The 72,089-nt window shown below is 41.5% G+C and overlaps 1 pseudogene; it reads right to left on the bottom strand.

Annotated features, from left to right (window-relative positions):
* Window positions 1–54,775: 54,775 nt before the first annotated feature.
* Window positions 54,776–54,893, bottom strand: LOC126089949 (5S ribosomal RNA; annotated as a pseudogene).
* Between the last annotated feature and the right edge of the window lie 17,196 nt (window positions 54,894–72,089).

Below are 72,089 nucleotides of genomic sequence, written 5' to 3'. Positions count from 1 at the left end.
CATAGAGTTGATAAAGCATACGGCAGGTTGAGAACCACTGAAAGAAACTTATCAAATGTTATTCGTCCGCGATAGAAGTGGCTTACGAAACACTTGTTCGTCCAAATCTTGAGTGGAACACCAGCACCAAATTCTTTAAAGAAGCGAACTCCCTCGTATAAAACAGAATCAAACGTCTGTTACCATAATTTATAAATGAGTTAATGTGCTGAATATTTGGCGCTAAGTGTATAGGCCTTTATGGTTGAAGAAGCGAAACCCTAATTATGTTTGTTTTATTAATTTTGGATCAATGCCCTGGAGACTAATGAAAAAGTCAAAAACAAAACTGTTAAACCTAAAATTTAGCCTCACTTTTGGTAGATCATACCTGGTTTTTCTCGTATATCAATGTTTAAGAGGTATCTTCTGCACTCAGTGTCATGCAATGACAGAATTTTGCATATACATTCAGTGATGTATATGATTACTGTGTGCAGAATGTTTTGTAGGAAAGTAATACCCTGAAACCTCATGTCTGATGCTGATTTCACAGCATTTACAGCGAAAATGTAGTATGTGGTGAACTATTTTTCGTTTCGTTATTTTGTTGGAGGGTACGAGCGAAAAGTTTCTAAAAGGTTCGACGTTACATACAAAGCCTGTTCGGAGTCGCTAGGTGCTCTCATTCTCAAATACTAAAAGATTATATTAAGTGTAATTTGCTAGCTCCAACTTATGCTGTCTCAACACATACACACACTTTCTAACTTTACAATTTGGTTTATTGCATTATACTTAAAATTTAAGAGTACACCTCTTAGGGCGAGTACATTAAGATAGTATTTTAAATTTTTAAAGTTAGTCAATAATTATATGAAATATTGACAATGAGATTTTTATTGTTTCTGTAATCCGTAAGATAGGCAACCTGAAACTAAGTTCAGGTAAAAATTTCAGCAATTTTTATTAATGTAGATAGCTCATTAATCTGGGATCCTTACCAAGCTGAATTATTAAAAGATTAAAGGAAGAGCAGAGTGTTTCATTTTGGTAGGTTTAGTATGAACGAGAGCATTAAGAAGATGCACAACAAACTCCAATGCACTACCAGAGAGGCAATCCACGTCAAGGAGAGGTTTACTGTGGAATTAGCGAGAGCACACATTGCAGCAAGATTTAAGCAAAGTATTACTTCCTCTCACATAGGTCTCACGAAATGACCAAGGTCGCACAGACGTTTGCTGACAGTTAGTCTTCCCACACACTGTTCGCTAATAGAACAGGTAAGCAGGCAAACAATAGCGGAACCAATGGTATCCTCCACCATCGCCGTAATATGGCGTATTGAATGCTGATGTAAGTGCATATATAATTTTCAGTTCTAGCTTTTATGCAACTTCATTGATCTTACCAAATATCTAACAATATGGTTTAGAACAGTCGCCTATATTTGAAATTTTGACGTCTTTTATGTCCTTCAAGTATAGCAATTCTGGCATTTAAGTTATTCACATGAGTAACTGAATTACTCATAGTTGCTGTTTTGGAGAAAGAGCACTCCTGTTACAAGAGATGACGGAGCAGTTTGGTAGGTCAGACGACTACGATGTATTCTGATGTCGCATTGGCCGTTGGCGTGTATAGTAGACCGAAACCGCTCCTGGATTTATTTAGTCCATTGTTCTCTTACGTAAACAAACTGACGGCTTGCTCTTGCCTAATTTAATTACCCTTACGAAGACAACAGCTCACTATGGCTCTTAGTTCTCTTTATTTAGATTTTAATTAACCGCCCATGACTGTCATTTTAATTACCGTAATTTATGAACCAACATTGCTACTGAGTAGTGCACCTGCGTTCTTGTTTAGACAGGCGCATGGATGCTTTTACTCTAACCTGATATCTGTTATCTTAGTAACCATAATTTATGACCCAAGTTGTGCTTAATCTTAATGTTTATAACTTAGATCCAAAAACGTCATTCTGACCTCCCCACTGACGCAGTGGATCCCTGCTGGTCTCCCATCATCAGGCTTCCACACTAGCACCACTCTTTGGCTACCCAGCATCATGAGATGGACCTAGCATTCGTGATCTGTACCTCGGTCAGTCACCTTAAAGTGCCTAAGTAGCAAACGCAACAGAAGCAGCAGAGATCAGCCACCGATCCCAGGGACTACAAAAGGAAGTAGACTCTCACATGCAAATTGAAGTATTAATCCTCTCATCTCTCTCTCTCTCTCTCTCTCTCTCATTCCTCATTATTATTATTATTATTATTATTATTATTATTATTATTCACGTATGGGCCCAAAAGGACCAAGTGAGGTACAATCCACCAATGTCGCTTTTTTGAGTTCAGATTTGTTTCACCCTTTCGGAATAAAGTCTATTTCTTTCATCAGACGACGGTGTTCCAGTCCGTTTCCTAATTTCCCTCTGACCAATTTTCCAATCAAATATCTTTCTCTGAATGTTGTTCTATCTGTAATATTTGGCTTAGTTATACCGGCTACTTTCAAATCCTCCTTAATCACAGCGATTCATTTAATTGGCTCACTTTTGGCTTACTTCTGTTTTCGTAGACTTCTATTATTTGTTTTGTCAACCTACTGCCTGCCATTGTTTTAACGTGCACATAAAATTTAAGTCTTCGTTTTGTCATGTCACCACTGTGTATTCTTCTGTTTTCGTATTACTTTTCAACCTATAAGATTCTGCATCAGTAATTTTGGGGCCTAATATTTTCCTAATAAGCTTTCTTTCTTTTAAATTTCTACAATATCGCTCTTTCTAATTAGAAATATTCTGTTCCATAAAGACATTCAGGCTTGATTACAGTGCTGCAAGCCTAAGTTTGTGGAATTTAGAAATTGAATTGTTATTATAAATATTTTGTGTTAATCTGAATGCAGTTGCCATTTTTTGACGGCGATCATCGTTTGCAGTTTTTTCCAGACAGTTTTCTTGTATGATTACCCCCTAGTATTTAAACTGAGAAACCCTTTTACTTTTCCATATTTCGTGTTCAAAATCTTTGGTGCATATTTGTTGCATGTGGTATATTCCGTTTTTTTCGAATTATGTTTGTAGTCCTACTTTTTCTGCAACTTTTTTAAGAATTTCAACTTGTTTTTGTGCTGTGGTAATACCCCTAGTTAAAACAGCCAGATCATCTGCAAAGGCGATGCAATCTACTCTAATGTTACTTCTACTTAACTTCAGTTATTGATCTATATTTTGATAGGGCTTTTACTCTCGCCATTCTGTAATTACCTTTTCCAAAACACAGTTAAACAGTAATGGAGAGAGTCCATCTCCCTCTCTAACATCATTCTTGATATCAAGTGGTTCAGACATTTCTCCCATGAGTTTAACTGTAGAGCTAGTGTCAGTTAACGTTTCCTTAATCAGTGTTAGAATTTTATTATCTAGTCTTTGTTCCTTTAAAATTTGGAAAAGAGATTCACGATCACCTGTTAAGAGCCAAACTGCCATTTTCAGTTTTAAAGCAGACTTTGACGTTGGTAACAGGTTAGTATTGTTTTTAATGTTTGTTGTACTGTTCTTTTGGAAGTCTTTTTCAGTGTCTAAAATTTAGGCATTTTCGTAGTTTCTTTTAGTAAGTCGGATTAATTTAGATGTTTCTTTTCTTACAGTTAGAAAGGTATTGTACATATTCTCAGTTTCATTACTATTCCAATTTTTGAATACCGTATGCCTAGACTTAACTGCTGTTTCACAATCCCCGTTCCACCAGGGATGCATTTTTTCTTTCGAAGCGGAATTAAATTTTGTACTGTTTTGATGAACTTTCCTTTTAGGCTTTGTTTATTGTTGGATTGCTTTTGTCAAGTTCGGTTGTTACAGTTGGGGCTATTTTAGCAGTGTCAAATTTTGGGATAACATTATTTATTTTGAAGAGTTTTTGAGGTTGAAGTTTTACTTTTATTCGTGTTAAATAATGGTCAGAATCAATATTAGCCCTTTTCCTAACTTGGACATTTAAAATTTCTTTATAGTTAGAGTAAGAAATTGCTACATGAACGACTTGAAATTCCCCAATAAATTTATTGGTTTGCCCACCAAGTTTTTGTTTAGAAGAGTTCTTTTTAAAATGTATTGACATGATTTTAAGGTTAAAATTTTTGCACGTTACGACAAGTCTTTGGCCATTTTGGTTTGTCCATTTATGCAAAAAAAATTGACCCACCGTTTTCTTATATTTTTTCTCTTTTCCTAATTGAGCACTAAAATCACCCATTAAAATTTTAACATGGTTTGAGCGAATTTTCGAGATGGTGCTTTCTAACGTTTCTCAAGCTTCATTAACTCTTTGAGGCTTTCTACGGTTATCCTCTTTGACTGGCATATGGGCATTAATTAAAGTGTATGTTTTATTTGCGCATTTAAGAGAAATTGTCATTAGTCTATTATTGTTAGGTTTTACCTCCGTTATTGAATTTCAAACAGTTTTTGGAGACTGAAAAAGCAACTCCTAGATGTGCTGTACTATTAAATAATATTTTACGTGTCTTAAATCTAAAAAGACAATAATTGCCGGAATCCACAGTGTTATTGTCCATCATTCATTCTTCTTCAAGGGCCAAAATTGGAATTTTCTGCTTTTTTAATGTATCTTCCAATTTATGAAGCTTACTTGGTTGCAAAAGTGTTTGTATGTTAATTGTTGCAAAAGTGTATTTGTTTTGTTTTTAAGTTGGCCAGAGGACTCCGACTTCCTCTATTGAATCATATTGCATTTTCACTGGCCGCACCAGAATCCAGAAGATCAGTTGCGCCAGTAATACTGGCGGTGGACTGACCACCGGGGTTAATATTGTGATGATCAAAATGTTCTGTGATGATTGAACCTGGAATCAGATGGGGTTGAGTAGACTCACTGAGCGAACTCAGAGTGTTAAGACTGGGAGGATTAGTTCCAGAATACAAATATCAGCCGAACCACTGATGAACAGACGCTAACCACTTTGCCGCTTGCTACAAGACAGAAGCTAAGTGAATTAGGTTTTTTTTTACTATTAAAAACAGTCTTGATCACGATTTATTTATTAAGGTGATACTCCAGCAGAAAGAGGTTCCTACTCAATGGTCTGAAGATGACCACAGTAGGGTCGAAACCGGTCACCTTAATAAATAAATCGCGATCAAGTCTGTTTTTAATAGTAAATATTTGTAACACATTGATCACTGTCACTCCCATAATGTATTCAAAAGTAATCAATTTGGTTTTGTATTACCTTGGTGCGGTTCTGCATATTCTGTACTCGCAGGTGTCCACCAAATGTGATGTAACCTTCACTAACCGCCACCTGTGATTCGTCCAATACCCTAGGCAAGGTCAGCTTCTTAGACTTTCACATGATTATTATTATTATTATTATTATTATCATTATTATTGTATATAAATGATGATGATGCAGTCAACTAGTCAGATTTGTGGAAGCCAATCTAGTTTATCACAGCACCTACCTGATTTATCAGGCTTCAGGTTTCCAACACCAGATCCTTCTTTGTTGAGCTTTGTGTCTGCAACACAACTGCAGTAGCAGCAGCAGCGCTGGCGATGTATCACTTCTCCTTAAAAGAACTTTTCTTCCAGTATTGAAAGTTCGCAGTACCATTGAAGCAGGCGCCACCTGTCATGTGGTAACAGGGGCACACCTCACCTACTAATGTGTCGCTATTCGCAGTAATATACAATCTAAATGTGTGTGGCAGTAAGCACGTGGTTTTGGGCATGACCTTTAGTGAAGAGTTCGATACTGTGTAGTGTTTGAAAATCCTCAGATTAGCAGGATGGCTACTGTGTGTTACTAGGCTATCACACGATATGTTTTGGAGACTATACTAAAACAATTAAAATGTACAGCAATTAGGCTAGTGTATAGTTCACTCATTTTTAGGAATCTATATTCAAAAGCTTGATGTGTGCTAGCTCTGCCATCCAGTGTGCTGTAAATGACTGTCTCAGGTGCTGGGAGCATGAGTACTGATACTTCTTCTTTTTGGAAATTTGTGGTACATTGTTACAAAGCTCACTCATGAGAACACTTCTGAGAACATTTCCGTTATTAATTTTAATATCGTTGTGATTCTGTACACAGTTGTAATATGCACCACCACTACCCCATGTCACTAGAGAAATGCATCCGTATTTGTATATGTTCATATATCCTACAAAGTTATCTAAAATTAAAAAAGAAAATAATGCACAAAGCAATGACAGACGCGGCTGCGAGTGGGCGTTGATTTAAATCAGTGGGGAAAGCGGAAAATTTGTGCCATACTAGGATTCCAGCCAATGACTGCAGATGCTCAGACCACTGTACCATCTAGTCGCAGTTGACATTTCAACTGCGTGGACTACCCTAGCAAATCTCCTGTCAGACCCAAACTCTCAACTTATCTACACACTGCTAATCTAAAGTAGTGCCCATTGCCCATTATCACCATTGCTCAGGGCATTTCGCCGCTTCCCATAAGAGACTGAGTGTGGTGTGCATTTGCACTGAAGAGATCACTGGCTGTCATCTCCTTAATTATGCCCAAAAGAACAGACACTACATACGGAGAGATCATATGATTATGCTTACTTCCAAAACAACTTTTCTACTTTATTTCAAGAAGGAGAAGATGCACAGTCGTTGTAGCTCGGTCAATGGCGTACTTGCACTAAAAAGGAGAAGCTGCACAAATCACGAAATGGCTAGGTTGTATTGGGTGTGCCGGCTGGGGTGGCCGAGCGGTTCTAGGCGCTACAGTCTGAAGCCGCGCGACTCCTACGATCGCAGGTTCGAATCCTGCCCCGGGCATGGATGTGCGTGATGTCCTTAGGTTAGTTAGGTTTAAGTAGTTCTAAGTTATAGGGGACTGATGACCTCAGAAGTTAAGTCCCATAGTGCTCAGAGCCATTTGAACCATTTTTGTAATGGGTACAAATTTATGTGAGAGTGATTTTTGTCAATAAAGAGATCAACTGAGTTACGTTCTTGATAACCGAAAAATTTCCGGATTATTCACGAGATATAGATACATACTTCTCTTCTCTTGTACAGAGATGCATGATATTGCCTAGAAAATTGAGAAAAATGTTTTTTTGGTGGATGCGTTACCAATAATGACTAGGTCTATTCAATGATATTGACTACAAACTTTATTTTACAGTCTTACCAGTATGTATTCCATTGCAGCCTTTAATAAAATGTCATTCTTCGATATGGGTGTTTCAAGAGATGCTTTTTACAGTTAATATTTTTTTCTGTATAGATGTTCCTACAGACGCTATTTTTAATGCAGCTCATATAAATACTTAGAGACAGAGCTATCACTCCTCATTGGCAATAGAGGTTTTTTTTACGTGGGAGACGAATAAAGAAATACGTATAAAGCAAATTATGCTGTCATGGCTAGCTGCAGGTGAAGAAAAATATACGAGATGCACACACTTTTTCACTTTACTTATAACGAATAAATACATCGAGACTCTCTTTATCACCTGAATGACTACTGTGAGTATGGAAGTATCTCGCTTCCTTTATCACAAATGACTTGCTTGTCGTCGTGACATGAGTGTCCGGCTTTCAGTTCCGATACCGTGTGCATCACATGCATTCACAATTGAATGCTTATTTGATGCACCAAGTTCGTAGTATTAGCTCCACCAAGGAGGTAGTTCTCTGAAAATCAACAGACCTCTGCCCAGTGAGGAGCAATTACTATCCGAATAGACATTTTTTCTATAGGGGCCTAGAGAGCTTAATAACATTAATTCATGCACTTTGTCATACCTCCTTCTATCCGAGCTAAGAAGAGCGTCTGTAAGGTATAAAAAAGATACACACTATTTTTCGTCTTGCCTATGCTCGCGTAAACAGACAGTTCTATTCCTGCATGGAAACTGCGTCGTAACCTGGAGATTCCACGGACTTATTATTGTGCCAGTGGCCTAAGTTTCCAGATGTGGAACCCGACTGCCAGAGGCCTCGCCATGTTCACCTCTCCAGCTAGATGTACCATTCCATGCTGGCTCTCGATGCTTTTCCGCATACACACTCGTCTGGTGCATTATTTGAGTTCACATTACTTAATGAAATCAAATTAATATTCAATAAATGTTACCTCCCATATCATCTTTTTTACTTTATTTACTTAATAATTATCAGCAAGTTGGAATGAGGCAGAATGGAGCGTGGACTCCATCTCGGTGCTATGCCACACCGTGTGAGGAATACTGAGCCATTTCAGTCGGTGACCATTCTACAGATGACTTTCGCGCGTTTATCAAGTTATTATATGAAAACTCCACATTGCTGTGGCAATGGAGTGTATAAAGTTAAGTAAATCTTTTCATCATTCTTGTGATAAAGTGGACTAATATTTCATACACTGCTGTTCAGCTTCAGCATCTCCTAGGGCAGTCAAAGGACTCACATCTGTAGTGTTTCGTCTGGTCATAAGCTGGACATGAAGCACAATAACCATAACCTGCTGAAGAACTTCAGGTAGCATTTCTACATTACCTCTGAGGAGAATTCCTGGAGGTGAAGTAATTAACATGTTGCGTTTTAGTGGGAGATCTAATTCCCGAACTTGAACACTTAAAGAGTGGCCGGCCGGAGTAGCCGAGCGGTTCTAGGCGCTTCAGTCTGGAGCCGCGCGACCGCTACGGTCGCAGGTTCGAATCTTGCCTCAGGCATGGATGTGTGTGATGTCCTTAGGTTAGTTAGGTTTAAGTAGTTCTAAGTTCTAGGGGAATCATGACCTCAGAAGTTAAGTCCCATAGTGCTCAGAGCCATTTGAACCATTTGAACTTAAAGAGTGGCAGCGATACTGTCTGTGTAGCTAACAGCACCACAGATAGCGACGACACCTCCAGAGGTAGCGACAAATATGTTACTTGGGGATCGCCATTACTCCGATATAGGCAGCGTGGAGGGAAGTTGGTACTTCACTGTTGAAGTCTCAATATGCCAGTTTGCAAACACAACTGTCAACTTCGCTTTCTCGACATGGTTTTCAATTTTGGAACTCTGATCGACTGTGTTGCTCAAGGCGATATAGCTTGTTCGTCGTTACCGATTAGAGGTCACTTTACTTGCAGTCGTAGTGTTTGGTGCTTACTGTGTTCAGGACCATCGCCCTAGCGACCATCTGGGTACTCACACACTGTATGTTTCGCGGGCGTAACCTCCGCAGTTTTATCAGGCTACCACATAAACAGGGAAATAATAAAATACCAGCAATTTTAAGCCTAATGTAAAATAAACGGAGATGATATTAAACACTTTTCAGTCGTAGGAATTGGAAGTGGTGATACAGTTGAAATCGTTTATCAGGTCCTAATTAATTCTCCATTTCATCCAGATCGAATGTTTATCAATAGTGTAGCTCCAATATTCCGAAAGTGATAATACTCAGGGAGCCGACGTAGTGATTAGCACACTTTCCTCACATTCAGGAGGACGACAGTTCAAATCCGCGTCCGGACATCGATATTTAGCTTGTCAGTGAATTTCCTAAATTTCTCCATAAAAATGCAAGGTGGTTCCTCTGAATGGTGGCAGCCGATTTCCTTCCCAGTCCTGGAAACAATCCGAGCTATTGCTCCGTCTGTAACTTCCGGGAGAGCGGTGTGCTGACACCATGCCCCTCCACACCGCATCCAATGACACAGTTGGCAGAGGATGACACGATCGTCGGTCGGTGCCGACAGGTACGCCCGGGCCTGTGGACGGATTTTACAAGTTACAGAGAAATTAAAGATAATTGTTTCAAAATGATGATTTGTGATGAAATTATCACCGTTTGTCCATTTGCAGAGAGTGGCGATGATGATGGTGATGATGATTTATCACGTTTGACTGCTACCGTGTGTAAAAACACATCTGATTAAGACTAATACCTTGAACACAACGGAATTTGCTGCTATTTAAACAAGAAGCTTCATTAATAAGCTTTTGACTGCTTTGAAGTTAACCCTATCGTCTGCTATATTGTTCTTCAATAATTCCAGCCTCTCTGTGGAGGTAGCGGACAATTGACACTTACGATCTTGATCTCAGCTGCCAATATTGTGGCCTGGGGGGGGGGGGGGTTGAGACGGGGAGGAGGGGGCTGAGGCACACTTGCAGTGTAAGTCCAACATGTGACAGGATTAAGGGTTCCTATTGGTTCCGGCTATTTTTCCACCCCAGGCCGCCATCTTGGATTACATCACAGGAGGGTCAACAGCACCCTCTAGTGACAGTGCTGTGTACTAGGTCAATTGGACTCCGAACCTCGTGGTGAACACACCAGGCACTGCCTCAAATTGTTTAAATAAAGACATACATCCGTCCTATCCAGCACAGGCTGTCCTTTTCCCACCCGTTCCTAGGAAGAGCTGATGGTTGGATGACATAGCTTAGTGAAGATAACCCAAGTGACCTATTTTCCCTCCATTTTCTTAGGTTAGTGGAGGTAGCTGTGGTGTGTTGCATTGTGCTGCTGGAATTTGAACTTCCAACTGTTCTCTGGAGGAGAGGGAGGGGAGGGGTTTAGTTTAGTGGAGCTAGCCCAATTGACCTCTCTTCCCTCCAAATTTTGAACTTCCCACCATGACATCATTGCGATGTTGCCATATCTATTGCAGCCATCTTGCGTCCGCCATCTTGAATGAATTTGGCAACAGTGGTGAGTGGAGCAGAACGAAGTCTGCTCCACTACTCAAGAGTAGTGGAAAGGCATCAAATTAAATCAGACGATGCTGAGGAAATCATATTAGGAAACGAGACACTAACAGTAGTACATGAATATTGCTATTTGGAAAGTAAAATAAGTGACGATGGCGGAAGTAGAGATAATATAAAATGTAGACTGGCAATAGCAAGAGAATCGTTTCCAAAGAAGAGAGATTTAATGTGTTCGAATATATGTTTAAGTGTTTTGAAGTCTTTTGTGAGGGTATTTGCCTGATATGTTGCTTTATGTGGAAGTGAAATGTGGACGATAAATAGTTCAGACATGTAGAGAATAGAATGTTTTGAAATTTGGTGCTACAGAAGAATGCTGAATATTATATGGGTAGATCATGTAATTAGTCAGGAAGCACATAATAGAACTGGGGGGAAAAGAAATTTGTGACAGAAGCAGACTAAAATAAGGGATCAGTTGATACATCACAATCTGAGACATTTAGGGAGCGCCGATTTAATACCAGACGGATAAGTGGAGGGTAAAAATTGCAGAGGGAGACCAAGAGATGAATACAGTAAGCAGGTTCAAAAGGATGTAGTTGCAGTAGTTATTCTGAGATGAAGGAGCTTACACAGGATAGAGCAGCGTGGAGAGCTACATCAGACCAGTCTTCGGACTGAAGGCTACATCAACAACAATTAAAAAAGTCGTAAGTTCAGTGTCCCTGCCTGCATTTGTTTTCTAGATTATAAAAAGGCCTTTGATTGTGTTATGTAGGACAAGTTGTGGCATGCACTCTATGAACTTGCGATCACAACATACCTGGCATCATTACTACAAGGTCTTTGTAATATACATACTTCAACCATAAAATTGGTCTCCAGATTTAAGATTGTTAATTTAAATTTTGGTCTATAGATGAAGATGAAAACAAAAAACAAACTGACGGCCCAAATGGCTCTGAGCACCATGGGACGTAACTTCTGAGGTCATCAGTCCCCTAAAACGTAGAACTACTTAAACCTAACTAACCTAAGGAGATCACACACATCCATGCCTGAGGCAGGATTCGCATCTGCGACTGTAGTGGTCGCGCGGTTCCACACTGAAGCGCCTAGAACCGCTCGGCCACCCCGGCCGGCCAAACTGAGGGTTATTAAATGCCAAGATTCAGATCAAATTCAGCTTACAAGATGCTTAAAGGAGGTAGTGAGGTATAGAATGATTGCGTAGATCTAAAATCTCTGATCAGTGACACGGGAAACTGTGATGAAGAAATAAAACAACGAATCGGCCTTGGCAGAGCAGCAGTAGCTAAGCTCAGTAAGCAATATCCAAAACAACGAAGATGCGCTTGGCGGAATAACAGATGTTCCCTGTGTTCTTGTACGGCTACTAGACCTGGACTGTGAAAGTTAGTGACAGCAGCCGAATTGATGCCTTCGAGACGCAGTGTTGACGGTAAGTGTTACGCTTACCTTCTACAGGAATAAGAACGAATGCTTTCGTTTTAGATTAACTTAGCACCAGGAGAAGTTTACCTTAACGTGTCAGCCAGAGATACTTCCAGTTCCTACGAAGCATTTTGAGAAGAGAATAATATTATTTAGAAAATATCATCTTGTATAAGTAGGCTGTTTAGGTTTTTATATTGTTAACGCCACATAGCGCACTGTATGAGAATCACTGGCTGTGCTGTGTGCAGTCTGTGGCTGGGTGGCATTCGCTATTGTAGTGTTGGGCTGTTGGCTGTTAACAGCGCGTAGCGTTGCGCAGTTGGAGATGAGCCGCCAGCAGTGGTGGATGTGGGGAGCGAGATGGCGGAGTTTTGAGAGCGGATGATCTGGACAGGGACAGTAAATTCGTAAGATTGGATGTCATGAACTGATACATATATTATGACTTTGGAACACTATTAAGGTAAATACATTGTTTGTTCTCTATAAAAATCGTTCATTTGCTAACTACGCCTATCAGTAGTTAGTGCCTTCAATAGTTTGAATCTTTTATTTAGCTGGCAGTAGTGGCGTTCGCTGTATTGCAGTAGTTCGAGTAACGAAGATGTTTGTGAGGTAAGCGATTTGTGAGAGGTATAGGTTAATGTTAGTTAGGGCCATTCTTTTGTAGGGAATTTTGAAAGTCAGATTGCGTTGCGCTAAAAATATTGTGTGTCAGTTTAGTGTTGGTCAGAATAGGTAAAGAGTGAAATGTCTGAGTACGTTCAGTTCTGCTCAGCTGTTTGAAAAGCAAATAATGTAAGAGGTTTATGTGCATAGTAATTCATTAAGTTTTCTAAGGGGACGTTTCATATGGCGACCCTTAGCTGAGGATACCTCACTGGAATCTTCTGATTTTTTCTTGTAGTTTGAGTAATTAGTGTAGCTATTGTTTATTGCTAGCGCGTAATTATAGAGAGAATGCCTTTGTAGTTGTAGTTTTTCATTGTTCTACAGTAAAACAGTTGTGGCATGCATGTAGATTTCCACCAAGTATTTCGCAGCTGCGCTTGCAATTAACTAGATATTATTTTCATTGCTATGTTAATTTGTTTTCTTATTTTGCTCTTCGAATTGTTCTTTTCTGTGTTATCGTGTGAAATATTGTGACAATAATGGCGTGTGAAAAACGTAACACTAGGCTCCAAAGTAAAATGAGAAATAATAGTGACGACGAGCGTAGCTTATCAGCACCACTCTGTAATGAATCAACAGACATTCAAAGCGGTAATTTGGTAATTGTGCATGAAGCGGGCGGCAAGTAATGGCGTAGACAGTGAAACAATTAGAGAACAGGGAAGCATTATCGATCGATCGGTCGGCAACAGCTCGCCTCAGGAATCCCAAATGACAGGACACAATCTCGCAAATACTGTAGATTCAGGTTTGGGGTCCTCACCGTTTTCTCAAATAAGTCAAGACACATTTTCTGCTTGTCAAAATGTGAATGTTTGCGGTGCAAATGCACTGCCGAAAAGCATAGAGAAACATGATTCCAGACACAAATGCATTATTACTGCAATTAATGCAACAAATGAAACAAAATCAGAGACAAACACAGCAAAAGTTAGACACAATGGAACAAAATCTTCAAAGGTTAGACTCCACGCTTGAACAAACACATGAAGATTTAACTAGTGAGTCTGTGGTGTCACCGCCAGACACCACACTTGCTAGGTGGTAGCCTTTAAATCGGCCGCGGTCCATTAGTATACGTCGGACCCGCGTGTCGCCACTATCAGTGATTGCAGACCGAGCGCCGCCACACGGCAGGTCTAGAGAGACTTCCTAGCACTCGCCCTAGTTGTACAACCGACTTTGCTAGCGATGGTTCACTGACAAAATACGCTCTCATTTGCCGAGACGATAGTTAGCATAGCCTTCAGCTATGTCATTTGCTACGACCTAGCAAGGTGCCATTACCAGTTACTATTGATACTGAATCATGTACAGTCAAGAGCGACGCTCATCATTAATGGATTAAAGTTAAGTATTCCACCAGCTACGTCCGTTTTTCTAAAGCCTAAATTCCCTGTCCTGTTCCAGACCTCACGCCAGCCTGCGTGAGCTAAAACGCGTGCCTTTCGACGTCCTCTAGTACCCGGTGTTGGCACTCCTGACAACCCACAACAGAGTCACATAACATCGAATCGAAATGTCAAAAAGTCTGTAATGACGTAAAAACACAAATTTGTGAGCATTTTCAACCTATTTCTTCGAGGCATGAAAATGCATTGCAGAATCACGAAGCAGCCATAAAAGAACTGCTAACTATTGATCATGAAAATCACGACACCTTGCGGGCTAAAATTGACTCAGTTGCATCTACCGATTCGGTTACGCTACTTGCAAAAACTCAGGAAAACTTAAAGGACACAGTAGATACTCTGGAAATCTCAGAAAGACACATGGGGGAAATTAGCTCATTAACAGAGAAAGTAGTCGAACATTCGGATCAGCTAAATAATTTATCTACGAAGGTAGATGATAATCTGAATGACACAAGACCGGTAGTCTTTAACGATACAGAAGAGTACGAACAAATTAGGAAATTCAAACAAAATCAAAATCAAATTAATACGCAACACAAAAGATCAGTTGGCACAAGTTATACAAGAATCACATATTTCAGAGGACACTCGCGCTCCAATACAGGAAGAGGGACATAGAAATACGGAACAGCCACAAAATAATAACACAGGGCACTTCGGAAATTATGAAAGAAATTGGCAAGGTACACCGAATTTTGAGATGGATCGCCGAAACGACGTAACAATGACCGAAATGCGACTCGCCGACATGATGATTTTGACTATAAGCTGTTCATTACTATAGGCAAATTCAAAACATTTAAGAATTCCGGCAACGACATTCATCTACAAGCGTGGCTTCATCAATTCTCTCATTGTTTTCCTCCCAACTGGTCATTAGAGCACAGATTAGAATTTATGTGTGGCTACTTAGAGAATGAACCAGCTGTAAGAATGCGATCGGTCATTCACGATTGTCACAGTGAAGGAAAATTTTATCATGCCTTCCTCTCTGCATATTGGTCTCAAGCTACACAAGACCGAGTAAAACATAGCATCATAATGATGAAACATTTCGAACAATCTGAATTTTCCATCATCATCATCATCATCATCATCATCATCATCATTTAAGACTGATTATGCCTTTCAGCGTTCAGTCTGGAGCATAGCCCCCTTATAAAATTCCTTCATGAACCCCTATTCAGTGCTAACATTGGTGCCTCTTCTGATGTTAAACCTATTACTTCAAAATCATTCTTAACCGAATCCAGGTACCTTCTCATTGGTCTGCCCCGACTCCTCCTACCCTCTACTGCTGAACCCATGAGTCTCTTGGGTAACCTTGCTTCTCCCATTCGTGTAACATGACCCCACCATCTAAGCCTGTTCGCCCTGACTGCTACATCTATAGAGTTCATTCCCAGTTTTTCTTTGATTTCCTCATTGTGGACACCCTCCTGCCATTGTTCCCATCTACTAGTACCTGCAGTCATCCTAGCTACTTTCATATCCGTAACCTCAACCTTGTTGATAAGGTAACCTGAATCCACCCAGCTTTCGCTCCCATACAACAAATTTGGTCGGAAGATTGAACGGTGCACAGATAACTTAGTCTTGGTACTGACTTCCTTCTTGCAGAAGAGAGTAGATCGTAGCTGAGCGCTCACTGCATTAGCTTTGCTACACCTCGCTCGCTTCCAGTTCTTTAACTATGTTGCCATCCTTTGAGAATATGCATCCTCAGTACTTGCAACCGTCCACCTGTTCTAACTTTGTTCCTCCTATTTGGCACTCAATCCGTTTATATTTCTTTCCCACTGACATTACTTTCGTTTTGGAGATGCTAATCCTCATACCATAGTCGTTACATTTCTGATCTAGCTCTGAAATATTACTTTGCAAACTTTCAATCGAATCTGCCATCACAACTAAGTCATCCACATATGCAAGACTGCTTATTTTGTGTTCACATATCTCAATCTCACCCAGCCAGTCTGTTGTTTACAACAGATGATCCATAAATAATATGAACAACAGTGGGGACAGATTGCAGCCTTGTCTTATCCCTGAAACTACTCTGAACCATGAACTCAGTTTACCGCCAACTCTAACTGCTGCCTGGCTTTACTTGCTTGCAAAAGTTTGCCTCCTATTCCATAATCTCGTAGAACAGACAATAACTTCCTCCTAGGAACCCGGTCATACGCCTTTTCTAGCTCTATAAAGCATAGATACAATTCCCTGTTCCACACATAACACTTCTCCATTATTTTCCGTAAGCTAAAGATCTGGTCCTGACAACCTCTAAGAGGCCTAAAGCCACACTGATTTTCATCCAATTGGTCCTCAACTAATACTCGCACTTTCCTTTCAACAATACCTGAGAAAATGTTACCCACAACGCTGATTAAAGAGATACCTCTGTAGTTGTTACAATCTTTTCTGTTTCCACGTTTAAAGATTGGTGTGATTACTGCTTTTGTCCAGTCTGATGGAACCTGTCCCGACTCCCAGGCCATTTCAATTATCCTGTGTAGCCATTTAAGACCTGACATTCCACTGTATTTGATGAGTTCCGACTTAATTTCATCCACCCCATCTGGTTTATTGCACTGCAATCTATTGACCATTTTCTCAACTTCCTCAAATGTGACCCTACTTCCATCATCATTCCTATCCCATTCTACCTCGAAATCTGAAACATTACTGATCGTATTTTCACCTACATTGAGCAACTCTTCAAAATATTCCCTCCATCTGCCCAAGGCATCCACAGGATTCACCAGCAGTTTTCCTGAGCTGTCCAAAATACTTGTCATTTCCTTCTTACCTGCCTTTCGAAGACTGCTAATTACACTCCAGAATGGTTTTCCAGCAGCTTGACCCATAGTCTCCAACCTGTTTCCAAAGTCTTCCCAAGATTTCTTCTTGGATGCTGCAATTATCTGTTTGGCTTTGTTTCTTTCTTCAACATAACTTTCTCTGTCTACCTGAGTTCTAGTATGTAGCCATTTTTGATACGCCTTCTTTTTTCTTTTACAGGCTGCCTTGACTGTGTCATTCCACCAAGCTGTTTGCTTCATCCTACTTTTACACACTACTGTTCCAAGACATTCTTTAGCCACTTCTAGTACTGTGCCCCTGTACCTTGTCCATTCCTTTTCCAATGACCGTAATTGACTACATTCAACTAACTGGTACCTTTCTGAGATCGCTGTTATGTACTTGTGCCTGATTTCCTTATCCTGAAGTTTCTCCACTCTTATCCTCCTACATATGGAGCTGACCTCCTGCACTTTCGGCCTCACAATCCCAATTTCACTGCAGATTAAATAATGACCAGTGTCATCAAAGAATCCCCTGAATACACGTGTGTCCCTCACAGCCTTCCTGAATTCCTGATCTGTTATTATATAGTCAATGACAGATCTGGTTCCCCTGCCTTCCCAAGTATACCGGTGAATGTTCTTATGTTTAAAAAGGAGTTTGTGATTACTAAGCCCATACAGGCACAGAAATCCAAGAGTTGTTTCCCGTTCCTGTTGGCCTCCATATCCCCTCCTAATTTACCCATAACCTTTTCATACCCTTCTGTTCGATTTCCAATCCTGGCATTAAAATCACCCATGAGCAGAACACTGTCCTTGTCCTTTACTCTAACAACTACATCACTGAGTGCCTCATAAAAACTATCTATCTTATCTTGATCTGTCCCTTCACAATGCGAATATACTGACACAATCCTAATTTTCTTGCTAGACACTGTTAAATCTATCCACATCAGTCGTTCGTTTACATACCTTATTGCAACTACGCTGGATTCCACTTCTTTCCTGATGTAAAGCCCTACACCCCATTGTGCTATTCCTGCTTTGACTCCTGACAGGTAGACCTTGTGTTCTCCCACTTCCTCTTCTTTCTCATCCCATACCCGAATGTCACTAACAGCTAAAACGTCCAGCCCCATCTTACTTGCAGCCTCTGCCAGCTCTACCTTCTTCCAAGAGTAGCCCCCATTGATATTAATAGCTCCCCATCTCATTACCATTTGTTTGCCAAACCGTATCTTAGGAGTCCCTGGTTTGTCAGTTAGAGGTGGGACTCCATCACGTCCAAAGGTCCGAGGCATTTTGCTCTGATTGTTGCCAGCATCATATTTAAAGTACCAGGGCAGCAGGTTGCTAGCCTTACTTGCCCCGAGCCCCATTGGGTTTTACGCCTAACGGTTGAGGGACTAACGGGTGGATTTGGTAGTCTTTGCCGTATGAGCACAAAGGTGACCACGACTCAGAATATGTCCGAGATGCCCAGCCTTATTCCAAAGTAACTGAATTTTCCAGTCTTGTGAAATATTTTGAAGACATGTTGCATAAGAATCAGTACCTGTCAGACCCATACAGCCCCTCAGAACTCATCCGCATTTGCTTAATCAAATTGCCTGAACATTTCCGACATATTATTTTGGCAGGACTTTGCAAAGACGACATTGAAGCTTTTCAGGGACTGTTACAAGAATTGGAAATTGACAATTACAATCACAGGACGCAAAAACAGGAACACAACAATTACAGGTCACATCCGTCACAATTCTGCAATGAAAGAAATAATAACTGGACACGACAAGGCTATGCTTACAACGCAAATCGTGAACAAAACAGACACCACCCATATGACAACCACTGGCAGAGTAATAGTTACAGAGAAAGATCGCATTTCTGTAATAATGAGTATGACAGAAACAATCATAGAAGCAGACAATATGGCAACCAGAACTATTATTATCACGGGAGACAGAATAACTTCAGATGCAATGGTCTACCGTGCAGTGATAATTCAGGGAGAAATTCTCCACCATTTAACCAACAAGAAAGAAACTACAGGAACTACCGACATGACGACAGACGATATAATCATAACGACAGACCTGAATTTCATCAGAAGTGGAGGGATTCAAACAGGGCTGGGCCCTCTCAGGTAGGTGAATTTGTAGAAGTTAGGGCTCCTAAGCCCAATAACGACGCACGCCAGCAAAGAGATAGCAGACAATGACTCGCCCCACAGACAGCAACGTGCGCCCGCTGGCTCAGAGAAAAATAACATAGACGTTAACCTTGAGAAAAATTTGGGCATTCTTTACCGATGTACCATATACCACATGATAATTCTGTTTAAGTTGAAACTCTGCATACTAGGAAGAGTAAAGGACTGCACCACATTTCACATGTAAAACCGTTTATTGAGAGATAATCTGTTTTTTAACTTAGTCTGAGCTATAAAATTTTTCACTTCACACTACTAGTACACGTTGTCACACTTAGAAACTGTTATAATGCAACAATGTTTTGAAGCTAACTATCCAATCTAGAACCTGGGGAAAATAATTAGAGAGTAATTACCACTGCATTGTGATAGTGGACAGAGGACACAGTGTTACTGTGTGTGTACATTCTTGCTTGTTAGTTGCACGATTACGTAATGACTGTAAGGCTTGCATACTTAGAACATATACTACTAATGAGATTTAATGCAACTTCTTGGTTTACTTGAAAAGACATTTTTTATTTGAAGTACTTTCTGTGAGATTATAGATGACTTTGTATTTGGTTTCTTTCATAGCTACACGATTATATCACGACGCTACTAATGTGTGACACAATTTACATTGTTGATTTTGAGCTGTATCTGTTTTATATCTGCACAGTTTTTCTGAATTCTTCTGGAAAGGAAAACACGTTTTAGCAGTAACTTTTGTTGTATAGCTACAATGAGACAACCTTTTCCGTAGCACAACAATACGTCCCCGACAGTACTTAATTCATCACAGCAATAAGCGTAATAACTACGATATCTATACGCAAAGCATTTCACTTTTGTTTATTACTCGGTAAGTACATTGACGTCTAGATAACTTTGCTTATGGACGACGATAATTACGACACTTGGCACATTTTTTACCCTTAAATAATGACAGAGATTATCTTACAACAAGACACACAGTTTAGCGCTACAGTATATGTATCTGAGTGATTAATTTTGTACTTAAAATATTTATTTTTAAAAATTTTTGAAATACAATGATACAAAGGTTTTCTGTGATACATTTCATCCCATTGCTGTAATCTGTAACACCTGAGGGTATAATTACATTAATCCTCAGGGGGGTACATGCTTACTTTGTGTATCATGAGTGTGGCAAACACAAGGAGCCCTAGCTAATATGGTATTTGCTTATACAACTTTACACATCGGCACCATATTTCTCTAACTCAGAATTACACAGCTATCTGATTATTTAACAGAGAAACAAACATTTTTTTTACTATGTCACTGACACATGTCTACGCAATTACACAGTTGGATAACTTCAAACTTATGAAATTGTATTTTGTCTGTACTTTGTGAACTGTTCATGTTTTTTTGGGACCATTGTGATACTATGAGAGCTTTGAATGATGTATTTGGAATGGGATCATGATTTTCAAAGTACGTTTGAGGTAGATGACACTATTGAAATGAGCAGAGAATTTTTTTATGTTTTGAGATTATTGGAGGAAGCTACAACATTTTTGAGGTTTGACTGAGGTGTTATAATGTTATTATTACGATGACTATGTGTATTATGCTGTTGAGGTGTGTTTACGATCAATAAGCTGATACTATATGAGGAATTTGATTATGCTATGTATTTATTATGACGAAATACTGATGAAGTGTCGACGAATATGTATATGTGTAATAAGGTAAGGAATAATGAGTAGTGGTTAGGGACTCTGATTTGTGAAAAAGGATGTTGGTCACCAAGAATCGTACTTTAAGAGTTATGAAATGTGTATAAATGCGTGTATATATCACAATGCCGGCGAAAATTTTTTGGGCACTGTTATATTTATAGGATTTTGTTTCTACACATTTGTAACGCAAATTCTGGACCTGTGAAATTTTTATATGAGACTGTCACTGTAGCGGAAACTGCTGTCGTAAATATTTCGGTGAGAAAGCTAAGTGACCTTGACGTAATGCACTGTAGGCGCCAAGCTATGTGACAGTCACCTGGAAAAAAAAGGCCATGCCTTTCAGAGGCACAACAAAAAAAAGAAGAGGCCATTAACCTCGCTATTGACATTCCTTTCTAGAAAGCATCGCAAATACGATATGCTCATTACTTGGAAAGATACTTACATCTGCACACTTGATTATGACAAGCGTGTTTCTATGAGAGTTGAGAGGATTTCTACTAACTTATGAAATGCCACATGACTATTGAATGATATTTTTATGCTTTACTTTGTACATAGTTGCTTATTTCATTTGATATCTGGTTTCCAGCTGTGTTGCAGCATTGGTTTTATAAAATAAAATTAAATGCATTTGCTAATGTGAACACTTTCTGTCAACAGATCTATTAAACAATAATTTTATGAATCACATTCTTCGAAAAAGGAGCACTTGGAAAGGAAAGAACAATAAGAAAGGACTAATAACAGTACCTGCATACATAATATTCTTTTCAAGTACTTGGTAATATTTTTTGTAGAGTAAGTTGTGGTGCACCACTCTAATTACATAGACATTAAGATGTGACATAGTTATTAGACGTTTCCTATCTTTACTGTAATATTTTTTCTGCTTGAGTTTTTTCATGTTTAGGTATAAGTTATAGCATTTGCTGCTACTGTTTGCCAGGCATAGTTCTACTGAATTTTACATTGTTTTAAGCCAGTTTTACTACTGATTTATTTTTGTTTTTGCTGCACATTGGCTCATATTAGTGGTAATGTTGCATTTGCTTTGCTAATTTAGATATACTGCTGCTTCCTTTGCCATTTTGCATTTTTTTTGTCATTGCTGTTTGTGTTAATTTGTTGTGTGTTGCTGCATTGCCTTGTCCTTAGTATATATATCTGAGCTCAGTAGATTTAAGTTAGCTTAAGATGGGGTAGGCTATATAAGAGAACGAGTTGTGATGAATTTGAAGAAATGCATTGAGAAGCTATAAGAAAATGGTTTGGCCAAAAAAGTATTTTGAAAGAGAATACAAACAAAAAACTAGGGTTTAGGGACAACAGGTTTAGGTAGGATTTTCTTGGAAATAAGTGATGAGGTATGATAATGGAAAATAAATAATGAGGTAAGAAATATGTGAACATATAAATACAGAAAGCATGCTTGGTTAGGATTTTTTTGATGGAAACAAATGTTGAAATAAGAGGAAAGATCTATGGAATGAAGTTTTGGGTTAGACTGCAGTAGCAAATGTTACACTGAGAACGAACCCTATCCTTTCCCTTTGTATTATTCCGCTAGGTGTTTGTGTAACCTTGTGTATTTGTGTTCTTCCTGCCTTTATGTGTTCATCTGATATGATTTATGCTGTAGAATTTTTCTAGTACTAAGCTATGTTCACTATGATGAGGAATACTGTTATCCTGAAATATAATTTGCATTAATAACATGTTATTTACTTTTAAAGATGTTTAGACATTATTAATCCAGTTTCAATGCTCATGTGTGAAATTAATGTTTTGAAAACTATTCTCATTACTCTATATATTTATTTATGTCATAATTCCTGTAACACTGATGTACATGTTTATTTCTATTCTTTTGTAAAGCCTGCATTACTAAAAATGTTATCTGTACTATTATGTTCCTTAATGATGTATTTTGTACCTTTGTAATTGTATTCTTATGTTGTAAATTTATAAGTGTATAGACACCAGTTAATCAAATTAAGTTACATTTCACTGCACACTGTTTCTGTTGGTCATAGTATATGCACAATAGATGAGAAGTTGGGACTGTTAGTGTTTGCACATGTGTTAATAATACAGCAAGGGACTGATTAACAGCATTGCTGTTTCTAAGGACAATTCCAAAAACTTTGTGAGTGCACAAGTGGTGGTTTATGGACTTGCAATATTGTCCGCAAGACACTTCGATGGTGATTGTGCACCTGCACAGTCGCAACAGATGGCTGCTGGCCGTCTTTACAAGGACTACAGAGGATCTGTATCTTTGATGGCCCATCAATACCATAATCTCTACAAGGACTGATGTGGGTCTGCACCTTTGATGGCCCACCAATACCATAATCTCTAGCAGGACCACAGTTGGTCTGCTCTGTGATGACCTACTTACCAATATTCTTCAAAACTTCGACTGACTCTGCTGTTGGTTTGCTCTGTTGTGGCCCATTACCTGTCTGCACGTCAAGAGTCAGCACTGTCTTTCCGTTGGAAGGACAACACTACTTCTTCAAGACTGCATGGAAATCCACTACTTCTGTGTGCATTTTCTTTTACTGCTCAGACTTTTAGAAAAACACTGCAATTTTACTGTGATGAACGATCAGGACTGTCTTTATGGACTGTGAGAAAATTTTAGCTTTTGACCAAGATTGTATCAATAAGTGTGTGCATTTGATTTCTTTGTTATTGTAATTGTGAAAAAATTTTAAGAAATATGTATTGGCCAGTGCCCAAAACAATTTGGAAAATTTTTTGTGGGGAGCATGGGGGCTATGTAAGTAGGCTGTCCAGGTTTTTATATTGGTAACGCCACGTAGCGCACTGTATGAAAATCACTGGCTGTGCTGTGTGCAGTCTGTGGCTGGGTGGCATTGTTGTAATAGTCGCTATTGTAGTGTTGGGCTGTTGGCTGTTAACAGCGCGTAGCGTTGCGCAGTTGGAGGTGAGCCGCCAGCAGTGGTGGATGTGGGGAGTGAGATGGCGGAGTTTTGAGAGTGGATGATCTGGACAGGGACAGTAAATTTGTAAGAGTGGATGTCATGAACTGATATAAATATACATTATGACCATGGAACACTATTAAGGTAAATACATTGTTTGTTGTCTATCAAAATCGTTCATTTGCTAACTATGCCTATCAGTAGTTAGTGCTTTCAGTAGTTTGAATCTTTTATTTAGCTGGCAGTAGTGGCGCTCGCTGTATTGCAGTAGTTCGAGTAACGAAAATTTTTGTGAGGTAAGTGATTTGTGAAAAGTATAGGTTAATTTAGCCAGGGCCATTCTTTTGTAGGGATTATTGAAAGTTAGATTGCGTTGCGCTAAAAATATTGTATGTCAGTTTAGTGTTGATCAGAATAGGTAAAGAGCGAAATGTCTGAGTTCGTTCAGTTCTGCTCAGCTGTTTGATAAGCAAATAACGTAAGAGGTTTCCCAGAACAGTCATTCATAAAAAATTTCAAGGGGACGATTCACTTGGAAAGAAAACTCGAAAACAGAAGACCACGAGGAACTTTATGTCCACGAATTAGAACGGTTATAGAAAGCATCGCTCGAGCGAAACTCGGCCTGCCCTTTTCTCATATGTTATCCAGCGGACTATGGATGAAGGACAACAAGCAGGATTGCGAAAATCATTTGAACCGTACTCCACGGCAGACTGTTAACGAAGGTACGAGCCCACGGAATAAGTTCCCAAGTAAGTGATTGGCTCAAAGACTTATTAAGTAATAGAACCCATTACTTTGCCCTCGACAGCGAGTGTTCATCAGAGACAAGGGTATCGTCAGCAGTGCCCCAGAGAAGTGTGATAGGATGGCTGTTATTGTCTGCATACATAAAAGACCTGGCGGACAGGGTGGACAACAATCTGTACAGTTTGCTGATGACACTGTGGTTTACAGGAAGGTGTCGTCATTGGCAGCCAGTTTTAAATTTAGAAAATGTAAGTTAGTGCAGATGAGTAGGAAAAACAAACCCGTAATTTTCGAATACAGTATTAGTTGTGGGCTGTCTGACGGAGTCATGCCTATTAAATATCTGGGCTAACGTTACAAACCGGTACGAAATGTAAGGAGCATTTAAGCATCTTAATAGCAAGGCGAATGGTCACCTTCGGTTTGTCGGGAGACTTCTAGGAGAGTATGGTTCATCTGTAAAGGAGATCGCATGTAGATCACTAGGATGACTGATTCTTGAGTACTGCTAGAGTGTTTAGGTTCTCCCACCAGATCATATTGACGGCCGGTGTGGCCGAGCGGTTCTAGGCGCTACAGTCTGGCACCGCGCGACCGCTACGGTCGCAGGTTCGAATCCTGCATCGGGCATGGATGTGTGTGATGTCCTTAGGTTAGTTAGGTTTAACTAGTTCTAAGTTCTAGGGGACTGATGACCTCAGATGTTAAGTCCCATAGTGCTCAGAGCGATTTTAACCATTTTGAACGAGATCGGATTAAAGGAAGACACCGAAGCAGTTCAGAGGCGGGCTGCTAGATTTGTTACCGGTAGCTTCGAACAACATACACGACGGACATACTTTGGGAACTCGAGATTCCCTGGTGGAGAGGCGACATTTTTTTCGAGGAACATTATGGAGAAAATAGAGAGAACCTCCATTTTAAGTTATTGCAAAACGATTCTACTGCAGACAACGTACGCTTCGCGAAAGATCCACGAAGATATAATACGAGAAATTAGGGTCCGTACGGAGGCATGTGGACAGTCGTTCCTACCTCGCTCTATTTGCGAGTGGAACGGGAAAGGAAATCACTAGTAGTGGTACAGGGCACCCCCCGCCACATATTGTACGGTGGCTTGCGAAGGATGTATGTAGATGTAGATGTAGAAGAGCAGCAAGCAGACGAAGAAGATTGATGGGCCTAGCCCTTCAAATTATATACCGGGTGATCAAAAAGTCAGTATAAATTTGAAAACTGAATAAATCACGGAATAATGTAGATAGAGAGGTACAAATTGACACACATGCTTGGCATGACATGCGGTTCTATTAGAACCAAAAAAATACAAAAGTTCGCAAAATGTTCGACAGATGGCGCTTCATCTGATCAGAATAGCAATAATTAGCATAACAAAGTAAGACAAAGCAAAGATGATGTTCTTTACAGGAAATGCTCAATATGTCCACCATCATTCCTCAACAATAGCTGTAGTCGGGGAATAATGTTGTGAACAGCACTGTAAAGCATGTCCGGAGTTACGGTGAAGCATTGGTGTCGGATGTTGTTTTTCAGCGTCCCTAGAGATGTCGGTCGATCACGATACACTTGCCACTTCAGGTGACCCCAAAGCCAATAATCGCACGGACCGAGGTCTGGGGACCTGGGAGGCCAAGCATGACGAAAGCGGAGGCTGAGCACACGATCATCACCCAACGACGCGCATCTGTCGGACATTTTGTGAACTTTTTTTTTTTTGGTTCTAATAAAACCCCATGTCATTCCAAACATGTGTGTCAATTTTTACCTCTCTATCTACATTATTCCGTGGTTTATTAAGTTTTCAAGTTTATAATGACTTTTTGATCACCCAGTACAGTGATTCAGCTGCCCCTACCTATGAGTTTTATGAAAGCCGCAACGCCTTCAAATACCAGGGACAAGATTTTCACATTCTGTCGTTCGCTATGTGCAAGCTATTAGTCCATGAGAAACAATGAGCAGGATCTTTTTGCAGGAAGTTTAATACAGTTAAATTTTGCACTGGGATATGTTTTTGCCGATGCCATAGTTCCAGAATTATTGAAGAAAAGCAGAAAAATGATCTTTGAATGTGTTTTTCTGTAAAAAGTCGAAGACTGTGGCGTCCAGCGAAAATGTATGCCAGTACATCTATTAAATTTCCTTCAAAAAGGTCCTTTTCAGTTTATCTGTACAACTAATAATTTGCACATAGCGAGCGAGAGAATATGAAAACATCGCGCATAGTTATTGGGGGCATTGCGGGTTACATAAAACTGAATGGTAGCCACAGCTGAATCACCCTGTATTGGGAAGAGGTGAAGATCGCTGCGGGTGGAGATTTCTGGTCGAAGATTCGATTATGTAAAATAATAGTGAAGAAATGAAATCCAAACACCCAGCAATGAGTGAATTGACTAATGACGGTGACCTCAGGGAACCAACCAGCCGCTTGACAAATCCAAGCCACGCAGAATCACTGATGTGTTGCGTTCCAACGGCTGACCAATATGCTATTGAGCAGCTAGTGGTAACTTGGCTCATCAGTGAACAATGAAGTGACGAAAGTCGTGGGATAGCGATGTGCACATATTCAGATGGCGGCCGCATCGCGTACAAGAGGCACAGAAGGGCAGTGTGCTGTCGGAGCTGTCATTTGCACTCAGGTGATCCGTGTGAAAAGCTTCCCGACGTGGTTATGGCCGCACGACGGGAACTGACAGACTTTGAATGCAAAGGCTGGTTGGAACTAGACGCATGGGACATTCGATTTCGGAAATGGTTAGGGAATTCAGTATTTCGCTTCCGCAGTGTCAAGAGTGTTCCGATAATACCACAATTCAGGCATTACCTCTTACCATGGAGAACACAGTGGCCGACGGCCGTCACTAGACTACTGGAAACAGCGATGTTTGCGTAGTTGTCAGCGGTAACAGACAAGCAAACTGCGTAAAAGTAAGGCAGAAATCTATGTGGGACGGCGACGAACGTTACCGTCAGGACAGAGCGGCGAGATTTGGCGTTATGGACCATGGTAGCAGACGACCGACGAAGTGCCTTTGCTAACAGTACGAGATCGCCTGCAGGTCAGGGTTCGTGACCATGTCAGTTCGACCCTAGACTTCTGGAAAAGCGTGGCCTTGTCGAATGAGTACCAATTTCATTTGATGCGAGCTGATGGTACGGTTCGAGTGTGGTACAGAAGCCATGGGCCCAAGTTGTCAACAAGGCAGTGTGCAAGCTGTAGTCAGCTCCTTAATAGTGTGAGCTATGTTAACATGGAATAGACTGGGTCCTATAGTCCAACTGAACCCATCATTGACTGGAAATGATTGTGTTTGGCTACTTGGAAATCATCTGCAGTCATTCACGGACTGCATGTTCCCAAACATGGAAGGAATTTTTACGGGTGGGAATGCGCCATGTCACCGGGACACATTGTTCGCGATAGGTTTGAAGAACATTCTGGACACTTCGAGGAAATGATTTGGTCACCCAGATCGCCCGACATGAATCCCACCAACGTGTACGGGACATAATAGAGAAGTCAGTTCGTGCACAAAATCCTGCACCGCAACACTTTCGCGATTATGGACGGCTATAGAGGCAGCATGGCTCTGTATTTCTGCAGAGGACTTCCAACGACATGTTGAGTCCATGCCTCGGCGAGTCGGTGCACAACGCAGAGCAAAAGGATGTCCAACACGATATCAGGATGTGTCTCACGTCTTTTGTTACTTCAGTGTGTTAAGAAGAGCTGGAAGTCGCTACGGATGAGAGGCCTAATCGAAGATTCGATTACATTAGAAGTTAATGAAGAAATTTATTGCCAGCGTTTGAAGCGGCTGTTTATAGGTTAAAAGTACATCACCTCATGATTCCTATGGGCTGATAGTGAATCGAAGAAAGACGAAAGTAATGAGGAGTAACAGAAATGAGACTAGCGATAAACTTCAAATTGGGGACAACGAAGTACGCGAATGAAGGAATTGTGCTACCTTGGAAGTATAATAACATAGTTTTGCCACAGGCCATAATTCTCTTCCATCAAACTTATGTTCTAAGCACATATTCCCAGAAATTTATTCCTAAAATTAAGGCCGAAGTTTGATACCAGCAGACTTCTTTTGGGAAGGAATGCCCTCTTTGCCTCTGCTAATCTGCTTCTCATATCCCTGTTACCGCGTCAGACACAGTGTCACTTAATTATATAAAGAATATGCTTACAAAAGGGATATTTAAATGTGCTTTTCACAACTGCGTTACCTATCATTCTTGCAGCGTTTCATTTTGCTGCTGTAGTGGGCTCTGGATCACTGGGATTCAAGTTCTTCTCCAGATATTCAGATTACGATTACGCGCTGTTTCCCTGGCTCAGGTAACGTAACGTAAATGTTGAAGTGGTTCCATCCTTAAAGCTCCGAACTTACTATCCGTCTTTAATTTCGTTGAATCCTAAACTTTTTTCTTTCCTCTCTGAGTTTTCTAGCAATGACTGAACCGACTAATGATAATGACCTCTGGAAACCTACCAACCACTTGACGCATCCGTGTCATGCAGAATCGCCACTCTTTTGTGTTCCTAAGGCTGACCAATACGCTACTAAGCCACTGGTCATAATGTCTTGGCTCATCAGCGTTTGTAGACGTACTCAAATGCCCTGCGATGGTTCACGGTTTTCCTGCCGTCTCAAGGGGGCTATTCTCCTCGGCTGGGTGCGACTTGTCAATAGACTGAGGTGTCGTAGGCAGTTAAGAAGTAACAGAGCCAGGTCAAGCGGCCAACTGCCAGCGAGCCCTACAGCGTACGGCATGTTATGTATGTGTTGCAGCGGAGGGTGGGCGCAGCGGGGGTTTGTTATTAGGGGTGACGGACGCGCCTGCTCCTGCGCTTGCGGCGGATTTGCGGCCCCCTGCGCCGCGCCGGCCAATAAATACGAGGGGCGGCGCTGACCTGGTGGCAAGTAGTTACCAATTAGTCGGCCGCCGGCTCCACCTACTGGCTGGCACCAGGGGAGAGCGGCAGGGGGCCCCGACTCAATTCAGCGGCGTACGTCTCGATCAGCTACGCGCCGGAGGCCGCATTATGACGCGACGTTCGGCTTGAATGGCCGGGGTTTGGCTGGATATCCACACCCATCGAGGCGGTTCCACTCCACTGATCTTGTTCAGAGAGGTTTTGTGTAATCAACTGACACGTGGGAACACACTCACTGCTTGCTCGTGGAGGCAGAGACACAATTTTCCTGCGCTGTACTGACACGGCTCACCTAGATGTTAATAACAGTATGACGATCCTTGCATTTAAATGAACTATCTTTCACTTCCTGACATTATATCTGACGAAAATAAAAAAAAGATAAAGATGTGAAGCTAGAGTCGAGGATTGAGAATGTGTTGATGCACAGGTGCCCATTTATTATCTGTCGAGACAAACTGGAGGCATGGCCATGATGGCAGCGCCATCTTATTTACACCCGACAAACAGGAAGAGGAGGTACAGGAGTTGGACAAAAAGACGGGAACACCACATATGCAAGAACATACATTGCAATATGACCAACTCTGGCAGCAAAATTATCAACTGACTAAATGTTAAAACTATACTGATGGGATACCTAATAACATCATGTCGGAACTCCTTTTGTCCGGTGTATTGGACCAGTTTGCTGTGGAATGTACTCAAAAAGTCCTTAGAAGTTCCCTGCAGAAATATTGAGCCAAGCTGCCTCTATAGCCGTCCATAACTGCGAAAGTGTTGGCGACGCAGGATTTTTTCTTTTTTTTTTTCTTTTCGCGAACTGACCTCTCGATTACGCCTCAAAAATGTTCTAGGGGATTCATTATGTCAGGCTATCTGGGTAGCCAAATCATTCACTCGAATTATCCAGAATGGTCGTCAAACCATTCGCGAAGAATTGTGGCCCAATGACATGGCGAATTGTTATCCATAAAAATTCCATCGTTGTTTGGGAACATGAAATCCATAAACTGGTTGCAAATGGTCTACAAGTAGCCGAACATGTCCATTTCCACTCAATGATCGGTTCAGTTGTACCAGAGCACCCATTCCGCTCCATGTAAACACATCCCACACCATTACAGAGCCACCACCAGCTCGCACAATGCCTTGTTGACAGTTTGGGTCCATGGCTTCGTGGGGTCTGCGTCTCACTCAAACCTCAGCATCAGCTCTCACGAACAAATCAGGACTCATCTAACCAGGCCACCGTTTTCCAGTAGTGCTTAGTTCAGTCCATATGGTCACGAGTCCAGGAGAGGCGCTGCAGGCGGAGTCGTCCTGTTAGCAAAGGCATTCGCGTCGGTCGTCTAATAATAGCCCATTAACGCCACATTTCGCCACACTGGCCTAACGGATACGTTTGTCGTACCCCTCACGTTGATTTCTGCGGTCACTTCATGCACTGTTGCTTGTTTGTTGGCACTTACAACTCTACGCAAACACAACTGTTTTCGGTCGCTAAGTGGAAGCCGTCGGCTAGTGCGTTGTTCGTGGTAAGAGATATAATTTTGGTTTTCTCGCCACACTCTTGAGACTGTACAACTAGGAATACTGAATTCCCTAACGACTTCCGAAAAAAATGCCCCCTGCGTCCAACTTCCATTCCACGTTCAAAGTCTGCTAATTTCCGTCACGTCGAAAACCTTTTTACATGAATCACGTGAGTACAAATGACAGTTCCGCCGATGCACAGCCCTTTCATATGTTAGGTATGCGATACTATCGCCATCTATATATGTGCATATCGCTAGCCCTTGACTTCTGTCACCTCAGTGTATTTGATCGGGAACAACACTTCTGCAGTGTTCTCAGTACTTCGGCAGTGTGAGTCGCCAGAACAGTGTTCTGTGTAGCTGTGAGTGCATTATATCGGAGCGTGGGGAAATTATTGGTGCTTCAGTAACCAAGATAGTCGAAGTGCTTTATGTTACGAGTACCACGGCATCGAGAATTTATACCATACACAGGGAAAGCTCGTAAGAATATCATCCGCTAAATCACGACGCGAACAAAATGTGAACTAAATTATCGTGATGGACAGTCATGGAATGGGATTGTTTTTTCTGCAGCGTGGATGGTTATTCCAAAGACATGTGTCAACCTTGCTATCATGTGATATGTGTCAGCCTTCGCATCTTTATAAGAAAATTTAAACTTCTTTTTTTAATTTTAAATCTTTTAATTTTGTTTTTCTATGTTATTATTTGAGTACATCGTTGTTAGTTGGACATAACCACAGCTTACACTGCTACTTAAATGACATGGTAGAAGTCCAGATTACCTATTTGACTTCATGTAATCCCAGCTGATAATTATATTTACGCATTTGTTACAACACAAATTTTGAGTACGTTATTATTCAGTACATTGTATTAGTGCAAAAATTGTACCTTCTCATGTGGTCAGCATAGCGAATTACTGTTTGTTTATATTCTAATAAAGAAAGTCGTGGACGGCAGGGTCCAGATACACCATTTGCCGTTAGATCAGGGGGAACAATTGAATATCTCGTGTAACGACTTTATTGGTGTTTTAATTGATAGATTGGGCCTAATGTGTCTTATTAAACACAAAATTGAGCTAACGAATAGGGCTTATGTGAGGTGGCCACATTCTCAGTTGTCCCCACCGCGTATGAAGGGGCTGAAGGGGGTTACAGAGAAAGTGTTATATCAAGTGTCATCTGCCCCTCCAAATCACCATATTCATCACCTATTTTACTGGTACTGAAACCACTGGGTAAATCTGGACCAATGGTGAATTACAGAGAGCTGAAGGAAAGGTAGTCCTCTGTTCCATGCTGTTACCTGGTCTGCACACATGCTTTGATTGGTTTACTGGTGCTCGGATTTTTACCACTTTGGATCTCAACCAGGAATACCACAAAATTCCGCTCGATGCGGGGTCTAAACCTGTTACAGCTTTTAACGTAGACTGGAATCTTTTTGGATTCAATTGCGTTTCTTTCAACCTCGCTATGAGCTTTATCAGCTGCTAGATTTATTATTTTCGGATAGTAAGTTTAGGTATAAATTGACTTTCCGCCATAGTAGCTGATGGGAACGCAGAAATGTGATGAGTTGCAATTGTAAAGAAATAAACGTCTGGCCACATTTCCTTAATATACAGTATTATCGATTTCAGGGCTGCTCGCTCTATCTCCAGATGCATCTTAAAATATCATCCTATGAATGTTACGGACGACTATTTTTTTCAGGATCACAGCTGGCTGTCATCATCGATCAGCAAGTATGTAAGACCCGCATCCACAGCACCACACAAAACGACACCTACGTTGTCGGCACCAGCTGCCCCATTTACGTCCAGGGCCTTTAAGGAATTTTGTTTGGGGCTTGGGGTGAGACACTCTGCCACCACTATCTACTATCTCAACAACTCATTTGCTGAGAGAGTTAATCGCGATCTTCGTGATGTACTCATTGCCTACAATTACCTCGACAATTCTCAGTGGATGAGACGGCAGACTGGTTGATGTATGCATTTAACACCGACAGGCATGAAACGCATTAGGATACCCCTTCGGGAATGTTTCGGGGTTTTGTACGAATTCCCCTTTGTCTAATCTATGAGCTCTTACCCTATAAGATGTCTCCAGCGAATATTAGCGAGAGCGAGGGCGCTGGCGAAGTGCCTAAACTGTACAACAGAGGTAGGCGCTCTAATAAAGTCAGGGTAGGGGTTCAGGTCTGTTCGGAAACTTTGTTAAGATTAACAAAGCTGACGCGAAGCTGCTTTCGGGGGCCCAACCAAATATTAGTTTCATTACTCCTGTCACGGAGGTGAAAAAGAGATGGTAACAGCAAGAGCTGCCGGTTCCGTGTCCCAACTTAACTTCAGCAGGTTAATACTTCTTATGCTTAATCCGTTGGTCTAGTTATTTTGCATTTAGTGAACCAGTCTCTCTTTTCCCATATTCCAGCATCATGCTTGTTGGAGTTGAGCGCAAGTAATGTTCCCTTATTTTGTTATTTAAGCTGATGCTCTCGGATTAGCTGGGTTGTGTTATGAATAAATAATACTGAAGTTGCCAAATATTTACCCCCCCACAACCAACAGCAACTCACCACTCTCAGTGTTCCCGGCGTTGTCACAATAGTACCTACGTAAAAGCAATTACTTCTGTTCGTTTATGAACATGTGATAGAAAAACCTGGCTCTGTGGAGCACAATTCGGGGTTTCCCTTCATATGGCTTATAGAGGATTGGTCTCTGTTGCGAGGTATGTAAGCCTTCTAACAATGTGTTCCATCTTATTTTTTTAGACATTTGAGTTCACTTTTGAGTATCGTGAACATGAATAGTGCCCATGTTTGGCTTCTCAGACTCAGTGCTGAAATCGAAGACGGGGTATGGAGCGCTGATGTGACTAACGGAATCACAAAGTCATTGTGGATCTAAGTAATACACGTATCTTTAACTTACCTTAAAATTACACCCGATTTTGTACGATGCCGAACAGAAGGCTTTTTGCTCTAAGAGCTTCTCTTAAAAGAATCTAAAACCAGACTGATCAGTTCCACCAAAGGTCAAAATTTTAAAATACGTGCCTCCATTGTGTCGCCATCACCTTAATTTGAAAGTAGTCCACACTTAAATGTAACTGTGTTATCAATTTTAGCTAAGGAGTTCCATAGCATCTAGTATAGAGATCTCATACGTTGCACAGCGACTCTGGCTAATCGATTTCTTATATGACGATTATTTATTCTATATATTTTTAATTCTTTCGCTCACTATTGTGGCCCCCTTTTTCTGTCGTTGCACGAGTGAATTAAGTATTTACAGTATTTAGGCTGTGCATCTTCATGTGCGCTCCCGTAAATGTATCTATACTAATCAGTTGTCGGCCTCTGTGGCCGAGCGGTTCTAGGCGATTCAGTCTGGAACTGCGCGATCGCTACGGTCGCAGGTTCCAATCCTGCCTCGCGTGTGGATGTGTGTAATGTCCTTAGGTTAGTGAGGGTTAAGTAGTTATAAGTTATAGGGACTGATGATCTCAGATGTTAAGTCCCATAGTGCTCAGACGAATATGAACCAGTTGAACTAATCAGCTAGACCATTATGACCACGACCTACTATCAATATAAACCCGTAAAGGCGATAACATCAACACCTGGCGAGGAAAGACTGCTAGTCACGCACACGCACGGTGCATGTAACATGAGTGTGCGTGCTGTTCAAGTTGCAGACTGGGGAAAGCATGCCGTCTATCTCAGTTTGACCGAAGGTAGATTGTGATGCTCCGGAGGCTTCGCACGAGCATTTCGGAAATCGTATGACTTTTCGGGTGTTCGAGGAGTGCTGTGGTGAGTATCTTCAACACGTGGCGAAACCGATGTGAAACTACGTCCAGACGTTGTGGGATCGGGCGGGCGTCGTAGGCTGGGCAGACTGGTAAAACAGGACAGGCGGTGAAATGAGGTGGAAATAACATCAGACTTTACTCTGAGCAGAGTACAAGTGTGTCTGAACACACAGTACACCGAACACTCCAAACGATGGGCCTCCGCAGCCGACAGCCCACGCATGTGCCAATGTTAACGCCGCGATATCAGCAACTACGACTGGAATAGCCACATGGTCGTAGGCACTGGACGTTGGCGCAGTGGTAGAGCGTTGCATACTCTGATGAATCCCGATACCTTCTTCATCATGCTAATGGGAGGGCGCGAATCCACCGTCTTCCAGCAGAACAGCTCGTTAACTCCTGTACTGCGGGACGGACATAAACTGGCAGCGGCTCCATTATGTTGTGGGGAACATTCACGAGGTCATCCATGGGTCCAGTGAAGCTCGTGCAAGGGACCTGGACGGCCAAGGAGTACCGTACACTGATTGCAGATCACGTACACCCCTTCTTGACGATCATGTTTCCCCTCGGCAGGGACATTTTTCAACAAGATAATGCGCCATACCGTAAGGCCAGGAGGGTGATGAAGTGGTTCGAGGAACACAGTGGTGAGTTCCAATTGATGTTTTGAGCACCCAACTCGTGAGATTTGAACCCGTTATAATACATCTGGAATGCGATTAAGAGTGACGTCAGAGCTTATCAACACCCTTCCAGGAATTGAGGGGAATTAGATGACTTGTGTGTGCATATGTGGTCCTTCCAGCGACCTAACAAGGCCTTATTGCTTCCACGCCACGACGCATCGCTCCTGTTATCCATGCCAAATGTGGATATACTAGCTATTAGATAGGGGTCATAATGTTCTGGGTGATTAGTGTATCTGTGTCTGGTTCAAATAGCTCTGACAACTGTGGGACTAAACATCTGAGGTCATAAATCCCCTAGAACTTAGAACTACTTAAACCTAACTAACCTAAGGACATCACACACATCCATGCACGAGGCAGGATTCGAACCTGCGACCGTAGCAGTCGCGCGGTTCCGGACTGAAGCGCCTAGAACCGCCCGGCCACATCAGCCGGCTGTCTGTCTGCGGGTCTAAATATTTTGTAGGCTGTTTGAAATTATGTTACAAATTTTATAGTTATTCTCGTCTCACGATGTTTGTATTAATTAGACCAAATACTTCCCACTTCAGCTTCTTCATCTCTGTTATCATACTCACCAGCTATGACTTTCTCTTCAACTGTTGCGCTCCAAAACATTAATTAACAATATACAGGGTGTTACAAAAAGGTACGGCCAAACTTTCAGGAAACATTCCTCATACACAAAGAAAGAAAATATGTTACGTGGACATGTGTCCGGAAACGCTTACTTTCCATGTTAGAGCTCATTTTATTACTTCTCTTCAAATCACATTAATCATGGAATGGAAACACACAGCAACAGAACGTACCAGCGTCACTTCAAACACTTTGTTACAGGAAATGTTCAAAATGTCCTCCGATAGCGAGGATACATGCATCCACCCTCCGTCGCACGGAATCCCTGGTGCGCTGATGCAGCCCTGGAGAATGGCATATTGTATCACAGCCGTCCACAATACGAGCACGAAGAGTTTCTACACTCCTGGAAATGGAAAAAAGAACACATTGACACCGGTGTGTCAGACCCACCATACTTGCTCCGGACACTGCGAGAGGGCTGTACAAGCAATGATCACACGCACGGCACAGCGGACACACCAGGAACCGCGGTGTTGGCCGTCGAATGGCGCTAGCTGCGCAGCATTTGTGCACCGCCGCCATCAGTGTCAGCCAGTTTGCCGTGGCATACGGAGCTCCATCGCAGTCTTTAACACTGGTAGCATGCCGCGACAGCGTGGACGTGAACCGTATGTGCAGTTGACGGACTTTGAGCGAGGGCGTATAGTGCGCATGCGGGAGGCCGGGTGGACGTACCGCCGAATTGCTCAACACGTGGGGCGTGAGGTCTCCACAGTACATCGATGTTGTCGCCAGTGGTCGGCGGAAGGTGCACGTGCCCGTCGACCTGGGACCGGAGCGCAGCGACGCACGGATGCACGCCAAGACCGTAGGATCCTACGCAGTGCCGTAGGGGACCGCACCGCCACTTCCCAGCAAATTACGGACACTGTTGCTCCTGGGGTATCGGCGAGGACCATTCGCAACCGTCTCCATGAAGCTGGGCTACGGTCCCGCACACCGTTAGGCCGTCTCCCGCTCACGCCCCAACATCGTGCAGCCTGCCTCCAGTGGTGTCGCGACAGGCGTGAATGGAGGGACGAATGGAGACGTGTCGTCTTCAGCGATGAGAGTCGCTTCTGCCTTGGTGCCAATGATGGTCGTATGCGTGTTTGGCGCCGTGCAGGTGAGCGCCACAATCAGGACTGCATACGACCGAGGCACACAGGGCCAACACCCGGCATCATGGTGTGGGGAGCGATCTCCTACACTGGCCGTACACCACTGGTGATCGTCGAGGGGACACTGAATAGTGCACGGTACATCCAAACCGTCATCGAACCCATCGTTCTACCATTCCTAGACCGGCAAGGGAACTTGCTGTTCCAACAGGACAATGCACGTCCGCATGTATCCCGTGCCACCCAACGTGCTCTAGAAGGTGTAAGTCAACTACCCTGGCCAGCAAGATCTCCGGATCTGTCCCCCATTGAGCATGTTTGGGACTGGATGAAGCGTCGTCTCACGCGGTCTGCACGTCCAGCACGAACGCTGGTCCAACTGAGGCGCCAGGTGGAAATGGCATGGCAAGCCGTTCCACAGGACTACATCCAGCATCTCTACGATCGTCTCCATGGGAGAATAGCAGCCTGCATTGCTGCGAAAGGTGGATATACACTGTACTAGTGCCGACATTGTGCATGCTCTGTTGCCTGTATCTATGTGCCTGTGGTTCTGTCAGTGTGATCATGTGATGTATCTGACCCCAGGAATGTGTCAATAAAGTTTCCCCTTCCTGGGACAATGAATTCACGGTATTCTTATTTCAATTTCCAGGAGTGTACATTTGGTACCGGGGTTGCGTAGACAAGAGCTTTCAAATGCCCCCATAAATGAAAGTCAAGAGGGTTGAGGTCAGGAGAGCGTGGAGGCCGTGGAATTGGTCCGCCTCTACCAATCCATCGTTCACCGAATCTGTTGTTGAGAAGCGTACGGACACTTCGACTGAAATGTGCAGGAGCTCCATCTCGCATGAACCACATGCTGTGTCGTACTTGTAAAGGCACATGTTCTAGCAGCAAAGGTAGAGTATCCCGTATGAAATCACGATAACTTGCTCCATTGAGCGTAGGTGGACGAAACTAAAATGAGCTCTAAGATGGAAATTAAGCTTTTCCGTACACATGCATACATAACATATTTTCTTTATTTGTGAGTGAGGAATGTTACCTGAAAGTTTGGCCGTACCTTTTTGTAACACCCTGTATAAATAGAACTTTTTTTGTTCAGAAAGTAACAGAGATCCTGTAGACAAGAAAATGCACAAACCTCCAGTACTCATGGGTCCAGGTAGGAGAGGAAGACTGACATACCTTTAAATTTTGCTTTGTTTTCTTTCATATATCCATACAGTCAGAAAATTAATTGATTATTTACTATGATTTCATGTTTGTACTGTTCGTCGTTGTTTTTATGAAAGTACATTCTTCTTCGCGGCTGTTCAGAAATCATCTAGAAACAGGACGTAGTTTGACCATTGCAGCAGACCACTAGGTGTTTAACCCATTCACGAATTAGATGATTGGCGTTAGCAATAGTATTACATGATCAAATTTATCCCAACGGCCACCTGAAATTCTAGTCATTGCTTCCTCACGGGTCCATCGTATCTTGGGGCGTGTAATACGAGATTATCCAACCTACCCCTTTGAGTAGGTTGCATCAATGCAGACGTGCATCGCACCAGGTCATTGACGACTTTTAAAAGCTACTACGGCATATTTAACGTTTGAAACACAGTCCAGTGGTGTTCGTTGTGATAAGAAGCGATACTTTGGGTACTTAGCTAAATAACTCTCCTACAAACCATGCAGTAGGAACGCATGACTTATTTGGCTGCATACAGGTACCGACTGGCGAAGAGTTCAAGTAAGATTTCAGAATACTTTTATAAGCCACATGACCAAACAATGACCATCATAACACAATAATTATCTTCAAGGTTCCATTTTCTTAGAAAAAAGTAATACATTTAAAAAAGGTTAGGGAGCCTTGTAACTAGAATGAATTTTAACTTCCGCACATATTGAAGTCGTTTGCAGCGTATAGATGTCGAGTCTCAAGTGTAGCGCTATAGTGTAGCTGACCATTACGAATGCACCAGAGGTCTAGCGTTGTGATTGGGCTGGTGATGGGAAGTGAGCGTGTGAAACTGATCTAAATGGTCAGCCTACTCCTTTGTAGCAGCGCTGAGGATACCGAAAAAATGTAGCATCCCATCTGCCGGCGTGACAGTCATCATCAGTACGTCATGCGCCTTTAATGCATGAGACCCAGCAGCGAGGATTAAAAGGTTGGTGCATTCCAACTAATGGTGTTCGAAAAGACTAACTTAGAAACCACCCAAACTACGCTAGCATGTGCTACGGATTGCATCGACAGTGACATCACAAGCTACCTGACCAAACGTATCATTACACCTACAAGTGAACATTAACATGGGATGCCAACCCGTTGCCTTTCTGAGGGCTTGAGTTCTGTCGGGGAAGCGTTCAATGAGGTGTCCGAATGTCTGTTGAGGATGGCAGCACGTTCTTCCTCAAGAGCCGAAACCAGAGAAGGTAGTAAGTTGGGGGCAGGCCCCCGAGTAAAATGAACGTTCTAACTCATCCCAAACATTTTCCGACGCGTTCAGGTCGAGAGCTTCGACAGGTCAGTCCATTTCAGGAGTGTTATCCACAAAATACGAACCTGTCCGCAACAGTACCGCCTCCGTACTTCATTGGTGATCCTGCTCGTTACAGCAGGTAACGTTCCCCAGACATTCGCCAGACCCAAACACTACCATCGGATTGCCACAGGGTATAGCGTGATTCATCTTTCCAGTCCAGTGTCGTCTCTCTTTACATCACCTCAGGCACTGCTTAGCATTGACTACAGAAGTGTGTAGTTGATGAGGTGCTGCTCCACCACCGTACCCCATTTTTTTCTGCACCCTGCGCGCAGTCATTGTTCTATCTGAACTACTGGCGCCCCTTTGTGTTTCCTCCCACTAATTTCAAGTGATATTTTTACAGCCACCCTCTGCAATGACCTACGTTCGCTGCCCATCAGCAAGCCCACATGATCTCTGAAATCTTAGTTTAACTGTACTTGTTCTTTGCATTTACGCATCACAATCAAATCACCAACAGTGAACGTGGGCGGCTCTACTCAGGCGACATCCAATGTCTATTCCACGTTCCAAGTCACTGAGCTCTCCTGAGTGACTCGTTCCATTGTTTCTGCTTCTCTGCTAACAACACAATACTCTCCGCCTCCTTTTATTCTGGCCAGACCGTCTCTCATGATACCTAGTGGTTAATTGCGCGTTTCATAAGGATATCCAGCTGCTTTTGGCCATATAGTGTACTATGTGGTTCAGTGCTATCTCGTGTGGTCGACCTCTAGTCCTTACGACATTCACTCGTCTCAAAGTCAGACAGTGCAAAAATGTCTACTTGTTCATATCGTTTTATAACAGTGTAAGAGACACATTTCAGGATTAATGTACGATTAACAGGAAACAAGATGCTTAGTTGGTTTCAAATGCGCACATACTAAATGAGTTTTCTGTGTAACCATTATTTTCTTCAAAATAATTTCCATATAATAAAACGTTTTTTCGAATACTCTTGAATTTTTCCCTAGACTGCACTGATATTTACAACTTCTGTAGAACTCTGAACATCTAAAACTCAGTTCTTGAGAAGGTACATGTAAGGCCTATATCTTTACTTATTTTTATACTACTAATTTTACTCATTTTGATACTACTAGAGTATGGACAGTTGTTCTTGCAAGACATACATCTTGCAAATTTCTTTTCGGTTTTGGTTTAAAGCAACTGGTTGTAGTCACTGCTGAAAACCTTTATTGGTCACAGTCGCAATGCTCCACATCCACAATTGACAGAAGTTTTAGATTTATTTATTTCTACACAAGAGCCTGTAAAAAAACAAGGGCTTTATGCTAAGAGTATCGTTGAATCAATTAAAAAAGTATCGTCTAGGCCCTAAAACTCCAGAGCCTTCGTTCCCGTTTTATACTGTATTTGTACTGATTTTTGGATTGGCTGAAGTGAAACAACTCCATAGCGGCTGCTGTTCTTTATACCCAAAATGATTCATTCGAGTTTCGTCCCCACATCTAAAGGAATTACGCAACACGTATTAATTTCTCACTTAACGATTTCTTATTTAAGTTCGTTATTTTTATATCATTGAAATACTAAATTTTGTGGTAATTTAGAAACAAATTGTGGAAGCAATTGGTTGCGATTAAAAAAACAGTAGCAGCACAGAGTAATGTGTACACTCTTTGGCGCTGTGTGTAAAGAAACTCTTTGGTTATGTTGCAGATCATTAAGAATATATTGCGCAGCGGATTTGAAAATCTTTTTCAAATGGTTCAAATGGCTCTGAGCACTATGGGACTCAACATCTTAGGTCATAAGTCCCCTAGAACTTAGAACTACTTAAACCTAACTAACCTAAGGACATCACACACACCCATGCCCGAGGCAGGATTCGAACCTGCGACCGTAGCAGTCCCGCGGTTCCGGACTGCAGCGCCAGAACCGCTAGACCACCGCGGCCGGCGAAAATCATTTTAAAGTAACGAAGGAGGGACGAAGGCAAATATTAACAAGAGAGGTAAGTCGATTGTTTCAGAAACCATTTCGTATCATGCGAATTCTAGTAATCTTAAATTCGCCAGAGACTGGAAAACGTAGTAGTGAAAACGATTTGCACTATAGATGAGTTGCAAATATTTTGAGATTTTTTTTAAGAGAAATGATAATTCAGAGTATTTTGGGAACTATATATTGCGTTATTTTTAGAGTAATAGAGACTTTCTTAAGGAACAAGAGCTCTGTATAAGAGAATGGATTTTACCAAGATGATATGTGACAATCACAACAAACAGAATTACATGAGAAGAGAGGATTTGTGAGTACTGAAAAACATCAACTAAAATCTCTTAGCGTTTCAGTTATATGACTGTAATGTTTACTAGAGTATTTAGAGTTTACATTTTATGGCTTGTCCTTTAGCAATCTCGGCATTATGTACTCGTATATCTGCTTTGATGTAAGCCTGTGGTATACATTTATCACAAAAGTCATAGACTTGGTTATGAAAGTGTTACAATAATCTAATCATTGTGCTGTGATCTAATCTGATCATGACAATGCAAAGACAACAATAGGAGGATTGCGTTTTAGCCGTTTATCTCATATTTGAAAACAAAACGAATCTTTCGCTCTGCCAGAGACCTGCAATTTATACAGATATTCTGTGAGAATTGTCGAATACATGAAACTGAAGCTTTAAGGTGATCATCAGTCGTACCTGCACAGTTCGTATACTAAATGAGTTATCTTTAGAGGCTAAACTTCGCGTCCCAGTTTCAATCCGCCACGAAGTTTCAATAGTTAACCCACTTTATCAGTCATCTAATGTTATCTCCTGTCTAATATTCACTCGATTAATATTCATTATTCATCTCGCAGTGCCAGATAAAAACCCTGTGTCACTATGGAAGGTGAAACAAAGAGTATAAGTAATGTGCAAAATATTTTGCTATTAAATAACAAAATACGTACTACACGTTACAAAAAGTTAAGGAAAAAGTAATAATAAAACGCATGGCAAGTTTTGTATTTACTGAACTCGGTACAAAAATGAAATAAAAAGTGGAAAAAAGAAGAGTTAGAAACACTCGTGTATGTGATGAGTCTGAAACACTCGTCTATGTGATGGATATCTGTGTTTCCTTTGCTTGCCTGATTACGCTACTTCGACTCATGAACGTTGTTCTTTAAGAGATTGTACTACAGCTCCTTCAGTCAAGGGTAAGAAACTCAAGAGGTTCTTCGCACCCTCCAGAAAACAGCAGATTTCAGTGAGACGTTTTCCACGCTTGTCTCTGACATGTTTTAATACGCATCTCATATCTGACGAAGCTAGTAACCAATTATGCAATCACTGTTACGAATCGCTCATTATAATCAGTCGCTCCTTATTTTGGAAATGGTTCGAAAGATGATCCGAAAGAAGCTCGTCGAAACGATTTCCACCGACTATCTCGGCTAAAAAACGAGAACTTTATATTAAAACGGATATGAATTGTTTGGACAAACGCACGAAGAATTCATACAGTGATTTACTGCTGCCAAAACACTGCACATCAGTTGCCTGGTTGTTTGGACAGCGGGTTCTACACAGTTGTAACTATTTCTCGGCTGTTATACCGGACAGTGTATGTTTCGCTAGCCACATCCCTTGACGTTTGGGAAATTGATCACGGAACTCAGGAATGTATGCTATCGTCTGTCAAGAAGTGGCTGCTGGCGTGATTTGTGGAGCGGAAGGCAGCAGATGACACATAAATCATCCTGTGGGCCTCGAGCCAGCAGATTGGACAGCACGCTCATACTCATTTGCGCGTATCTTTTGCAGTGCGTCCCACTACAGAGTATAACGATGACCTCTTTGCGAACACAAGAGATCAAGTGCTCTTGTTTATCTTCTATGACTGCTAGAAAAGAGTTGAGTGATTCCACTTCAGAGTAACTCTTTAGAGTAAATATAAAAAAGGTTAGGAACTATATCACGCAATACACAACTATACTTATTTTTACTTCGGCAATCGATTTCGGTCATACCTAGGTCATCCCCGGACCATCTGCACCTTATGCAACTGTGCATTATATAAAACGCATACAGTAACTGTACATTGTGTCTCACAAAACATTTTTCATCATACATGCATTTTTAATCATGCATGCATCAGAAACAGTGTCAATTATGCTTAAAAAGGGGGTATTTAAATGTGCATTTCACAACTGCGTTACCTTATCAGTCTTGCAGAGTTTCGTTTTAGTATAACTTGTGATATCACAATCACGTCTTTCTGTGTAAATTATCAACACGCCTGGAGCAACCCTAACAAATTGTCAATTACAACTGCCCAAAGTTCTTACGTTGCAGACCTTAAATATTCTAAACATGTTGACTGTCGGTACGTAATTCTTACGAACAACATGTCCATGACCACATATTGCTCTAAAATTCGGTAAAACATTGCAGATGTTTCACATTAATTTTTATTTCGTTAGATAGCAAACAATAATTGTACAAATTAAATTGTTATAACATCATCTATAAAAAGGTTTGAAACATACAAGTTAATGCATATAATAAAAAGCATTCATATAATGAAAGTACACACCCAGACATAGTGTAATCATAAAATGACAATACACAACTTAACTAGATGGAAGCTTTGAGCTTGTACACAGCTGACAGTTGAACAGTAATTCTTTCTGTAAATGACACACTGTGTATAATACATGTATACTCGATGGAAAACGTTTTATGGGGTGCTATGTACAGTTATTGTCCGCACTTTGTACAGAGCGTTCCAAAGTCTTCGCATCAAATGTCTGAGGATAACAGGTGAAGTCGTGGGGAACAACTTTTGTCAGAGACAAAATGTTCGCTGATGCTTCCCGGCTATGGCACGACAAGGTTTCACCGAATGGCAGAGTTTATTAACTAGGTGTGCTGAGTACTACCCAAGGTTATTTAAAGGTGAGGTTGGGCCCGAAACGAAATCGGCTGTGATTGGCTGGCACAGTGACGTCACTGTAGCAGTAAACGAAGCAGCGGCTAGCGCACCAAGCGACTCTTATTAAAGACCAGCAACTATTTATAACAGCAATAAATTTAAAATAGTTGATTTACCTTTTTAGATGTTTGTAGTGGAAGAAGAGTGCCACTGTCTTCATTTCCTCTCCCTTGCTGCTTTCTGCATTTTATGCTTCATATGGAGGAACCGCATACGAATGAAAAGTCGTGTTCTGACATACAGTTTTATAACTTGTGAAGAAAACTCCGCATATTTAGTTTGAACAGCAGTGCATATTGTTTTCACTATATTTTTTTCCTTGCAAATAGTATCCAATCCATTAAATTCATTAAAAATTAGTTCAAACTGAGACACCTTATGTAGCCACTCATCTGTTGGAACTGTAAGCCCACCGCGAGATAGAGTTTCAATCCAAACATAATTTTCATTTTTTGGAGGACAAAATATCACCAGATGGCGTTCCCAGTGTGTTGTCACAGTTCGTTGCACGATATGCATTGGAGCCAGCAGGTAACGGAATCCTTCTGCAGAGAAGTCACATCCCTCTTTGACAGCAGATTCCTCTGGTGCAGGTTGATGAAATTCAAATGGCTCTAAGCACTATGGGACTTAACATCTGAGGTCATCAGTCCCCTAGACTTAGAACTACTTAAACCTAACTAACCTAAGGACATCACACACAGCCATGCCCGAGGTAGGATTCGACCCTGCGACCGTACCAGCAGCGTGGTTCCGGACTAAAGCTTCTAGAACCGCGCTGCCACAAGGGGCGGACTCTGGTTGAAGAGGAAAGTTAATAGCTTGTAGTTCTTTTTCACCATCTATCTTCGCTCATGTCGGACAAAATTCCTGTGAACAGATGTGACGTCAAAAATCCGTCATACTCATCTGCCTCTACTGATGTGTCACTTGACAGAGGAATATCATGAGCATTGTGTCCCAGCAGTAACAGCAGTAATCGGTTTTTTACTTCTGTTGGAGAAGGGTTCAAATGGAAATGACCAATTCCTCTGATCTGTGAGATAAAATTTTCGAATGCATCCTGGTTGAATCTTGCAGTTAAAATATATGTCATTTGTGGTGGCTGAAGGTCTGAAAACAGTCCAAATAATGACCGAGCAGTTGTCATTATGCGTTTCTGGAGTGGGAGCAAGTGATTTGTATTGCCTACGCGTATTTTATTTTTTTTTTTTGGCACACGTATATAGTTCTCTTAATATTCTTTCTTGAACATCCTTATGTATCCCATAACCACATGATGACGCATTCTTGTTGTACCTCCGAGCATTCAGAATGTCAAATGCGTCGTTTGCTAACTGAAAAAAAATTGCAGATTCCTCTTCTTCAGGCATTAGGTTTCTTATGGCTTAAGCTGTAGTACTCGAAAGTTGCATTGCCAAATAAACCCTTTGACGCTCTCTCCCCTTAACACTGAGGTGAAGCTGTGACAGTTTAGGACACAACTTCATTTCACTCCTATCTAATGCGAGCAGTATTTCTATAACAGTCTTATTAACAATTTTCCCAATTGGAAGCTTTAGTCCGTCATCCGGAAAGTAGTTCGTCATTAATTTAAAAAATGTGGAACATCTGAAAACACCCAGATTCGTTTCTTTTCATACTGCGGATTGAAAAAGCAGGAATTTGTTACTGTCACATTAAAATCTTTCCACACGGTCGATTTTTTGTTCCAAGGTCGCAGCAGCATCGTAACCAACATCTTGTACAGAGCAGATACACCGCTAAGCCGACCAGTTGTTATTTGGGTGTCAAAATCATGGTAAATTGGTTGCTTCCATCCAGAAAACAAACCACGTACCATAACAAATAGCACGTTAGTGTGTGGCCCTACAACATGATCTTCAACATGATCATAAGTAATGTTGCTATCTACATTTATTTTGTCGAATGATAGCACACACACACGTTCGGTTTATGTCAATACAGATGAGTTAGCTTTCATTAGTTTCAAAACATCTCTCAGCACGCCAGCAAAGCATCTGAAAGAGTGTGACGTCCATCTCTTAAGTGTTGAAAGTCCTGGAAGTGGGAAACCGACCTGATTCCTTAAAAACAAATAGCACCTCCTAGACACAGCACGAAGTTGACCGCTTTATAAGTATCTTCCCTTTGCCACTTCGCTCGTTTCTTTCCACTCAACAAGCAGTTTATCTGTGTTTTTGAAAACAATTTGCCTAATATTTGAGTCACTTTCTCCTGCACTTGCTTCTTTTCACACTTTTGTTGATATTTTATTTTCTCACCACAAGCTTCCACTTTGAGTTTCAAGCACTTCTCACTATGCCTGAGATTTGCACACATAGTTGTCAGTCTGCGGTTCCCGTATTCTAATTCTTTATACGTTTACAGAGTTCGCTGATCTGTTTACTATCAGTGTCACAGTCATCTGTCGCTGTTGACTGGCCTACTTTTCTTTTTTTTTTCGGAGACAACTAGCCAGGTGCTCAATTGCATTTTTCATTGTCTTTATTGCCTGCAACCCGTCTGCCCTATTCGGAGAAACTATATCGTCAACGCCTGAATTTCCACTAACACAGGGAACACTTCCTAGTATATTTGCACTCGGCACTGCGTCTGGTTTAAGTGTTTCCTTCGGCGGTAGATAAAGAAGATCTGCTGGCAAGTCACGGAGATAATCATCTGATATGAAATGTAACGAACAAACCGTTGACGTCGCAACACTGAAGCCATCTTTTCGGTGGCACTTCATTATCCAGTCCTTCTGCACTTTAACGTCTTTTGGGAGCGAATGATAAATTATATCCGTGCCTTTTGTCCTTCTGCTGTACGGCAGACAGCCTGTTACAGCACACTGAGGCATTTTAAAGCAAAACTTTTACAAAACACCGCAACAACACCACAAACTGAAGCAAAACAACACTACGGAAAAAAGCTCTTTTGGCTCATACGGAGTAGACTACAACAAGGCACACGCAGGCCACAGAGTACCTACGCCTTGCAGCCTCACTGTTACATCATCTATACATAATGACGCTTAGTGTCGCCAGGAAGCATCAGCGAATATGTCTCTAGCCAAAGTTGTTATATATCATTGCTAGACGTTTGGTGAGACGAATTTGAAACACCTTGTACATAATCATATATCGTGCAGACTTCCCGAGGATGGACAGAGTGTCACCGAAAACGATTGTCAAAATAAAAATAATCATAGCCGTGTATTGTACGATGCAATTCCTAATCTTTCTGAAAGATGTTCAACGCTGCCTGCACGAACTATTCTCAAATGTCAGCAAAGTAAAAATAGCCGAATTGAAGACATTTGCTTGGTTTTTAAAGTAGGTCCTACGTAGCTTTAAGGTTTGCCATTCATTTCCAGTGTCCAAGAAAATTGTAGTTTCTCTCATAAGGCATAGGCATAGTCCACTTCGCAGGGCAGTTACGACCGTGTAGAAAACACCAGGTAGTAAATAATTTGAGATGTGTTCGCGGAAGGACTTAGACAAAGACAAAAACAATTAACACACTGAACTGGATACATATCAAGGTAACAAATGATCACAATATCTGCACCAATACCCGTTGTTCCCTGTACACTGACACCAATATCATTAAATTCTAATGAGACGCCGACAGGCCAGTGAGAGGTACCGTGTAATAAATCTTCCTGATAGATTACATATGAGTACAAACCTGGATCTCTCCACAAAGAACGCAATTACTAACTGAGCTATCTGATTTTGCCTCACAGCACACCTGAAAGCTTCGGTTCTCTAATACTTGATACGCACGTGAAGCTAGTCTGTGGAATCACTTCGTAATCATCTATTTTTTTTTACGATTTTCTGAATAGTTTCATACGGTCGCCCACGAAATCTTTTCCTGTACCAACCTCAGAGTAGCAGACTAGCGATGTTATACCCAACATCCTCAATTATTTGTCAGATATATTCCAATCTCTGTCCCCCCACAGTTTTTACCCTGCACAGCTTCCTTAAGTATACTGAAAGTTGTTCCCTGACGTCTCAACACATATCCTATCATCTTGTACTCTTTTTGTTGTTGGTGTTTTCCACATTTTCCATTCCTCGCCGATTCTGCAGAGAACTTTCTCATCGCTTGTCCTATAAGTTCGCCTGATCTTCAACATTCATCTGTAGCACATCTCAAACGCTTCGATCCTCTTCTTCTCTGGTTTTGCCACAGGCCATAATCCACTTCCATAGAGAGTTGTGCTCAAAGCGCACGTTCCCAGAAATTTCTTCCTCAAATTAAGGCCGATGTTTGATACCAGTAGACTTCTTTTGGGAAGGAATGCCTTCTTTGCCTCTGCTAATCTGCTTCTCATATTCCCTCTTGCCTCGTCCGTCGTGTGTTATTATGCTTCCAAGGTAGCACAATTCCTTCATTCGCGTTGTTTTTTGTCCCCGATTTTGAAGTTTATCGCTACACTCGTTTCTGCTACTCCTCATTACTTTCGTTTTTTTTTCGATTCACTATCAGCCCATAGGAATCATCAGGTGATGTACTTTTAACCTATGGACAGCCGCTTCAAACGCTGGCGATGGCTGCTAAACGTTTATCTAAAAACTATGCTGTAAGTTAAAACTTAGCATTTTGAATTTATCGAACTAGATATCTTTCTACAGAAAAATAATTACTACAAGCAGCAGGTGAGGATGTCACAGATTTAGTGTCAACCTATACTGACAAAGATTTTCTTGTCCTCCTTGCCTCTACCGTCATTTGTGGCTTTAAGGAGCGCAGAGAGGAAAGAAAAAAGTTTAGGATTCAACGAAATTAAAGACGGAGATTAAGTTCGGAGCTGTAAGGATGGAACCATTTCGACATTTACGTTACCTGTGCCAGGGAAACAGCGCGTAATCTTAACCTGAATGGCTGGAGAAGAACTTGAATCCCAATGATCCAGATCCCACTACATCAGAAAAGATGAAGAAAAGAAAAGCAGCTGCAGATTGAAGTGGACACAAAACATGTATTAAGATTATTGAGATATTAAAACTATATGTCAAATTTACACTGAAAGACCTGAGTCGAAACAAGGCCCCCGGAGTAGACAACATTCCATTGGAACTACTGACGGCCTTGGGAGAGCCAGTCCTGACAAAACTCTACCATCTGGTGAGCAAGATGTATGAAACAGGCGAAATACCCTCAGACTTCAAGAAGAATATAATAATTCCAATCCCAAAGAAAGCAGGTGTTGACAGATGTGAAAATTACCGAACAATCAGTTTAATAAGCCACAGCTGCAAAATACTAACACGAATTCTTTACAGACGAATGGAAAAACTAGTAGAAGCTGACCGCGGGGATGATCAGTTTGGATTCCGTAGAAATGTTGGAACACGTGAGGCAATACTGACCTTACGACTTATCTTAGAAGAAAGATTAAGGAAAGGCAAACCTACGTTTCTAGCATTTGTAGACTTAGAGAAAGATTTTGACAATGTTGACTGGAATACTCTCTTTCAAATTCTAAAGGTGGCAGGGGTAAAATACAGGGAGCGAAAGGCTATTTACAATTTGTACAGAAACCAGATGGCAGTTATAAGAGTCGAGGGACATGAAAGGGAAGCAGTGGTTGGGAAGGGAGTAAGACAGGGTTGCAGCCTATCCCCGATGTTATTCAATCTGTATATTGAGCAAGCAGTAAAGGAAACAAAAGAAAAATTCGGAGTAGGTATTAAAATCCATGGAGAAGAAATGGAAACTTTGAGGTTCGCCGATGACATTGTAATTCTATCAGAGACAGCAAAGGACTTGGAAGAGCAGTTGAAAGGAACGGATGGTGTCTTGAAAGGAGGATATAAGATGAACATCAACAAAAGCAAAACGAGGATAATGGAATGTAGTCGAATTAAGTCGGGTGATGTTGAGGGTATTAGATTAGGAAATGAGACACTTAAAGTAGTAAAGGAGTTTTGCTATTTGGGGAGCAAAATAACTGATGATGGTCGAAGTAGAGAGGATATAAAATGTAGACTGGCAATGGCAAAGAAAGCGTTTCTGAAGAAGAGAAATTTGCTAACATCCAGTATAGATTTAAGTGTCAGGAAGTCGTTTCTGAAAGTATTTGTATGGAGTGTAGCCATGTATGGAAGTGAAACATGGATGGTAAATAGTTTGGACAAGAAGGGAATAGAAGCTTTCGAAATGTGGTGCTACAGAAGAATGCTGAAGATTAGATGGGTGGATCACATAACTAATGAGGAGGTATTGAATTAGATTGGGGAGAAGAGAAGTTTGTGGCACAACTTGACCAGAAGAAGGGATCGGTTGGTAGGGCATGTTCTGAGGCATCAAGGGATCACCAATTTAGTATTGGAGGGCAGCGTGGAGGGTAAAAATCGTAGGGGGAGACCAACAGATGAATACACTAAGCAGATTCAGAAGGATGTAGGTTGCAGTAGGTACTGGGAGATGAAGAATCTTGCACAGGATAGAATAGCATGGAGAGCTGCATCAAACCAGTCTCAGGACTGAAGACCACAACAACAACATGCCAAATTTTAGCGCCCAGCGGTCACACAACCTGAGGACGAGTCTGTCTGATTTACACCGTTTTCCTGATAGAGCGTTGCATTCCGGACAAAACGTTTCCATGTTCTGATTCCATAATTTTAATCGGTCAATTTTTTCCATGCTGGTGGAAAACGCAAACAACTGACAATGCTCGACACTAAAGTATTTTACAAAATGAGCAGAGGAGTTTGCTCGTAAAATTTACTCACGACTGGCGGGCTAATTCATGTTTCAACGTTCACCAATATTGGAAATATTAAAAAAAAGTGCACTGAAGGCGCTAGAGCGTATGTACATGGAAGAAGAACAAGGATTCATACGAGAGGGGCCAAAGAGTTCAAGACGCTTTCTAAAACATCCGTCACAGATGTCGAGGTATTGTTCAGCTGCGGGCTGGGCACGGTCTTTATCCCTAACATTCCTTTAGATTCCAGCTCCGACAGGGAGGAGTATGTGAATGAGGAATCATTTTAATAATCCACTGTCGCCTCTACCAGCAATTTAGACGAAATGTGTACTAGAATCCGAATTAAATTTGTTAGCTAAAGACCCAGAGTTACGGGCAATCTAAAGAGCATAGTATATGAAATTCCTAATCAAGTGTATACTGTTTCTTTAGAAGTCGGTAGGGTCCGAGAAATATTTTGAGACGACTTTTTCTATCCATTGTGTGTGTAAATTGTTGTGAAAGCGCGTGCACTATGGTTGCTGCTTTAGATGGTGGAATGGAGGTGGTCCGCAGTTCGTGGTCGTGCGGTAGCGTTCTCGCTTCCGACGCCCGGGTTCCCGGGTTCGATTCCCGGCGGGGTCAGGGATTTTCTCTGCCTCGTGATGACTGGGTGTTGTGTGATGCCCTTAGGTTAGTTAGGTTTAAGTAGTTCTAAGTTCTAGGGGACTGATGACCATAGCTGTTAAGTCCCATAGTGCTCAGAGCCATTTGAACCATTTGAATGGAGGTGTCCAAGGAAGGCCATGAGAGAAAACTCCAGTGATGTGAAAGCATATGAGAAGGAATCAACCTAACATTGGCAGAACACTGATGGATACGACAGTAGAAGACCTCAGGAAAGGAAGAAGACAAATGAAGAAGTCGGTAGACTATACTCTAGAGGATAGGAGGGAGAAAGACCTGATAGAAATGACATACAGGACCCGCTTAAATGGAAGAAAGTTTTCAGAAATGTCGACCCCTGCAAAAGAAAACCGCAACGGAAGAAGCAAAAGAAGTGGTACTTACTAGCTGAGATAGCGTATCGTCTCACCTTGTGTTCAATCACGCACTTCGTCACTGTCTTTCTATTAAAATAGCGACATGGTCTACTGACGAGTCAGCAATAGTATCCAGAATAGTAAAAAGCTTACTTAACTTCTACCATGATCTCTTAAAGTGAAGATTATTGCTGAACACGCGAGAAGTTTCGTTAGATTTTATGCAATATACCAATGGTGGTAATTCTAGTTATTACCAATAGCAGAAGGTATTGCTGCTTCTAGAAGTAGGCCCTCATGGCCTGTCAATATATCTGATGTTTTTCTAAGACACACACACACACACACACACACACACACACACACACACACACACACACACACAACCAAAGGACCGATGGATAGAATCCGTAAGTTTCTGCTCTTCTTCCTTCTTTTCGTAGGGGTTTGTTGTGTTCAGTAGGTGCTTCTTTTAGTAAGCTGTAGTATGCTAAAGTTTCGAAACATGTGTAGCGGTAGATTGTTTCCTTTTACGTAATTCCTTCAGTTAAGTTTGAATAGCATACAAGCCAAAAGTTTTTAATAAAAGTAGGATTAAGGAATGAAAGCATATGTGACAACCAACTTCTTCCTTCCACTCCATACTCATCAGGAACAACTGGAGCACAATGATAGGCAGTAATCACCCTCAACTAAGCGATGTTGTTACATATTTCCACATATTTCCAGTATCATTCAAAGGTTAGAGTGAGGCAATATTAATTGACCTCATTCAAAAATTTAGAAAAAATAAAAAAAATAAATAAAAAAATATGAAACTATGTAATCCTCTAAAGTGCATACTTAAATATTGTAACCAACACCATTCAGTTTCTAGCAGACTACGGTAACCCAGGTTCATCAAGACCTTTAGCAAGATGACAAATCTGTCTTTAAATTGCATCGTGGGAGATCAAATCTGCCACCTTTCACCTTTCACTCAGTGAAAAGCGGGCGATGCTGCTCCATGTTGTGCCTTAATGAATCTGGGTGCGTGGATGTCTCGGTAGGAGATGGCGAATGCTCTACGGTTTGCTTTGGCAGTGTAGTCTGACTTCTGGTTGTTGTAACCTCTTTTCATTTCGAGACGCTGTTGATGAGTAAGACCACAACTGCCTGTTGATGTTAAAGCATCCACAAACAAACAGCTCAGTACTGGACACCAGGTTCGTGGATTGCTCGCGTCAGTGGTAGAGAATAATGCATTATTTTCAAAGGGTACATAGCCGCCCAGTTCGTATTCGTTCTTACGGTGTGTTCTGTTTCGCACTAACGCATTACTGAGAGTAGCTCATAAAGCAGAGTTTATGTATGATATTGTGTTGCAATTAATCTGTTGAAGAATTTATTATGCTCGCAATAAACGAGTGTGAAGACAGAAACAAAGTGGGAATAAAGGAAGTGAGAAATGGAAACATAAGGATATGACTCTGAAGAAGCTATTTTTTAGTATGGGGACGTGGAGTTTGTGGTCGTAAACTGTGCTGAACATTAAGGAATATTTTAAAAGACAGAGTCCTCAAGTAAAGATGCCACTCGATGTTATCCATTTTCCTGCTTTCAGAAACTAAAATTCGATATAAATGTCTCTACGAATTACAATCTACTGTATTTAAAGCAACAAATTAATGTATTTACTCTTAACAACGACACATCACTCAATAGGTAGCCATGCTACAGGACTCAGAAATTACTGAAATGTGTAGCTTTTCATTGCTTAGTTCTCAATTCTCAACAGACTCATTGCCTGACGTTGACCCCTATTGCTAATTTCAACATAAACAACTTTCGTACTCCGTGATAATTTGCTGTAGTGTCTAAGACACGAGAAACATGTGCAAAATGTTTATTAACTTAACTCCGTCCGAACAGGCCTTGGAAGGCCGACCGCCATGTCATCCTCGCACACAGGCGTCACTCGATGCAGATGTGGAGGGCCATGTGGTCAGCACACCGCTCTCCCGGCCGTATGTCAGTTTACGAGACCGGAGCCTCTACTTCTCAATCAAATAGTTCCTCAGTTTGCCTCACAAGGGCTGACTGCACCCCGCTTGCCAACAGCGCTCGGCAGACCGGATGGTCACCCATCGAAGTGCTACCCCAGCCCGACAGCGCTTAACTTCGTTGATCTCATGGGAATCGATGTTACCACTGCGGCAAGGCCGTTGACCGCAAAGTATTTATACAGAACAAAAAATAGAAGGAAATAAAATTTCAACGTGGTTCAACAACGTTCGTGAAAGAAGTACTTCACTCAGATTCAAGTACGAACTTCAGCAATAAATAACAATTATTAATTTAGTGTGGCTCACTGGCCTGGTCCGTCTCTCAATTGGACGCCAACTCAGAGACTGGCGTGGCCCTACCCCAGGTCCGACAATGAAAGATCTGCACGTTGTTTATGCTTTAAGCCCCTGTAATTGTGTTACATTTCTCTTAGATGTCGTTACTCACATTCGAATATACTGTAATGAGATAGCTGATTAACACAATGTTAAATGACCGATATTTCCTTACTGTATGCAGATTATCCCTTTTATCTGGACCTCGACAAATAAGGTTTTGGCCAAAAACAAGAATGTATCAAGCAAACGTTTTTTGGCTACCAGGGTGACGTTAACCAGCACCATTACTTTCTTGTTACTCTGCACGCTACGAAGATATCCACCTCAGGGAGCCTATTTCAAAAGTACCCTATATTTCTATATGGAAATCTACTTCCTTTCCTCAGGACTTTTCCTAAAACGTATCGCAGTGTGCCAGACACGTAAACATGATGTTATTAAAAACGTAACACAGAACTGACTTTCACTCTCTTGTACATCCACTTCTACATCTACATACATACTCTGCAAGCCACAGTATGGTGCGTGCTGGAGAGTACCCTGTACCATTTCCATTAGTCATTTTCTTTTCTGTTCCACTCGCATATAGAGTGGGAGAAATGCGACTGTCTATATGCCTCCCCTTGAGCCCTAATCTCTCTGATCTTACCTTCATGGTCCTTACGTGATATCTACGTTGGCGGCTGTAGAATCGTTCTGCAGTTTGCCTCGAATGCCGGTTCTCTAAATATTTTCAATAGTGCTCCTCGAAAAGAACGGTGCCTTTCTTGACTTCTCCGTAATATTCGATTGTTGTCCGAACCTACCGGTAACAAATCTAGCTGCTCGCCTCTGAACTGATTCGATGTCTTCCTTAACCCTGCTGTTCTGTTCACTTTTACTTGACATATATACTGTTCGGGTCAATATGACCCGACATATCAAAATGCTTTAGAAACATAAATTTTGGTACAGTTTTAGCTATCGACATTGTTGTTCTATTCCAGTACCTTGTTAGTAATAATAATAATAATAATAATAATAATAATAATGGTAATAATAATAATAATAACAATGCATACAACTTTATTGAGGGATATTTTTCATTTAAATATGCACATAAATTTGAAACAACAGACAGTTTCCATTACAGGCATTCAACTTAGAAAGCACTACAGTTTTTCCATACTTCTATTCTTATTGTTGACAGTTTAGACGTAAGTATTGACATTTTCTAACAACAGACAGTTGTCATTACAGATATTCATCTTAGAGCACACTACAGTACAGAACACACTACAGTTTTTTTATTACATTCCAACATAGAAAGCACTACAACTTTAGAATCCTCTCTTCTTACTGATTGTAGTTTAGGCACAAGTATTCACATAAATTTGAAACAACAGAATTTTCAATACAATCATCTTATAAAATACTACAGTTCTTTTCTTACTGCTTGCACTGTGGACACAAGTAGGTTACATGTTTCTTGCAAATATGTTTACTACATTTTCCACACACCATGTTTGTTTTATTGTCATTACTTGATGGACAGAACTTACAGCGTGCACGTTTTGTAGATTTTCTTGTTGTTACCGATTCTGACACACCACCCACATCATTCGGGTTTTGGATGCTTGTGACCATTCTCAAAGAATCTTCTGTTCTTGGGAAATGCGTTCTTGATGCAATATGTTCTTTTATCAGTGACTTTCCAAGTTCCTCCAAGAATATTCTCCTTCTAGTCAATTTGCTTGCATTCCAATTAGGGTCAACCGAAATCCACAAAACGTATGCATTATAAGCAGAAACATCAAGAATATTGTAGAAAACTATCATTGGCCACCTATTACTTTTTCGTTTGCATGTATATGTACCTAATAACTGATCAAGCGTGTCTACAGCACCTTTGGTTGAATTATAGTCCAAAATCATTTTTGGCTTCTTATCAGCCCTGTCACTGATTTCCGCATCATGGTGGAGAGTGCTCATAAGTACAACATTCTTGTGTCTCTTAGGAATATAATTAACCACAGTAGTGTCATTTGTGAAGTAAAATGAAGAGCTGTGTACCTCCTTGTTGGTCATTTTGTGTGGAAGCTCCGGCTTATTTTTCCGTATAGTTCCCAACATAGTCAATTTCCTTTTCAGAAGCAGCTGCCCCAAATTGTACGACGTAAAAAAGTTGTCACACGTGATATTCTGACCACGTAACTCAGAAGTGAGATCAGATACCACCCTCATTCCCTGATTTCTTTCTGGTGCCGCTCCACTCACCTTTCCTGTATAAATTTGGGCTTTCAGTACGTATGAAGTTTTGCTGTCACACATGGTCCATATTTTGATCCCATATTTTGCCGGTTTACTTGGGATATACTGCTTGAATGGACAGCGACCTCTAAATGCTACTAACTGCTCGTCAACAGTAACATTTTCTCCTGGATTATACAGTTGAGGAAGGACCTCTACCCACTTCTCCCAAATACTACGAATTGCGGCAAGTTTGTCAGTACGTCGTCTTTCCTCTCTAGTAGATTTCTTGTCAAATCGCAGGACACGTGATATCTTACAGAATGTTTCATGAGACATGGTTGCTCGAAATATGTTTCGCCCAGTATCTTTATCCCACAAACTTTTTGTAGACTCCCCATGAGATCGATATACACCCGCTAGGAGTAAGAGTCCTAAGTATGCATGGAAAACAGAACCATCAATATCTGTCCACTGTTCACCATAAACTCGCTGCCCTTCAATATTTGTCATCTCTATTATTTCATTTTGAAGCGCTGTGTGAAATACTGCTTCAAATGAACATTTTACATCAGATATTCTGCTGACTGCATACCTGGTAACTCCTGGGGTACTCTTGATGATGTTCGAAGCTGGTAGGCGACCATGTTGTGCTGGTGGATGCAACTGCCATTCTATATTCCCATTTTTAGAAAGAAAAGTCTCTACACTATTTTGTATGGGCTGTGGACTGTCGTAACTGTCATCGGAACACTCGCTTTCAGATGCATTGCTGATGTGATCTTCAAACTCAGAAAGTGATCCTTCATCTGGTGAGGCATTTACTATTTCTTCCAACTCACGATCATTCAATGGTCTCATCGCCATGGTGTCACAAGTCAAACTGGGCAGAAACAAAGCATTCCAATTATTGAGAACTGCCAATTATTATTTCCTGGGGAAAGCAACAAACAAGCCCATTGTTGTGAACGCATGGAGCTTTAGGTGATTGTTGAGAGTAAGTTGGAATGATGCAGTCACTATTCCCACACAACACAACAAAAATAATTTTCGCCATTTCCAGATTTTAGAAATAAATACGAGTTACACTAAACATATTTGTGTCGGGTCATTATGACCCGAACATTACATATGCAACTATTACAGTTGAAGCCCAAACTTCTTAAACTTTTTTAAAACCTTTTAAAACACATGCTGCTCATCCATTTTCAGACAAAGTCACAAAGTTTCATAAATATATATTGGTATTTACATAATGTAAAATAACGTTCATATTCGTTTCGGGTCATATAGACCCGAACAGAACAGCAGGGTTAAATCCCACGTGGTGCGGATCCAAAACACTCGAACAGTACTCATCAATGGGGCACACCAGGGTCCTATAAGCGGTCTTCTTTGCAGACGAACCACACTTCTCAAAATTCTCCCAATAAATCGATGTCGACCATTCACCTTCCCTAACAATCCTTACATGCTAATTCCATTTCATATTGTTTTTCAACTTTACTCCTAGATATTTAATGGCAGTGACTGTGTCAAGCAGCACACTACTAATACTGTATTCGAACATTATAACATTGTTTTTTCTATTCGTCTGCATAACTAACATTTTTCTAGATTTGGAGCTAGTTGCCATTCATCACACCGACTAGCACATAGTGCTGGTACTGGGGGTGAAGTAACTTGTCCACTTACTGGAGTTGAAAGTAAATAAATGGATACACAAGTGAAAACTGTCAGTAGGCTGTTTAGGTTTTTATCTTGGTAACGCCACGTAGCGCTCTATATGAAAATCACTGACTGTGTGTGCAGTCTGGCTGGTTGGCGGTGTTGGAATATTCACTATTGTAGTATTGGGCAATTGGATGTGAACAGCGCGTAGCGTTGTGCAGTTGGAGGTGAGCCGCCAGCAGTGGTGGATGTGGGGAGAGAGATGACAGAGTTTTGAGAGCAGACGATCTGGACGTGTGTCCGCCAGAATGTCATGAACTTATATATATATGAACACATTATTTGTTGTCCATCAAAATCTTTCATTTGTCTGAGTGCGTTCAGTTTTGCTCAGCTGTTTGAAAATCAAATAACGTAGAGGTTTTCCAGCACTGTCATTGATAAATTTTTTAAGGGGATGTTACAAAACATACCGACGGTTCAGCCAACAGTCTGCAACCGAAGTTTGTGTGAGAAGATTGTTCACCAACAAACAAAGTGTAGAAGAGCTACTCATGTGTGGAGTATTTGAAATAATAATTTTTTATTTATAACAGGGGTATATGTGATGCAGCACTGTAGTACTTGTAAACGATATGTTGTGTACAGCAAAGCTAGTCCTTGATAAAACTGTAACGGCGTAAAGTCAAGCTCCGGCACGCCCGTCGGGAACGACAAAGTAGAGAAGGCTGTGAAATTGAGTCAGCCAATACCACACCGACCTGTCCCCTTCTAGGACGACAACGCAACAGCGGCGGCCCCTAGGTGAAGAGGACATAAGCGCCACGACCGACTGGTGGAGTCCAGTTGGATAGCAGCATCAACAATAGCGACTTCGATAGCAGTTCAAGAAAGACATTTGTCAGTTCGACATCAGCTGTCATTGGAAAGACTAACTATTCCGTATGTCGCCCTTTGCTTGCGACACTTCTGTGTAATTTCCATAGTTAATTATTGTATTTGATTCTTGTAATAAAACTCATTAATACGAGTTGTTTGTTTGTCCAGTGAACTGAGTACGCAGAATTCCTAGACACTACGAAAACTGCATCGTCATTACATTTCTTTTGTTGTGGTAGAATCTAGGCAGAGGAACTGTACAGGGAACGATATCCCGAGAAGAACCCAACAACAAGACAGATGTGTGCCCCTTTTGTTGTGACGTTTCAGGAAACGAGAAGATTCAACTAGGGACATCGCAATCGTTGTAGAACTCGCACAGACGATGTTGCGGAAATTATGTTTGTCGCTTCTGTTGCAGTGAATCAACACGTGAGCACACGATGTCTTGAATAGAAGACTGCTATTCCTAAAATTAGTTTACATCTCATTCTAACACGTCCCTCCTTCCATCCTTATCATGTATATTTACATAAAAAATAGCACGAGAATGATTTCCAGTACAGTGAACAGGTCCGTACCCTTATTTCATGAATTGTGTGTTAAACGGCAGATAATATGCCAACTTCCACACACGAATTCATACTCGTCTTTTGGATAAGTAATGCTAAGATTCACACTACTGAATGCAGAATTGATACCAACACGATGGATGTCCAACACATAAAGTTTTGCTTGCATGCCGCGTTCTCAACCGAAAGTATCCTGCCAGATGAGTTCGTTTTGTAAAACCAGTAAATTTACTCCTTGGACTTTGTCTTTGGGAATTAGTTATTTATTTATTATAGCTTACGATTTCAATACCCTCCGCCTGGAGTCCAATGCTGGTCGAATTTTCACATAGCTGCAGAAACTTGTATACAACTGGTATTAACACTCACATCAAGATTCGTAATTTAAGCATTTTTAATAATTAGTGAAATCGTTCTTCTTCTAATATTATTTCGGCTGTATATCTTTCGGCCATCTTCAGACTGAGTCGAAGGACTTACGTTCGAGCGCTCGCTCCGTCCTTTTAAACTCACGGACCGCTTCACTGCGGACGCGGCCACAGATACACAGGCGCCAGGGACGCTGATGGGCGGCAAAAGAAGTACAGTGTGCATCAATTATATCTGTGGCTGCCCAGTCAATGCACTCTGGGATGTCGATGCATCATTCTGGGCCGCACTGACGCGAAGTTTTTATAAGTAATACGGTGTCTCATACATCGGACAGACGATTCGTACACCACATGACAGCGAAATAAATCGGCTAGTCAATTTATGTTGTACGAAAACGGTGAAATTATAGCGTCTACATCACCTTTCTGGGACTCGCTGGTGAAAGAAGCAATTGGAATTCGCTTGGTGATGAATTTAATTAATAGAGGTAATGGATTCGGGTTGGATGAGTCATGAACTCCGAAGCTTCCATGTAATACAAAATTTACAATGACGTCGCGACAGTGCAGCTCAGAATGAAACATCGACATCCCAGCGCGGATCGATTGGCAGCCACAGATATAATTCATGCACATTGTACATCTTTGCCGCGATCAACGTCGCTGGCGGTTGTGTGTGACCGCATGCGCAGTGGCGCAGCTCACTCTGAAGATGGCTGGGCGATATTCAGCCGAAAAATTCGAAGAAGAAGCTGAATTTATGTGGCTACACACACGAAATTTAATGGAGCACTCACTGTGCCGAGCAAGCATGAAGTAGCACATCAGCGAAATTAATTACAAAGGAAATATAAAACTCACAAAAAATTAAATGCAAGGGGAATACACCTAAAACCCTTAATGCGTGATACTACATTTGTTACTACCATCGCAGCAGATGGTTTACAGGCATCTCCCAATCTTAACCCGTGAGAAACATCAGGATTAAGGAACATATATTCTTCAGGAAGACCTTGTTGCGGAATACCAGTCATGACAGAGGCTTCCAAGATTTATTTACGTGAGAATGAATCCATGATAGGTAGGGCAGTATGCCAAATCTCTAGGATAGGAGTTACAAGAAACCTAAACATCCCCAAACAATCCTGAACCCACCACACGTCAGTGCTGAAATGGGACCACAGGCGAGCTACCTCCATCGGCCACAGTCCCAGTGGAGTCAACCAATGGAACCCAATGGATTCACCACACCAACTCCCTGCAGCGCGCTCTTGCTGAGACACCTAGGTAAGTCACCTACAAAACTCCCTTCACTCTACCGATTCTACCATAGCTGCCGTGTTCTTGGTCACCTTCTGGTCGCCCTCTGCGTAGAAATTAATTCCGGAGTCGGTGAACAATCGGCGATATTTATACATGTACTAATAGACAACACTTACAGTTTGGTTTGCCTTGAACTGAATATTTTCTAAGTAAATCCCCCTTCCCAGATATATTATTTGCTACCTCGTTCACCAGGCACAATTTGTTTTGTTTCTGACAATGTCACTTATTAGAGTACAGTGCCAGCTATTTGGATTCGTAATAGTGTACCATGTCGTAACATGCACACATATCTGTTTGATGTTTCTTTATCCGATGTAAATATTCAGTTTATGGCACATGACCTGTTAGGAAATCATGCCTCTAGTTGGATATGCATGGCTCATAAGCTTCCTCTTCTTGATGATTGGTAATATGCCACGTATCTTCCTTGCGACCTATTGTGATACGTACTGTCCCAGTCTCTTTGCCACTAACACGCTTACCATAATTAGAACTCTTGTTTGGTTGTTAGTTCCTGAGCCGTTTTTCTCTCAATTTGGGAAGATCCCCTTTGCGAAGCCACTAGAGATATCTTCTGTATATAACAGTAATTTTCTAGAGGCCACACACCTGGCATGGCTAATGATGGCTCCACCGGTGTTGTCCCATGGGCTCATGTGAGCCTTAGCAGCACCCACCTCTGTGTACGCCTTACCATTGACTTGTATCAATTGTATCGTAGTCTGTGTTCCCAACTACTGGCACAAATCCTACTACAGCAGCAAGAACTGCTTCATGATAGAGGGTAAACTGTTGCAAAAAGGTCATCAGTCTTACCGGTTTAAGTAGCAGATAGGTAGTTTTTATTTTATTTTATTTATTTATTTTTGCTGCGATTTCCGATTTATTATCTGAGCAGATTTTTTGCATCTCAACAAGGACATCACGCGTTTTTCTTTCCAGCTTGTCTCTTGAATGTTATTTAATTCCATATGCAGGGTGTTACAAAAAGGTACGGCCAAACTTCCAGGAAACATTCCTCACACACAAATAAAGAAAAGATGTTACGTGGACATGTGTCCGGAAACGCTTAATTTCCATGTTAGAGCTCATTTTAGTTTCGTCAGTATGTACAGTACTTCCTCGATTCACGCCGGTTGGCCCAATTGAAGGAAGGTAATGACTTCGGTGCTTGTGTTGACATGCGATTCATCGCTCTACAGTATTAGCATCAAGCACATCAGTACGTAGCATCAACAGGTTAGTTTTCATCACGAACGTGGTTTTGCAGTCAGTGCAATTTTTACAAATGCGGAGTTGGCAGATGCCCATTTGATGTATGGATTAGCACGGGGCAATAGCCGTGGCGCGGTACGTTTGTATCGAGACAGATTTCCAGAACGAAGGTGTCCCGACAGGAAGACGTTCGAAGCAACTGATCGGCGTCTTAGGGAGCACGGAACATTCCAGCCTATGACTCGCGACTGGGAAAGACCTAGAACGACGAGGACACCTGCAATGGACGAGGCAATTCTTCGTGCAGTTGACGATAACCCTAATGTCAGCGTCAGAGAAGTTGCTGCTGTACAAGATAACGTTGACCACGTCACTGTATGGAGAGTGCTACGGGAGAACCAGTTGTTTCCGTACCATGTACAGCGTGTGCAGGCACTATCAGCAGCTGATTGGCCTCCACGGTTACACTTCTGCGAATGGTTCATCCAACAATGTGTCAATCCTCATTTCAGTGTAAACGTTCTCTTTACGGATGAGGCTTCATTCCAACGTGATAAAATTGTAAATTTTCATAATCAACATTTGTGGTCTGACGAGAATCCGCACGCAATTGTGCAATCACGTCATCAACACAGATTTTCTGTGAACGTTTGGGCAGGCATTGTTGGTAATGTCTTGATTGGGCCCCATCTTCTCCCACTTACGCTCAATGGAGCACGTTATCGTGATTTCATAAGGGATACTCTACCTGTGCTGCTAGAACATGTGCCTTTACAAGTACAACACAACATGTGGTTCATGCACGATGGAGCTCCTGCACATTTCAGTCGAAGCGTTCGTATGCTTCTCAACAACAGATTCGGTGAACGATGGATTGGTAGAGGCGGACCAATTCCATGGCCTCCACGCTCTCCTGACCTCAACCCTCTTGACTTTCATTTATGGGGGCATTTGAAAGCTCTTGTCTACGCAACGCTTGTACCAAATGTAGATACTCTTCGTGCTCGTATTGTGGGCGGCTGTGATGCAATAAGCCATTCTCCAGGGCTGCATCAGCGCATCAGGGATTCCGTGCGACGGAGGGTGGATGCATGTATCCTCGCTAACGGAGGACATTTTGAACATTTCCTGTAACAAAGTGTTTGAAGTCACGCTGGTACGTTCCGTTGCTGTGTGTTTCCATTCCATGATTAATGTGATTTGAAGAGAAGTAATAAAATGAGCTCTAACATGGAAAGTAAGCGTTTCCGGTCACATGTCCACATAACATATTTTTTTTCTTTGTGTGTGAGGAATGTTTCCTGAAAGTTTGGCCGTACCTTTTTTTAACACACTGTATACTATACACGCAAAAGTTTGTGAATACGTTTGTTACTCCTTCACGCTGAAATGGCTGGGCGGATTTGGAAGAAATTTGGAAGGGAATTAGCTTATACCCTGAGTTAACACATAGACTACTTTTGAAGTGTATAGTGTAAGATATTTATTAATTTGAAGAATATTACTCGGAATGTGGCACAATAATTGCGCTAAGAAAAAGCTGTTTACTCTTTAACTTTTGAACTGTATCGTATTTGTGAAAATGCTTTTATTGTCTCATAAGTCCTACATAATAGGATTCTACTTAATGAATACAATGCTTATACAGTCCTAAAAGTGCTTAACCCGTACTTCCATAAAGCTCGTAGCATTTTAGGTCGAAGAGTCACAGCGACGGTGTCATTTAAATTCTGTACGGCAGAGAGACATCGTTCCTTTACTTGTAGAACGCGGTAGGTTTTAATGAGGGTTGTCTGGTTACGATATGCAATCGTATCCGCTGGTAACAGGCACACACGTGAGGGTAAATTACGTTGTTGCACGTACAAATATTATAAAAATTTCGCTGCACTGAACTAAAAATTGCTTACATTCTTTCTTCGTTGAGTCAGTATATTTGTTATTCCTTTACTCTGAAGCGGCTGGACGGATTTGGATGAATTCTGGAGTGGAGATAGCTTATACCCTGAATTAACATATAGGCTATCTTTTGTTGCGAAAAAAAATACTGTTCCTGTGGGATAGGTAACTTGACTAAAATGTCATCCATGAAAGTTAACTATGAAATGAATGTATTAAATTTAGAGTAGAGATTAGTTTTTTTTCCTCAAGTAAACGAGTAAGTTGCGAGCTACAGGGATCTACACAATTATTCGGACAGACATGATGTATTATATTTCCCTTCGTATTAGTGATTTCAGTAATAATAGCTTGATTATTACTGAAATAAATCAAATTCAAGGAATGTTAAAGCTAAATGTCCATCGTACTTCTAAAGAACACGGAAAATACAGACATAAGAATTAACAAACGCAATCAAAAACCAGTATTGCACAAAATTATTCGGACACCTTTTTCTCCGCTTATGATCCGAAAGATCAATATCTGATAGGCATTCCTTTCATCTTAACTACTTCTCTGAGACGATTTAGAATGCTCTCCACTAATTTCCATGTACTCGGGAGATATTTTCTGCCACTCATATTGCAGTCTGTTTTCGAGCTGTTCTCTAGATGTGATTGGTGTTTTCCTTATTTCTTAATCAAGTTTGTCCCAAAGACTCTCAATCATATACAAGTTTGGTGATTGAGGGGCGGATGAAGCTCTTTTCGACAGTTAAACAATAACCACATCATCACGTTCTAGGCCGTATATTCCATGTCGTTATCTTGATAAAACTTAAAATTTTTTCCAGTCCCCCTGTTTTCGGCGCTCTTCTGTAAATAGTCCCTCAGTTTTCTGAGGAAATGAAATTGGTCCATTTTTCGCTCGATATAAACTAATTTACGAGCGTCATTCGCCGACGTGTATCCTCAATACCATTACATTTCAACCGCCATACTTCACAGTTGCTTTTGGATTTTTCTCTTGAAGCTTAGTATTAGGTCGCCACGAAACCGTTATCCTCCCATCAGATTAAAATATCTTAAATTTACACTCTTCAGTAAATATAAAGTCATTCCACTACTTCTTCTGAGCATCCTCTGTATTGTTTCCGGCTGCACTTCCTTTCCGATGTCTTTGGTAATCTCAGCAGTGAGTGTTGGAGTACTTAACTTGGGGTCCTTTTTCTCTGATGACACTCTACCAGCACAGAAAACGTCCTTGGACTTTCCGTATGCGGGAAATTGTCGGACTCTTCTGATTATATTGGAAATTGTACTTTTCTTCATTTGTAACATTTCGGCAATTTTACGACAACTTTTGCCTTAAGCCTGGTGAAAAATTACTTGCTCTCTGCCTCTGTGGGCCATCGTTACTTCAGCTGTACATAGCACACTACCCCGCTGAATGTTTACGTGCACACTACCAAATTCAAATTCAAATGGCTCGAACCACCGTAGGACGTAACATCTGAGGTCATAAGTCCCCTAGACTTAGAACTACTTAAACCTAACTAACCTAAGGACATCACACACATCCATGCCCGAGGCAGGATTCGAACCTGCGACCGTAGCAGCAGCGCGGTTCCAGACTGAAGCGCCTACAGGCGCTCGGTCACAGCGGTCGGCCTGTTCACACTACCCGTCGGTCTTCTACGGACGACTTCTGCAGGACAACAGAGTGTGCCCGAATAACTTTGTTGATGCACGCTAACAGGTTTCGGAGGTTCCAGAGTCACTAGTTCTCCTCTGCTTCCTAAACGTAAACATTTTATCGTGATGTTGATCTTTCGAACAAGGATATTAGCAACTAGCTTGGGTGTACAATAATTTCTTTGAACATTAGGGCCAGTGTGTCTCAAAGGCTAGTTATTAATGAGTGTTTGAATAATTATGTAGAGAAATGTACATGTGTTCTGTCGCTTCCTCCCACCGTCTCAAAATTTTGTGGTTCTTTTTACAGCTCTTGTGATGGGCCATATGCGTGGATAGAGAACTTGGGCATTAACAAACAATGGTTCAAATGGCTCTGAGCACTATGGGACTTAACATCTATGGTCATCAGTCCCCTAGAACCTAGAACTACTTAAACCTAACTAACGTAAAGACATCACACAACACCCAGTCATCACGAGGCAGAGAAAATCCCTGACCCCGCCGGGAATCCACCCGGGAACCCGGGCGCGGGAAGCGAGAACGCTACCGCACGACCACGAGCTGCGGACGGGCATTAACATTTCTTTGTAAATAACTGTTTAATTGGCGCGTAACATGACGGGGCGCAGCTAGTAATCAAATAAACATTCAAAACATCGATATTTGTTTCTGTATATTCCAGAATTATCAGTAATTACGATTCGAGTTTTTCAACTGTTTTCCGCACTTGTCCACATAAACGACGATTTGATTTACTAATTCCATCATTGTGTATGTTACATGTTTGACGATCAAGCAGCCTCGCTAGCTGCCCGCCATTAGCATAACAGTGTGTTTCGTAATCTCTGACAACCTACCTGTCAGCAGAGCACTACTTTTTCCACGCCTGCAGCCTTTGTTCCGCGACGTGTGAAATGGAATGGATGAAAGAGGTCGCCCAGCAAGCAGCAGCAGCCCGAGGAGGGGCGGGCTCGCCCTGTCCTGACTAATGGGAGGGAGGACAGGATGATCCGTGCGGGTCCGTTGCCAGGTAGGCGCGCCGCCGCCGCCGCCGCCGCCGCTGCCAAAACGCGGCCACGGAGTTGCTGGAATTGCTCGACGCCAGACCAGCTCCACTCCGTTCTGGAGTCACAAGGTTTAAAATGGCCAGATAAATATCTTTATGAAATGGCGTGTGCACAAGAGGGTCGTCAGCCTCGATACCCGAGAAGACAAAATCGTGATAAAACAGTGGCATTCCATCTCCGCAAGTGGGCAACGTGTGTCGACTTTTAGTTTATCATCACTAGAAAGTGTACGCCATTATCCCGGATTGGATTGACTAAAGGATAACTGGTCGTATATTTATTGTTTGTCGTATGATGAAAACAAATCCGAATACACAACTTTGTGGACAAATGTGCATAACTAACGCTCTTACAATTTTATGTATCCAGATCTACTTCCTGTTCCACTCGATCGCTTCCTCTGATGCTTGGAGAACGTCCATTATTGTTCTCTTGTATGGAGAATTGACTGTAAGGAGGCGTCACAATCACAATTTGCCGGATAGTCCATACCCACTTGTGCAGTAGATAACTACATCTGCCTTGTCCAGTTCGAATCCGGATCATTATCCTCCATTGTCGTCTGAGGAGATAGAATCTTTGTACTCGCATGGAAGGTTTCTCAACTAGACGTTTTTTGGCTACTGAAAACTGCTCCCATTGGATGTTCCATGGATGGTTGACTCTGAAAGACGACCCGACCAGGTTGGTTATTGCGCGCCACGACAATTTCTTTGATTTTTCCTCGTGCAGTACCTCGATGACTGGGTAGCTGGGGACTCTTCTGACCTGAAGGTGATATATTTCTGAAAACAGGATGTCAGAGGGTGCTTAACTCTGCGAAAACGTCGTATAATTATTCGTATTGCCTGACTGAGCTATACGTCTATCTTCTTAGTGTGAGCACTACTGATCCAGTTCGAACAGCATTATACGGCAGCAGAATATGATAGGGATAAGGTTGTGGATTTTAAAACGTGAGGTACCAGTAAGTTTTCGCAGAGCGTTATTTCTCAGTCAAAGCTCATACAAGACATCAGAAGATCATTTTCGGGACCGCAAGTTCGTGAAACATTCCTTATAGAATACGCAATAATTTTTCTTAATTACGAGCTTCCATTCTCAGATCTACGGGAACAATATTCAGAAAGAATAACAGTGACTCACTGTACGCGTACGAACAGTGCCTTATGGAAACATTCAAGGTATTTTGTACTGTATTAGATACGTACAAATACTCAAGCGCCGCCAGGGGTATTCATGCGGTCTTAGGCGCCTTGTCACGGTTCGCGCGGCTCGCCCCGTCGGAGGTTCGAGTCCTCCCTCGGGCATGGGTGTGTGTGTTGTCCTTAGCGTATGTTAGTTTAAGTTATATTAAGTAGTGAGTAAGGCTAGAGACCGATGACCTCAGCGGTTTGGTCCCATACTCCTTACCACAAATTTCCAAAATACTCAAGCGTATGGGTATTTTATCAACAGATCTAGACAACAAGTTCGGCAAGTCATTTAGCCTATGACAGAACGTCGCAGTTAACTGTCACACTATTACATCATATGTTAAGGTACTTGGAAATAATGTAATACGGATACATAAAATGCACAGCCTTGTGAAACTGATAGAAAAAAAATGGCCCTGAGCACTATGGGACTTAACATCTATGGTCATCAGTCCCCTAGAACATAGAACTACTTAAACCTAACTAACCTAAGGACAGAACACAACACCCAGTCATCACGAGGCAGAGAAAATCCCTGACCCCGCCGGGAATCGAACCCGGGTACCCGGGCGTGGGAAGCGAGAACGCTACCGCACGACCACGACCTGCGGACCAAACTGGTAGAAGATAATGTCCAGTTAATGCTTGTGTGTTCATACATCGATACATCCTTTAACATTAGAAAGGATCACATGTTTAGACTGACTTCGTAGCCTCATTTTCTGTGTAGTGAATTGTTCAAGTTTTACAGAATCGTAGTCGTGGTGAATGAGACGTAATATTAAAACATCAGAAACACTGTACTAAAAGCGGAATAAAACAGCTGTAAAACAACAGTAGTTAGTGTCGATACTAGAGTGTGCTTTCCATAAGTAGAGCCCGCAGAGCACATACGTAAATGCTCTCTTCATTCGTGGAATACGCGGACCACATTATATCGTGCCGCATATTATTACTAATGTCATACGCAACGTACACCACTAGTGTAGTGCATTCAACAAATAATCACACACCTTATAAAATGCCTTCATAGATGTTGTAATTTGCATTGCGAAAAAAACCTCGATTTGTTCGCTAAGGAATTTATCCTGCCCTCTTTTATTTGCAGTCTATATAGCATAAAGTTCGGATGCATTTCAAATGTTCGGCCAGTACACTTTACAAGCAGTGTGTAAGATTCGCATATCACTATTTAAGAGACTGTGGTCGTGGAGTCAGTTCAAAATCCCTCGATGGGGTTCTGTGCAGCCAGACGTCAGGACCTGTAACACCAATGGTGATTATTCTGTCGATGTGAAACGATAAGCTCTGCGTCCGCATTGGTCTTCTTAGTGAGGAACAACATATTGATCAGAGATGTATTTTAGTCCCTTCTTTACTTAGATTGTCGCATTTAATAGCAAGTTTACGACTACGTCTCACAAACATTCATTAATTAATCACACTAGACAGTTACACATTGTATTCACATACCGGAAGAAAAATATGGAAACCAACTTCCATTAGTCTCTTCCATTAAAACACTATACGCGTTACTACATATTTCGTCGTAGCAAGTAACTTCATTATTTTGCCCACATAAAAAGAGTTGGCCCATTTGCTCCATAAACAATAATTTTTTCATTTCGTCGATTAGTTCGTTACGTAAATATGGGCATTTCCGTGGAACCCTCATAACGAAATACTTCCAGTAGGAGAATTACTGTGAACAATATCATGAACATTCGACGGGTATGGAGATGCGCCCTCAAAGTAATACATTCTCCCTGTCTCGAGATACAGCGCCGTTGAATGTAGGATATGGGGAGCGCTCTACAGCTTTCGTAACACCTGTCACAGCATGTGTAAGGTAGCTTGGAAAACATTTTGTAGCCGTTGTACTAGGGAACCAACGCAGTTGGCACAAGAACAACTTAGAAAATTTTGGCAAAAATATGTTGCTAAATAATATGAACTACGAAAGGGAAGGTGACAGTAATGTCACGAAGAACACAACTTATTCCCCAGTCAGGAAGAATCATTTAATTAAGCTCACATCGATTTAATTTATGCCAAGAAATTTGTAGAGAACTGTGCACACACCTCATAATGCGCATGAACTGCTAGACTTCGAAAAAAGGTATAAATATTGAATTGTGTTTATGGATTATAGGTACTACAGAAGCGTGTAGGTATACCTAAGAAACTATGTGAGATCTTATGCTTATTTCGCTGACACATCAACACTCAGAGTAATGTATATTTGAACGTGTCAAGGAGATAATTATTGGTCATCTGGGAGGTGATTCGGCAATATGAGGAACATATACCAAAGTGAAATTTTCTCAAAATTATAGACCCACCATTTATTAAAATGTGTTGTGTTAGATGTCCTACTTGCGCCATACTTTTACTGACGTCTAGTGGTCTGTCACTAACGAAATCGTGCTGCCCCCTCCCCTTTCTCCCCTCCACACACACACACACACACACACACACACATACACACACACACACACGAGTTTACGTTTTTGCTGCCCCCCATCCGTATCTCGAGAAAGGTTGGCCACTTCCCCTACCCCACCTTACCTCACACGATTCATTTAAAAACATGTCTCTCAAGCTTAGTACTTCAATTCAACACATACGTTCTGATGAAAGAGGGTCTCATTCACAATCGTCTTCCATAACGTTAATGGGGGTTTAATGACCACGTCGACAGAACGTTATACCCAGAGGGAGAAGACACTGCAAATATGACAGGCAGGCGAGCAGGCTCACGAAAAGGGCGAGTGAGGGGTGGCTCCCCGCATTTGTAGGGCGTCTGTCAGACCTAAGGCCGTTGTTAAAATACAGGCCAGGGTCAAAGATCGTGCTACATGAAGCAGAGCCCGCACCAGACTGACAAAAGACGTGGGTGGGCATGAAAATCTTACAC

This window comes from Schistocerca cancellata, chromosome 6, assembly GCF_023864275.1.
Source record: "Schistocerca cancellata isolate TAMUIC-IGC-003103 chromosome 6, iqSchCanc2.1, whole genome shotgun sequence".
NCBI classification, from domain to species: domain Eukaryota; kingdom Metazoa; phylum Arthropoda; class Insecta; order Orthoptera; family Acrididae; genus Schistocerca; species Schistocerca cancellata.
The sequence above is the reverse complement of the archived record's forward strand: the minus strand, read 5'-3'. Positions and strand labels throughout refer to the sequence as shown.